A 70,809-nucleotide genomic window follows, 5' to 3' on the forward strand; every position below is an offset into this window, starting at 1 on the left:
TTTACCTGTCACACTTGTAACCGATAATGGCAGCTGCAACAATAATAAAACACCGAAGTTAAACCCTAGTCGTACTCCAGCCATTGGAGCGTCAATGCGATGGTTTAAGTCCGTGACACCTGTAGCGAACAAACTTCCTCACGAGATAACTGGGTAACGGCATGCTCCCTGCCGTTTTATAGGCAGAAAGTGGAGTAGACAGGAACCCCACAATCTCCAAAATCTTTGCACGTCCACCGCAAATCCCCCTCCCTCCCCCTGAAGTTTTCGGTTCAAATCCATCACCGGGAAAGATGAATAAAAATACCCGTCCCTCGCAGGCGCCACCGCGCCCCCTGCAATCCCACCCCACGAGCACCGGATGAAAGGATCCTGGAGCTCCCTCCGGACTTGGAAGACCATATTCTTATCGCACGATCATTGTTCCTATTGAAGAACACGTTCACTCGATGCAGTAAAATGTATTCTGTAAAAGTCCTGATATTTTGGATACATTTTTAAAAATAAAATAAAAACAAAATCAGTTTCCACTATTTCCACCTGCCTAGGGACATATGTTCCAAAATGAGGCTAGTCATTTAGGCCTGTGATTTATGAAGTTGCCCTTCTCTGTCCCTTTAAAATAAACTTACAGTAATAAACCGTGATAGTGCCATTATTGGCAGTTTATCGTGCGATTATTAAATATTGTGCAATGATGACGAAAAAGGTGTGTGTGTGTGTGTGTGTGTGTGGGGGGGGGGGGGGGGGGGGTTCACTTGATGACGTGTAGTATGTAGTATCTATTGTTTGACTCACCTGTGATGATAGCTGCGTGCAAAGACACAATTAGTCATTGAACAGTCGGTGTCTCGAGAGACTAGGGAAAAAATAGCCGTATTGTTGAAGTTCTCTCTCCCAATAAGCGTACTCCAAATAATTAAAAAGCATCAAATTTAATGCGACTAAGGCTACAGAATTTTCAGGGGTGGAAAGAATTACATATACGATAATTAATGGGAGTAGCTTATATGAAAATTTGCAGGAACAAAGAGGAAATCGTGGTGGTAATTTGCACGGGTGCCAGCTACCATGAGAAATTCATATCGAAACGTAAAACTTCAACCTTATCATGAGCAGAAAAATACTAACAATAGAAAAAATACTAATAGAACTCACAAATCAACAATTTAGTTTTGGAGTTGAACTTCAACTAAATTAGTTTACTTTCGCATGGGATTTTTTCACTGAACAAAAAAAAAATAAAATAAAATGTAAAAAAAAAAAAGAATAAATTAAAAAAAAACAGGAATGTTGAATTATATATTTCCTCTGATAGGAGAATCCATTGTGTCTGCGGAGGGTTACATTTCTGCTGATGCTGACAATGCAAAAGTGCTAAAGTGCACTGTATACGAGATGGAAGAATGCAAAGTGCAGGCTTGTAATTGGACAGAATTTATATTAAATGGGAATATTTTAACCAAAATATACCAACACATCATGTACCAACTGAAAACGTATGAAGTGAATGACAGCCTGTATATTTATTTTTAATCCTGTTGCAATAATAGACTAAAACATTTTTTTTTTTCATGAAAGAATTCAAGGGGAGTTTAATGATTGAGATCAACGGCTTTCTGCCCCCGGGTTAAACAAAGGAATCGGTTTGAGTGAAAAAGCGGCCGTTCAAGCTGAAAACGAGGGGCCGACGGCTCAAAATTGCTCGGCTTGCTCAGAAAAGAACGAGCGGGATCAGTTAAATGAAAGGAGTGAGGATGAGAAGAGAAAGAAGTGGCAGCGTTGTTAATTCCTACTTTTCCCGCCCGAAACGGAACTGTTGGTCTGAAACGTGTGTGCAAGGCTGCCGTTCTGAAACAGGGTGATGGAGACATGGAAAGTCTGCGTAACCTTTGGCCAAGGTGGCCAAAAATGAAAGCGGCTAGCTCCAACCTGAAATTATTTTCCGGGATATAAATTAAACGTAACATCTCACAGTGCCCAACAGTTTAGTAGGCGTACGAGTTCTGCGAGTTCAGTTTGTTACGCGGCTAATCCTCTCTCCAGAGCCGGTTCGTTCATTCGGCCGTACAGGCAACCGCCTAGTGCCCAGGTGTAGTGAAGCAGCTCCCGTGTGGTTTAAAAAAAAAAAAAAATCATCATTTTTATTAATACTTTTGGGGGCACGTTTTTATGATCTCGAGTGGGGCCCCACATACTCACAGGTTTTATTTATTAATTTAAAAAAAGAAAAGAAAGATGAATCCTTTTAATTTATGCATCGCTGAGAGCGCGTGGTCAGAGTGTAATGTTTTTAGTTCATATACAGATCCAGGTCATTCAAGAAGGACGCAGACGTGACGTTCACTCCTGGACAAAAGGCTCTGCCACTGTTCTGCTCCTTCTAGGAGTCATTGTGGAAACAGAGCCTGACGAACACTTTTTATATAAGGCTGTCTGTATTTTTTATTTTTAAAAAATTATTTTCTTTTTTTGGTTTTTCAAAAAAAGAAGCCATTTTATACCTGCCCCCCCCCCCCCCCCCAGACCCCCTGTTAAACTCGAAATCTATAGCTCTCATGTAGAAACAACCTGTCATTATATTAAACAATTGGTGAATAATTGTTCATCTTTTTCACTGTCCAGAGAGACTTTATTTCTTCAGTCTACGCCACTCGTTTTTTTTTCTGAAATAAATGTGTGGTGCGTGATTTTGATTATAAATGAAAAATTATGTCATATCTGCAAGGTTAAAAAAGACTCATACGACCATCGTTTTTCCATGATGATGACTATCACTTGTATAAAGATGCAGAAAATGGCATTATTTAACTTTTTTTAATGGTAGAGTTACTCTAGAAAAAGTAGTCAAATGTCATCCAGAAGAAAATTTAATTTAATGGGATTTCCACTGCTGTTAAACACATGAAAATGTTTACACAAAAGACAACGCAAAGGTTAATATTTCTTAAATCCAGAAAGCGCTCTGGTTAAATATTTTATTTCTTTACAAATGAGTTTTTTATTTTTTTTATTTAAATCATGAAACATATGAGGCAGTGTGGGAACTACGCGCATTACCACCCAAGAACGCAATCGCCACGAATCGCCAAACTGTGTGCGTCAAAGGGGAAAAGGACGGAAATGTTGAGTGGAACGCAGCAGGATGCTAATGCCGTGGTCATTAGCCTATCTTTTGTTATTCTGCCACAAGTTAAGTAGCCTACTTGTTAATAGCTTGCCAAAAAAGGCTGCGAACAGAAACTGTCATTGCTAGCCTAATTTAATGGATCGGGAAATGCGCTTGTAACTCCACATAAATTTGATTCCCAGGTTGGGCGCTGTCGTTGCATCCTCGTGTAAGGTGCGCGAGGCCTGAAATGCTACAGTAGCCTACATATTCGTGGCCATCAGCACGTAAAAATCGTATAATCGTTGAAAACAGTGTGTCTAAGCACTCCAATCTTCAGCTCTATTGTAACCGAAACATGCTGAGTGTGGACTTTTAAAGAATGCAGCAGCTATTAATTATTAAGCAGTTTTTAGTCTATTTCTCACTCAAAATTGTTAAAATAAGAACGGGGTCGATTACTCTTTGGCGAGGGCAGACAAAGGGACAGTCGTGGGTGGGTAGGGTCCCGGGACATCGTAGAGAAGCTGGCTGCCAACCAACTCCAGTCCCCGCCGACCATTTCTCCTGGGCCGCCGGCAAGCACGCGCCCTGCGCCGCTTTGTGTTCTCCGACGGCCCACCACACCTCTGCCCGTATCAGCTAATGAGCTCGCGCTAGGCGGCCCTTCCCAGCACCTCGTCGCTGATAGCTTATCAATCGCAGGGCTCCGTAAAAAGCGTTTGGTGCGGCGCGAGGGGGGCCCGGGCAGTCCGCAGGGGCCGGCTATCCAAGCGATTATCAACGCGGACTCATTTCGGCTCATTATGGGGGAGCGTGCACTTTTTAAAGTCGGCAAAAAGGGAGGAAACATTACGTCTTCTGCGATTTCTCTTCCTCCCCATGCCACCCATCGCCTTCTCTACCCGAACTGCTTCGCTGTTTTCTTCCCCTTTGCTCTTTTCTTGATCCCTGGCTTTCGGGTTGTCTCTCAAACGACAGAAAAAGTAGTTGGATGCTGCCTTTTTTGAGTGCTTACTCATTTGTCTGTTTTTTAAGTTTATTTTGTTATTGCCAGTTTTCTACCAAAACTATTTTCCAGATCAACCCATTCCCGTTTACAAAGTGCACTCTCTGCACTTGGATGCTGTGAAGCGCACAGGCATTTATTCTCAGTGGTTTTACATTGTGTGCGTGAATGGATAACTTTCATAATTCTGTTATATGTGAATATATTCAAAACTGTGTCATTGTATATGCGCAGGGAAGCTATTGTTAAATTTAAAGATTTGTTATGTGGTAATGGTTTACAGTTTGTAGTTTATTTTTGGTTTGTTTAAAAGGGGCGACCACAGGCACCATTGACGCCGATACAACGTCAGCATCCAAATGCGCTGTACATGTTCACTTGATGAACATTGATTGATCTAAAACACTGGTAACCAACCGTGTTCCAGGAGATCTACCATAATGGCACGTTCAAGACTGATTTGGCACCTGACTCTAGGCCTACTAATTAGCAACACAACAAGGTGTCTAGCTGTTGAATTACGTGTAGCCTACTTTGTTAGGGTTGGAGTGAAAACCTACGGAACGGTGTATCTCCAGGAACAGGGGTGGTTACCACCGATATAGAACAAGACGAGACACATTTTCATGAAAATAAGTTTACACTCCGGTCAGCTGGATAATACAGGAATGGGGTCATGCAACACTCCCTGGATTAACTGCTGCTGCCACCCATTTAATATCACTTATTATTACCTCCCAAACGTCTGTCTGGAAGAAAAACCACGCAGACCCGGAGTGAGATCGTGTGGCGTTGAAAGGAATACCGCAGGATCTCTGAACCAGAGTTACGCGGAGTTTCTAGTGCCGCCCCTTCCGGACGAGGCGAACTGTGGCACGTATTCCCCGCAGCAAATGACGTTTAAAATTTTTTTTTTTTTTTTTTTTAAGGATTCTCCCAAGACGGCAGCTCCAAAAAGAAGCGCCAGGGAGCCGCGCTGTGTCCTCGACGCCCACCGATAAACAAACAATGGGCAGGAGAACAATAGGGAGCTGTTTCCAGGCCCCACGCAGAGCACACACTCGCAGTCATGTACACAGCAGACCCGGATGCAGGCAGACACTGCAGGAAGTGGGGACAGACGTCAAGAAGGCTCTCGGGAGATTTAAGGCGATGCCTCCGCTCCCTTTGCGCCCATCCACACCCGCCCCCGCCCCCGCCCCAACCTGCTTATTGTCCTTAACTAGAACAGATTAGGGGGTGGGACACGGCTGGACCATATTTTCACGTTACCTAGTTACCTAGCGGTTGCTGGAAATCGATTAACTGATTATTGGCCTCAACCGGTTTTCAATTATTTCCCTTGATCATCAATAAACCAGAGGGTCCTCTACGTTAGGGAAAAAAATGACTGAAAGGTCAAATTTTCTCTAAACGCACAAATAGTGCATATACAAAGATTCCTTGAACATTGTCACAACAGAATATCTTTTTGAAATTTCATTTTAAAATATTTTTGAAAATGATTAAACTGAATTAAACACTGTAACCCTTTGTTTGCAATGCCTGCGAATTCAGCAAATATTTCCGAAATCTTGAGATTCTCTCCTCCTGCCCGAGTATCACAACAGAATGAAATGCAAAACATTCCCAGACAAAACCTCTCTGAAAATAGCGAATCTAAAGTGCCTCCCTTTTAAACAAAAAGGCTTAAAGAGTTAGATTTTCACTTTCATGGAAGAGTCCAAACTATGGCAAGTTGAGAGTAATAAATAGCTGAACATTTGGTGTCTGAAAGGATGACTGAACCCATTCTGGCAACATATGTGAAGCCAATCACGCAAGGCAACCAATTTTATCTAAAATTCTAGGGCTAATTCTTTTATAATATAGCAATAAAACTTCAGGTTAATTTTAAAATAGCAACTGACCTTTCGTTTAGAAACATAATTTCAGAATTTGTTTAGAAATTGGCAACAGGATTAAGAGGCAGACATCTTTCTCCCACTCAGACAAAAGCAAACAATTACGTAACTTTTAGTGAAGAAGATGCCTGTCTCCTCTACCAAAGACAGCCGTCTCCCTTTACCTCAGGTTTTTGGCTCAGATTGAACAGCGTAAGTTTTTATTTAGAAACGAAGATATTTATACAGTACAAAGGAAGGAAAGAGAGCCAGATATCTAGCAGAGCGAATAAAGGTGGACAAACCAGGACGGGACGGGGAGAAGACAGAAATAGATGCTGGGGAAAGTTTCTATTGTTGCAAGCACATACACACAATACACATTCACACACGCACGCACGCATGCACGTGCATACACACACACACGCACACGCGCACACACACATTCAACTGCACACACACAAAGTCGCACACACACCTACACAAACAAGCACACACACACACACACCTATACAAGCAAGCACACACATGTACACACACACAATCATACACACACAAACACGTACACACATTTATACAAGCAAGCACACAGACACATAAACACATGCACATACACTCGTACGCACATACATACAATCGCACACCTACACAAACTTGCTCACACACTTATATAAGCAAGTGCATTCACACACACACGCACACACTGAAATCTGTCTCCTCAGAAAGCAGTTATGGATATGTTATTTTTTCCTCATATTCTCATATTTCTCATATTGTTCTGATATGTTGTTCTTGGACCTTGTCGGTGGACTTTGAAGCAGCACTTGGCCAGCGCCTGTTCTGCAGTTTCTTCAGGCCTTCTTCCTGTGACCGTAAATTCTGATGAAAAAAAAATAATTCTAAAAATGCAGTAAAGAGAGAAACTGTTAAGCTCGGGAGTGAATGTATTTGAGAACTCCGTCAGTTACCTAATTTATGTTGCACTTTTGACGTCCTCACCCACGAAGTAAGGCTGTATGATATATGATTTGTAATCTTTGAAGTAATACCCTTATCAAACTCAAAGATACTTTATAGGGCAAAAACAATTCTACAATAGATAGAAGAACAGACAAGTAACACAAAAAAGGAGGAAAAGTATTTCTATGTATGGTTTTTGATGTTTAGTATTTCTTATGCATTTCAAAAGAACATGTCTGTTAAAAAATAAATAAATAAATAAATGTATGAACCATTTGAAGTGCGTGGAACTGCAGGGTCCAAATGATGAATGTTGCTGACCTATGACCTACGGGGTTGGGGGGGGGGGGGGGGGGGGGGGGGTGATGTACTATAGTGTGCAAGGAGATTGTCTTAAAACGGTCACAGGCTCGATTCCCACGCTGGACACCCTCTTTGTACACCTGAGCAAGGTGCTTAACCTGCATTTCTTCCAGATACATCCATCTGTGTAAATGGATGCAATGTAAAAGCTGCGTAAAAATGTAAATGTAAGTCGCTCTGGATAAGCACCTCGGCTAAATGCTGCCAGGGCCAAATCTCGAACCAATGTGACAGGTAAAGAAACCAAAATCATGATGTTTCACAAAATTGCTGTTTTTCGTTTTGGGAGGGGCGGCAAAACTGTCAGCCGGCTTCTTACAATGCACAGCCCACTGAAGTAATACAAATATCACTGCCCTGGAAGGAAAGAGTCCATCTTGGGGCTGAGTATTGCATTCTTGTCTTCTTGAGAGTTACACTGATGTTCCCTACGTAAGTCTTACGCATGTGCTGTGTGATTGCGATGTAATGTAAATCTGTTGTTGATATGTGAGCGGTAGGCACCAGCAGCTCCCGTGGCTCTCCGGGTCCAGGGACACAGTCTGCTTTGTAAGCTGTTAAGAGTTAGATTAAGAGGCTTTTTATCCTGGTGCTGTCGCACGGGAACACGATACAGGAAAGGGAAACCAATGCAATGCTAAAAGCACTTGAAGAAATAACCACTCACATTCATCAAGCACATTTTTCATGTTTTCCTTTACGGATGTGAAGTACATGCAAATTTTGGAGGACATTCCATTTCCGTAAAAGGAAAACAATTACTTATATATATAATATACATACATGTACTTCTTGTACATGCAGAGCAATATATTATTTTAAATATCTTGCAATATTGAACATGGTGACAACAGATTTGCACACATATTTTGAAGTCTTGCCAATCTCCTTATAATATAATTTTTCATTTGCAAAGAAGTGTGGCAGTTGACTATTCTATTTACATAAGGGTTTATCCAAGGCAAATTACTTCAGTGAACAAATATATTTATCCCTTAGTGAAGCAGTTCAAATTAAACCTCTCACCCATGTGTACAACTGCATTGTTTCTCACAGGTAGTTAACTTGCCACCTGTAGCACTGAGGCCTCACTGCACCATGCATAATATGTGTTCATATATTGTGAGTCTTAGTGGTAGTGTTCAACGTAAGTATGAATTCAAAAACAGGCCATCGTAACATTATTCTCCATTCCCCAGATGTGTGGTACACACACACGCGTGCGCACACACGCACACACACACTCGCACACATGCACACACACATACACACCTACACACACACACACACACACACATGCACACATGCACACACACACAAACACTCTTACACACACACCTACACACACACACACATGCACACACACACGAACACTCTCACACACACACACGCACACACACTCACACACATGCACACACACATACACACACATACGCACACACACGCACACACACACTCGCACACATGCACACACACATACACACACATACGCACACACATGCACACATGCACACACACATACACACACATACGTACACACACCTACACACACACACACACATGCACACATACACACACACAAACACTCTCACACACACACACACACACGTACGCACACACGCGCACACATGCATACACACACACACCTACACATACACACACACACACACATGCACACACACACACACACACAAACACTCTCACACACACACACACACACACGCACACACACGTACGCACACACGCGCACAAACCATTGTCTTTATTTTTGGCCAAACGGCAGCGCTCTTGGTCAAAACGAAAGAGTGCCCCGAACAATCAGTGAACGGGATCTCGACGCGAGGTCCCGAAATTCACCAGGTGCCGTGGAGCGCGGGACACAAAGGGAGGAAAAGGGAGCCCTTTAATCATGAGCAAACAAGCGTAAACAAAAACAAAAACTCCTGAGGCTGTGCTGGGGAGGGACTGAAATAATTAACGAAAGATGTGCGGTCCAAGAATGCCCGACAATGGGCGAGCCGTTCGACCAGGGAGAATCGCCGCTACACCAAACGCACTCTCACAAATGTGCGTATCCCGCGTATCCACTGTAGCTTCTGTACAACGTCCAGGCACGTGTTGGGGGCACGTACCTGATCATCGTCTGTCCGTGGTTCCTCGGAAAGGGTCGTTTTCATTTTGTTGTGTTGGGGATCTTTAACTGGACACGGTACACAAACAAATCGCATTAATAATAATTATTACATTAATCATGTTGCTGTGTCATTCTTCATTTAGGTGAAGTCTTTTTTATTAAATTTATTTAACCAGTGTAGCCACATTGAGACTGAGGCCTACGTGTTTCTGGACTGTGGGAGGGAAACCCACGCAGATACCAAAAGAACAAACTCCACAAACAGAGGAACGTCAGCGGGGAACGTCAGACCAGGAACATCCTTTGTGCCATCCAACAGTGCTAACCCCACCGTGCCCTTCTACAGGAGGCCTGGCCAATCAGAGGTCACTCTGGATCACCGCTGACTATCTACACCAACAATGCACCAATCATAGCCAAGAATGTTCTCTAGATCAACCGATGGAAAACAGGTGGGGAAAAACCTGAAAAAGCTCAATACACCTCGTAAAACGTTTTAGTCAATCTGGTTTCCCTGGTCTAAAAGAAACACATAAACAAAACAGAGAATAACCCGTGTTTCCTGATTGCCTCTAGAGAAAGGGTACTCTAAGAATAGGCAGGATAAATAAACAGAAGAGCCCAATGACTGGAAGCTGCAGTTTTGCACACAGGCCAATGTGGTTAACGTGCAAACAAACTTTGCCTGTTCTCACTCTTGAGTGTGTGTGTGTGTGTGTGCGTGTATGCGCGCGTGTGCGTGTGTGTTTGTGCACAAGTGTGTGCGCGCATGTATGCGTGTGTGTGTGCGTGTATGCGCGCGTGTGCACAAGTGTGTGTGCGCGCCTGTGTGTGCTGTTGCTTATGTAATATGTCCTAATCGGGAACTTGCACTGTCTTGTTCTCAAGGATATTCTCCCCAAGGACGGTGATCAACAATGCTTCGATATCTAAAGCGTCACATCGCAAGGACGGCCGTATTTTTAGATTCAAGTTAATTTGACTTTGCACGAGGCCTTCAGGGCCAACTTGTATTAATCAATATCAGCACCTCCATTCCGTCCGTTTGTGATTACTGACAAGGTCACAGTCCTCCATTCCGTCCGTTTGTGATTACTGTGACCTCACAGTCAAAAGAGTTTAAAGAGTCAAAACAGACACAAAGTACAAAGATCGGTGACACAGGAAAAGAAAAGAATCATGTTTCTATATTTTTTCCAAACTGATGTGTGAATGTCTGTTCAAACACAGGTCAAATAAACTTAATTTCCTGGGTCAACTTCAGGACATTAAATTTTATTCGTCGTACCACTGCACGGTTCCTTTATGAAACCCAGATTTTCTTAAGAGTTCGTGTGAATCGTCAGGCCCGATCGCGGACAGATGTTGAAATTAAACAGCCAAGTGCTCCCCCCCCTACCACTCTCAGGCCTTTGCACACTACTGTCCCATGTTGGGCAGTGTTTTTTTTCAGACTGCTGAATGCAGTTTAACATGTACATTATGGTCACTGCGGTGGGGGGGAAGGAGAAAAAAAGGAGAAAAAAAACAAGATTCCCAACAGTGAAGTTAAATTTAAAATACTGTTTTGGATTCACGCTTTCCAAGAACATGAGCAAAGTTGCTTGTTTGGGGATGTTTGAGTGACAGGTGCATTTATCCAATTATATCTGTGTTCCCAGAGGGATGCCGACCTCATATCTGAATGGAAAGAAAGACGGCAATCTCCCTACTCCTCACGTGATCTGTACTAGTCTTTCAGTCTGGTGATAAAGAGCCTGGATGTCTATGTGTGTGTGAGTGCTTGTGTGTGCGCATGTGTGTGTGCGTGTGTGTGAGTGTGTGCATGTGTGTGTGTGTGTGTGTGAGAGAGAGAAAGAGAGAGAGAGGGAGAGAATTAGAGAGGGTGTCCTTTCCTCCTGTGTTCCAAAATTTGCCGACACTTGGACAATTATCTGTTGACCCCTTCCTATCGCTGGGACCGATGGCGGCCCTGGAACACCCACCACGCCTCCCGCCAGACGGCCGGCCCGGCGCCCTCGGGCATCCGACGACACGGAACGGCTCAGCGCCGCGTTGCTTCGTCTCAGCTGGTCCCACGCCTCCCTCCGCGCCCCAAGCCGAATCAGGCGACTGTGTCCAAATGCCCACGGCTGACCGTTTGTCAGGGACTCCTCAAGATCAAGTGGGTCCCATCTCGAAACAAAGTGGGTCCCATCTCGAAACAAAGTGGGTCCCATCTCAAAATGAAGTGGGTCCCGTCTCGAAACAAAGTGGGTCCCATCTCGAAACGAAGTGGGTCCCATCTCAAAATGAAGTGGGTCCTGTCTCGAAAAGAAGTGGGTCCCATCTCCCAATATGATAGATTCTGATGTCCTGTCACTTATTCATTCACATAAGAGGACAGCACAGTGCCTTCAGAGTTCAGGGGTGCTGTGTGTGAACAACAGACCTCTTTTTAGGGTTACACTCAAGGATCCCATACCATTACCGCACAGACGTCTTATCCTGTGCAATCTGTGAGAAACTACGCGAGCTGGCTTTCGGTGGAACCTCCAAGGCGTCGTGTATAGGCTCGCTGTCATTTGTCCGAGCGTGCCCTTGAGGATGTCCAAAATGACGTAAGCCCCCCCCCCCCCCCCCCAGGCCTGAATGGTGCCTGTACCCCCTTTCTTTCTGCAGGCTACTCACAGGAGCCCCACCCTGGATGTCTCGGTCCGAGCCATTGACAATTAGGGGAAATTGCAGGAAGTTAATTAGCCTTATCGGTGGAAGGGGAGGCTGCAGGCTTCTGAGCTGAACCCTTACCTAGTCACGTAGGGCATTGAGGAAACACACACGTGCGCGCACACCCACACACACACACACACACACACACACACACGCACACACACGCACATCCCATGTAGGGTCACATACTGAGCTCTCAGCTTACGCAGTTGACGTGCGTCACACAGAAACAAAGCGAACTCACGCACGTGCTCAGTGCTCAGCGCTTGTAATGTCGCACGTTGGCAGGTCTACGCAATCCCTACATGCACACGCTTGACAGCTGTATACATTAGACAGGATATGAGGCCACCGGATACCCCAGAGCGCTTTAGGGTTAAAGATCTGGCAGTGAGAGCCGCCACTCAGCCGTACCCCAAACACCACAGCGTACATGCATTTGCACAAAGACCCTCGAGAGGAAGTCTACACATTATTCAGACTAGATACGTAAACACACGTGACACAGAGAGCCAGCTGGGCATGGAAACTCCATCAAAGAGTCAGTGAGAGCAGGACAAATCAACGCAAGAAATCGCAAACTAAACATTTCAGAGCGGTCAGAACAAATAACTACTGTGCTCACTGCATATATTATTAAACCCAATATATACCCAAACCCAGTTATACATGCTGAGCAATACGTTTTTTTTTTTTGTTTGTTTTGTTTGCCTTGAACTGTACAATTGATTTGAAGTACCTCATCAAATTTATGAAGCACCATAAAACACCATAAAATTCTAAGCATTCATTGGAATATATGATTTGAGCAGGTTTTGGTTAAACCACAGAAATACGGATGGAATCTTCTGAAAAAATCTAGAATATGACATGCAGAAGGCCGTGGGCCAAAGCCGAGGGGGGGGGGGGGGGGGGTTATGACAAAAAGTCTATGAACTGAAGAAAACTCCAGTAGCAACCCCAGGAAACATGGACATTGACTGGTCAACCATGTTGGCTCCCTGCTCTGAAATCTGGTTCCTCCCCAGGTTCCTGTCCATCTCTTCCATCCAGGGAGAAACTCCAGAGGGGGAGCCAACATGGTCGACCCGTCAAAGTCCATGTTCCTGGGGTTGCTACTGGAGTTTGCTTCAGTTCATAGCCTTTTTCTTCCCCTCAACTGGTCGACCATGTTGCCCCCCCCCCCCCCCCCCCCCCCCCCCCCCCCCCCCCCCCCCCTAAATTCTTGGTTCCTCCCCAAGGTTTCTTTCCATCTCTTCCACCCAGGAGGTTTTTAACTAGCCACTGTCGCCTTAGGCTTGCTCTTATTGGGGAGGGGCTTACAAGCCTGATAATACAGATGCAGGTGTTATAACCATTATTTTACCACAGCCAAAAAACAAAAATGCAGTCTCAGCTAAATGCTTTCAAATAATTCCAGTGATATTCGGTTAACCTCTGTTGCCCAATGCAGTAGGTTTCATGTTTTTTTTCATACACATAGAAGAACACGAGGGCTCCCGGCCCAGAGGAATTGTGGGATAATGTTTTGTGAATCAGTTTCCAGGTTGGACAGGACACCGCTCCTTGAGCATGGGGTGCTCTTCTTGAATTTCTTCAGTAAATATCCAAGCTGTATATGTATGTCACACTGAAAAATCTAAATTGTTCAAGATGGTCTGAATAACAACGTCTGGCAAATGGCTGAATGTAGAATAATGACCCCCCCCCCCCCACCGCTCACTGCCTGGAAGAGGGCGAGCAGGAACACGTGCGGTCTCTCACACACACACACACACACACACCTCCCAGTGCTCCCCAGCCAGACTAATCGCGGTGCCCAAAGGACTGAGCCGGGAGCCGAGGCGTTTCAGATCATATGCATGCAGTGCCTTTGCAGTCTTGCCTCCCTAAGGTAGGTCATGTGATTTCAGTCAACCAACGAGACGTCCCTCATTCACAGCGCTGTACCAACCCAGAGGTTGCCACTGCTACCGCAAGCAAGGGCACTGGGGGATTGTGGGAGATGGGGTTGACTTTAGTTCATTGAGCCACCCAGCTCGTCATTCTCAATGATTTTAACCTGAAAGCAACAAAGTTTTAAAACTGCACGCCAGAGGTAATCAGGATCATTCATTTGGAGAACATGTTTCTTGCGTAAGTAGTGGATTTAACGCTTTGAAATCAGCGATGCAACAATTTAGTGGGATGTGAACTTGAAGTGAATATCCAAATAGAATGGACGTCAAGCTGCAGTGAAAAGGAAATTTAAATTATTTTCCTGGTATCCATTAATTATTTACACAGTATCCATTCATGTATCTGGATACAGGCCGAAGAGATTTAGGTTACAGGATTTATTTATTGCAGTTATCTCAGTGACTCAGTACTCCTGCTCCATGAATCAGGGCTCCTGGGCTGGAGAATCTGCATGGGCCAGAGCCAACAGGAAAACGAGCAGGGGAGAGCCCGGTATTGGCCGAGGGCAAACTCAGACAAGAGCATTCTTATGTGAGCACGCAAGACTGCGGACGCGAACACAAGCATTTAAATGGTAAATGGACTGCATTTATATAGCGCTTTTATCCAAAGCGCTTTACAATTGATGCCTCTCATTCGCCAGAGCAGTTAGGGGTTAGGTGTCTTGCTCAAGGACACTTCGACACGCCCAGGGCGGGGTTTGAACCGGCAACCCTCCGACTGCCAGACAATCGGTCTTACCTCCTGAGCTATGTCGCCCCCTTTACACAGAACAGAGTTGGCGTGCAAACGCCGTCAGCTGATCTAACGCTGAACGTTTGGCCGTGTGACTGTCAGTTTAAATGAGGTACGATCAACGATCGGCGCCAGTCGTTGGTACGGTACACGCCGACACGTTTGGCGATGCCGAAATACAAGTCAACAATCCATTTCCGAAGAATGAATCGGACGTGGAGGACCCGGCTGCTCACAGTGGTCCGATCGTCCCAACGGCCATCGGAAATCCAGGTGTTCCGCCAGAATAGGTTGTCTTTTCGGTTTATCTCCTGCTCTGTTCCCCATACCCTTAGAACCCCTTGCTCAAGCAATTAGGCAACCCACCTACATTACCCCCATATGCATATATATATATATACACATATATATAATCAAACATTGAAGGCATCATTTGCCTCTGTTTGCCGATGGTATCCTGTGTTACTTAAAAAATCAAATACTGACACTTGAATTCCTCATGCCTCCGCTTTAATGCAAAATTATATCTCTTTGCCGGGATACAGAATGAACTGGGTGAAGCCTGGGACCTGTATCGCAATCACAGGACTACCGGGTTAGCTGGACAGCTGCACTGAGCGAAATGAGCAGGAGAGAACGTGGACTGCAGTGAAAAAGAGCTGTTCTGGGTTTCAGTTATCCAGCTAACCCAGTAACCCTGCTTCGTGAAACGGCCCTCTGTTGTGATGCTCATACAGGCCTCATCGTGGGCCACGTTTTTTTGCCTACTCCCTTAACATGGGAGCGCACAGGGTTCCCTTATCCGGGCATTCTGGGCCTAATCTTTCCGTGATCATAAAGGGCAACATCTTTACAAACATGGCCCTCGCGCGAGATCCATGCCTTAGATCCGTTCTGTGGAAAGGGAAGCATCCTAAGATTAGCCTGGCGACTCTACAAAGCCCGAAGACAATAGTTTTAAGGTCTATTCTCGGGCTTTTCGTTTACGATCATTTAAAATTTGGCTTGGCGCCTTGGCGGGGCGGCATGCCCCATGCCTATACAGCTCAGAGGGTTTGGCACTTTTCAGGGTTTCCCGACAAAAATAATTGCAATGACCACAGACTCTCAGCCCTTATAGACATTCATTTCTGTACCTTCTGACCCCATTTCAACAGACAGAATTCACAAACTAGACATTCCAACACTAATTCATGCCAGCTAGTCCCTCTCCCCTCTTTTTCCCCGTGCATACTGACAGACCCGTTCACTTACAAGGCTGTGGCATAGAAGGCTGGGCCCTCACAGTCATTCCTGGTGGCTACTCTACAGACCGCGAGTTCTGAGGCAGTGTAGTATGATGGGTAAGGAGCTGGTCTTGTAACCCAAAGGTCCCGGGTTCAATTCCCGGGGTAGGAAGCTGCCTTGAGAAAGGTACTTGCAATGTAAATGCTATGTTAAGTTACTCTAGAGCATCTGTAAATGCCTGTAATGTAATATAGTGTAATGTAAATGCCTGTAATGTACTGTAATGTAAATGCTTGTAATGTACTGTAATGTAAATGCCTGTAATGTAATGTAGTGTAATGTAAATGCCTGTAATGTTATGTACTGTAACGTAAATGCCTGTAATGTACTGTAATGTAAATACTTGTAATGTAATGTACTGTAATGTAAATGCCTGTAATGTTATGTACTGTAATGTAAATGCTTGTAATGTTATGTACTGTAATGTAAATGCCTGTAATGTAATGTACTGTAATGTAAATGCTTGTTATGTAATGTAATGTAAATGTACTGTAATGTAAATGCATGTAATGTTATGTACTGTAATGTAAATGCCTGTAATGTAATGTACTGTAATGTAAATGCTTGTAATGTTATGTACTGTAATGTAAATACCAGTAATGTAATGTAAATTGATGGCTCTCTCAGCTCTTCTGTCACAGGGTCCCGGACCATAGCCGAAACATCTTAGCAACAACCAGACGTCTGCCGCCATCTAGTGGAGAACCAGCATATCAACGCAATATTAGAAAGCCATTGTATGCTGCAGCATTAAGATTTTCCTTCACTGAGACTAAGGGGCCAAGCCCAAACCATAAAAAAGCCTCAGACCATTATTCCTCCTCCACCACACTTTACAGTTGCCACTGTTCAGGCCAGTACGATTGGCACTATTCATTCTGCCAAACCCAGATTAATCTGTCAGACTGCCAGATGGTGTGATTCATCACTCCAGAGAACATGTTTCCACTGCTCCAGAGTCCAATGGTGGTGTGCTTTACACCACTCCAGCCGAGACTTGGCACTGCGCATGGAAACCCATTTCATGAAGCTCTTGACAAACAGTTCTTGTGCTGATGTTGTTTCCAGAGGTAGTTTGGGATTCTGTGGTGAGTGTTGCAACTGAGGATAGATGATTTTTACGCGCTACAAGCTCCAGCACTTGGCTGTCCTGTTCTGTGAGCTTGTGTGGCCTATCGCTTCGCAGCTGAGCTGCTGTTGCTCCTATACGTTTCCAGTTCACAATAACAGCACTTACAGTTGACTGGGGCAGCTCTAGCAGGGCAGAAATGTGAAGATCTGACTTGTTGAAAAGGTACAATCCTATGACAGTACAACACTGAATGTCATTGAGCTCTTCAATATGACCCATTCTTCTACTGCCAATGTTTGTCAGTGCAGATGGCATGGCTGTATACTTGATTATACGCACCTGTTAGCAATGGGTGTGGCTGAAATAGCCGAAATTAAACCACAAATTAGAAGGGGGTGCCCACATACTTTTGGAAATGTAGTGTATTTCCATGTAAGAGAACAAATCTAGCACTCACTCACTCACACACAGCAAAGCAGACTAGCTCAAACTGAAAACCGGAGCAGTGATTAAATACAGGAGCAAACATAAGGGATTATGAGCACTGAGTGAGCACACAACAACCTCCGAACCTCATCCGCATTCTCCAGGTCCACAAAAAAATTCTTCTGGTTTGGGAATGGGAGCCGTAGGCCGCTGTAAGAAAACTGCATGGGGGAGGAAAAAAAAGGCTAAATAAACATTTGTTCAGGCAGTTCTTCCCAATCTCCTGCTTTCTAACCCACAAAAGGAAGAGACTTGGGGACACTGCACTCCAACTCTGCGGTACTTACAAGCTATAACCCTCGCGAAGTGAATTCCACCCTTTATCACAGTGTTCACTACCGACCGCGTGAAATGTCATTTCCACTCCACTTGGTTCGAAACAAAGCAGGGCTACTCGAGAAAAGGAGAGGCCTTAAAGGGACAGCTGAGCTCAGTGCAGATTTAGTGCGTGCTTCCAGGGGGCCCAGGCAGCTTGTGTGTGTAATGAAGGGCACTTTACAGAGTTTTAAGATGACCTGCCAGCTATGCATCAATGGCTGGCATGAAGCAATTTGTGAGTTCGTAGTCTAAACCAAGAAAATACACTTTAAATAACCCCAGAATAACCAGCACAGTGAAGTTATGCCTCCAAGGTTTGTACAACACAAACTGCTTTTTGGAGTTTCATCCTTGGCACATACATCACTTGAAACTTGTTTTTGAATCCATAAAATATTTTCATGTTTGCTTTCAAGTGTTCAAAATGTATAATGACAGCAATTAAATTAAGTGAACAGAGGTTTTTAATAAAAACAAAGTCATTTTAACTTTCTCAGTTGTTGCAGTGTTGCCACAGAGCAGCGCAGGTAGCCACCACTGTGTACGTTCATACACTGTGTATGTACAAGTTCGTTGTCATAACTCACAACATGCATCATCTGATACATGGAATGTGCAGTCAGAAAGATGTGACTAACAGCTATGTAGCCAAGCACGCACAGGCATGGTTAGAAATAACGAACACGCCTGATTATTTTGGCCGGCAGGACCGTTTCGGGAAACCGCAGAGACTTTGCAAGTCACGGCAGGTCTTCTGGAAGATCATGACTTTATTTTGGCAGGGAAATTGGAAGGCCTTCAGAGAAGGAATAACGTGGCCATTCTGCCAGTTTTCAGACCGCAGCGTTGTCCCACGCAAAAGTGTGGTCTTGAACAAAGAAGACTATCCCTTTATATTGACCAGGTATAACAAGGTGCGCTACATTCCTAGAAGAATGTGGACACCTTATCATCACACCCATGTGTATTCTTCAACATCTCATTCCAAGATATTTGTTCCACGAGAGTTCAAAATGACATTGAACTATTCAAATATGGTGAGTAATAATTCACAAAATACAGCAGCTGTGACCCATTTTTATCAGCGAGTGCCATGAACCGTGATTTTCTTTGACAAAATGATAACTCATTTGAAACCATAACTAAACATTAAGAAAACAAACAACTCAATGCTTGACTCTGAACTACGGAATATTTTATATTTATTGGAAATGTAGTAATATTTCTCATGTATATATATATATTTTTTAACCTTTCAGTAGTAATAAACAAATCATTGACCTCCTCTCTTTTCTCTCATTCCATTACTGGTACAAATATAACGATCGCAATGATACGCTCTTGTCACTACGTTTATTTTCAGACAGAATACAGGGCACTGCTGAACGGAGAAACAGTAGGGACAGTATATTCCCCTGTGGCAGCGAGCAAGATTACCAAATGCTGACGAAAAACAATTTTATTTTATTTTTTACGATTCATTCTTTTTTCACCTTTTATTTCAGTCATAAAAAACAGTAATACATAGGTAAAATAATAACTTTTAAAAAACAATAATAAAGGAAAATCTGTGATATATAAATCGTGCAACACAATTCGTTAAGCCTACATCCTTACTGACCCCCCTTTAAAGTGAAAACACACACCGCCGTTGGCATGTATTACATTACATTACATAACAGGCATTTAGCAGACGCTCTTATCCAGAGCGACGTACAACAAGCGCATAGAAAAAAAAAGTATGGTATGCGAGTAAAATTCTTGTACAAATTTAACGCAGCGTTTTTTTCTTATTTTTTAATCATGTTTTAGGCTGAGTTCGGGGGGGGGGGGGCGTAAAAGTGGAGTTTTTTGCCTTCAATAAATATTACATCGGGACTCCGTTTGCAGAGCTCGGAGGGATGCGTCTGCTCAGGACGCCATCCAACCGGAAGTCTCACGAAAAACAATGAACAGTGGAAGACGACAGAGCAGAACTGGGCCACGCTTACGTATTACGTTAGTAACGATGCGCAAACGCCACAGTTCGATCACGTGCTGTTTTACGTAACTCAGCCGCCCATCTTCACATGCTCAGGTCCTGATTTCTTGGCAACTGAGTATCGCATCATATTTAACCTGTGTCTTGCAGCCGTTGTCCGTGACCATGAAATGCACTTCTGTACGTCGCTTTGGATAAAAGCGTCTGCGAAGTAACAAATGTAATGATTGGTTACCGGCAGGAATGAGGCCTGTTCAACATTACGCGGTAAATGTTCAGAATGACGGCCGATGATGGAGGCTGCGATGCACTCACTGGAGAGTGCTGCATTTTGTTTAGAAAGTCCTCTGTGTAGCACGCTGCATCACGCGCAGTGTTGCCGTTACAGTTGAAGATGCAAGACGGTGTCAGCTCAATCACTGCGAAGCTGGTAAGATTGCTACGCTTCCAATCGCATATGACACTGGAAAATACGCGACAAAGCTAAATGCTGCCCCCTACTGGCCAACAAGCACAGATTTAATTGGAACCCTGGCTCTTCCTGGTGGGTCTGGCATTTAAGTACTAAGTACGGCCCCAGTTAGCTGTAGCCACCAGGTAGGAGAAATCGGCTGCAACTCAGGACAGTTTTAACTGTGACATCATAATGAGTGTCCAACAGACCTCGGCGGCAGCCAGGGGGTTTTGTCTTACAAAATAAAAGTTCAAACATAACAGAACGAGTAATTTGCAATGTGCAACTGTGGATATAATCGTGGTGACTTCTACATCGTTTTATGCACCTATGATAGTGAGAACGAAAACACGCGAATCAACATTTGAACTAGGAAACCTAGAGAACTAAAAATCAGGTCTTGTGTATTTATATTTTCAGTTGCTGAAAACACACAAGGACTGTGATTGACACATATTTCATATGAGCACCGGTATTTTGTTTTTACAAACGTATCAAAAAATAATTTCTAACTTCTCTAGCGCTGACAGTCAGCTGTGAGTGACGAGGTGCTCTAAGTGTTCCTGAAGTCACTTCTTCGACTCTCGTCACTCATCATCCCAGGGGAATTCAAAAACGGCGCCCTCCATCTCCTTTTTAATGACGGCAGAGAACCTGGCGTCCTGTTCGGGACTGAAGTGGCTTCTCCAGTCTCCTGTGGTTCCTGTAGGAATCAGCGAAAGAGAATCACTAACAGTCTTACACGGGGGAAACACAAGTGGAGTGTTATTACATCCAGTACGCAATTAGAAATGAGTGTGCTGGTGTCCTGTGCCCACCTCCCTTCAATTAAAGGAATGCAAAGCCCTTCCTTTTACCTAACCTGTCTCTCACCCCCATCTACAGCTGAACAAGCCTCGCACGCCCAGCTTATACGTCACCGTGGCTCATCGGGCAGCTGGTCAGTCGAGTGGCACTGCCTCCGTCACTGTTTGTCCGTACCTTTCCTGAGGAAGGGAGACTTTCTGCTGTCCATGATGTCCTGTGGCACCAGGGAGTAGTTGGACATGGCGTTGGTCTTCATGTTGCTAAACTGGCAGTGACTGGCCACCTTCTCCAGGACCTCCGGGCTCAGCTCTCGACCCAGGAACCGCGCCATCTTAAGCAAGGCTCCCTTCAGGTCCTGGTGGGAAAATGGCTGCGGTCACTCCTGTTGCAACAGTCATGGATTCTAAGTATGTTATTATTATTATTTCAAGTCAATATGATCCACGGTTATACTGCTGGTATATAATCAGTGTGACTGATTGTGTACTTTTTATCCAAAAAGAAACAAAAAAAACAAGCAAATTGATCTGTGAAAAGAAACAAATAAATGAAAAAAATGAAATGAACATGAATTACTAAACTGCATTTGCTCTTAGGTAAATTCAAAATGGTAGCGGCATAAGCTGCTTTGTATTTGACACAGACATACTGGCTGCTCTTACTTGTTTATTGTTGGTATGTGTGCTAGCTCTTAGTAAAACCGGCCAAAACAGTGTTGCCAACTTGTTCCCAGGGAAACTAACAAATGCAAGCGCAAAAAGTCGCTAGAAGCCGCTAAACGATGTCACATGCTAATTTACATATTTATGATGTGATGTTCTGTGTAAGGACCCACACGCAGACCAGGGAAATCCAAAAAACGTTGTCTTTATTCAGTCCGAGGTTCGAAGCCAGGTAATCAGAGAGAGGACGGTGCCGAATCGAGTTTCCAAAAGAATAGTGAAAAGACAGGCAAAAAATCAAAAACCAGGAGATCAGAATGGCGAAGGTACAAAGGGACAGGCAAAAGAGAAGTCAAGGCAAAGCGAAGGTCGAACCAGAAGCAAACAAAACCAAAAGGGGCAGGCAAACTCGAAGTCGGGCAAAGGGGTGTCGCAGGAATCTCGATAGACAAAGGCTTACAAATAATCGGCACAATGAATACGATCAACGTTCTGACTCTGAGCTGGTGGAAAAGACTGACATTTATACACTGGGGAAGGTAACAATCAAGGAGGGGTTAAGTGAGTGAGGGAGGAGTAACAAACAACATCCAGGTGAAGAACATTAGGAAAACTAATTCAATGACAGGGGACTGACAAAACGCGGACTGGAATCACATAGACAACAATGATAATAGACGGCCTGGGTGAAGCAGGTAAAACACGTGCAGAGAGAGAGAGGTGCAGTCAGAGCAAGAGACAGGTGCAGGCAATTGCAGAACTCAGCGTTAGAGCAGGCTAGAAAGAAAAGGGGCGGAGCTACAGCGCAGCATGGAAAAGGGGAGACTGGTTAATGTATTAGTATAGTGATCTAAACTATCAAAAACCCAAAACTAGTGTGTGTTAGTCCATTAGTAATATTCACATGTTAGTATATTAGTGAGGTTAGTACTTTACAATCTATAAGTTAGTAGGGATTAGTAGAAATTAGTAAAACTAGAAATAGGCAGGAAGTAAGTAAAGCGAGACTGGAAAGAAGGGGGGAAACCACGAAAACCCGGAACCACCCGAATAGTGAAATCACACAAGTACAGGGGAGTGAAGCAGCTCAGGGAACACAGACACAGAGACAGTACTGGGGAGACAAGTGATCGGGAATACAGACTACAACATATGATGTGTAATGATGTCATCGCCTACTAATTTGCATAAGAAAATGTTGTGCCCCCTGGTGGACAGTCGACTGTACTCTGCAGTCACTGACCAGCCACTGCCAGAAGAGCTGCAGAATGACAGCGAGCGCAGGAAAGACTGCTGACCCACCATGCAGTGCTGGCGACTGTTTTCCAAGGAAGCTTTCCAATGTCCCCTCAAACGTTGTGAGATTCGTCGTTAGGCTCTTTTTAAAAAAATGTAATCACCAAATGGGCCTGGAAAGTCACTGAATATAGCAATAAAGTTGGCAACAGTTTGTTGTGGCGCTCTTGCCATAAAAGCGGTTGCTCACCTGCACCATTTCTTCATATGTCACATAGAGGATTCTGTCTTCAATATCTGTGTTTCTCCAGCTTTTCACGTGATCTGTCCACTTTCCGAACAATACTTTGCAATACAAACGCAAACAGAGCAACTATATTAACCAGGAAAAAAACACCCATTACCACAAATCGATGCGCTTCTCCCCAACTCCCCCATACCTACTGCCCCCCTACCCAACCTCCCCCCCCTCCCCCACGCCAGCCAACACCCATTCTCTGCCCTCTGCTCCTCAACTTCCTCTTCCTACCTTACCCTGTCCAGACAGAAATTTGTCCAGGAACTCGTCGAAGGTTCCGGGATCGTCAAGGAAGCTGGCCATCTTGTGGAAGTGGAAGGAAGAGACGGCGATGTCTTTGGGGTTCCGGGTGACGTAGATCACCTGAAGGGGAGGGACAGACGGGATGAGGAGTGAGCAACAGTCTTTAAACCGAACGCCGCCTGTGGCATTCGGTCCGCCGGAGAGGCGGATTGGTCTCGGTTGTGCCGGCTGGTGGGGTGAGCACACGCACCTGGGCTGTGTTAGCTAATCAGACCTGGTGCTTAAAGCTGTGCTGCTCTCTCCACAGCTTTAAGCACCTTGTTTCTGACGGGGAACAGTGAACTGAAAAGTAGGAGGAGCTGGTCTGCAGGAAAGCAGTCCAGCTACAGAGCGGGGAACTGAAATAGTTGTCGCTCTGTTTTACTTTCTTTTGTCTTTGTTATTTTAGTAAAACCAGAGTTTGGTAGCTATTTGCCAGAGCACAAACAATTTTTGCACACCAAGCCAATCCAAGTTTCCATCCTCACTGTGCATTACAGTACCTAACTAACTCTATTAGAGGAATCTATTTGTATTACATATTTATCAAAGATTAAGAAGCAAGAAAAAAAAATTAAATACCCAAGTTTTATTCATGAAATGAAATGAATATGCTATTGTGGTGAACCTATTGGATGGGACACCACTTTCTGAAATTTCCAGTATCCCTTCCAGACCCAAACAAAACAATCCTGCCAAGTACAAAACTAGCACTGAAATCACATTTGCCTAATCAGAATCAAGACCCTTTTGAACGTAGAATTGCTGAACTTGTGCAAGGACATCGTCATCTTCATGATCGATCACGCAGAGATTTTTAAGTCAAAGAAATGTGCTCAAATCCTAACGCAAAATTTCCATTAAGGTAGGCGTCAGTGAACCCGAGTTGTGCAATGTGCACCCAAAGAGGTCCTACCTTGGCCTTGGAGGTATAGAAAGAGGGGGGCATGAGGTGGTAGGGCAAGTGGGAGACCATGGCTCGAGGAGAGGGCCGGTCACCCAGCACCAGGGCAGCCCGGGTCTCCTCCAGCCAGGGCACTCGATCCCAGTTTGGGATGGTCTGCACCGGAGTCAGGTCCCCCCCGTTCAGGATTGGGGGCAGAATCTCCTGCATCCATGTCGTGCCTGCGCAGAGAGACCGTTGTCATTGCCATGGAAACTCATTAATGTTTTTTATGTTTATCAAATGGTCACTATCACTATTGGTATTATGACAATGGGATATTTATTATAAGTGTGATAGCAATAATGATCATCATCATCACCATCATCTTTATCCATACAGCATCTTTCATGTAGTTCAACAGCCCAAAGTTCATACATTGAGGGAAAAAATCTAATTTATTATTATTATTATTATTATTATTATTATTATTATTAGTAGTAGTAGTAGTAGTAGTAGTAGTAGTAGTAGTAGTAGTATTATCATTAAGCAATTCCTTTTTATGTTGTCATATTAAAACATTCACAACTTGAGTTTTGACTTTGTTTTTATTGGCAGGTTATGTTAAAAAATAATTCCTTACATTTGTCCCCCCCCCTCATCTACAGGGATGTCAATGAACGGATATGCCATAATTGAAACAAAACATTCAAAACATATTTGTTTTTACACACTACACAATTGAGTCCAGTGTTTTCACTTCCAGCATCTATGCTGAGAATATGTCTATGCTGTTGGTTACATTACATTACATTTATATAGCAGACGCTTTTATCCAAAGTGACGTACAATAAGTGCATACCGAAGGTCACTGGAGCAACTACAAAACACAGGTCTAATAAGGTACAATACCCATTTTCTACAGTTATTCATAGCCATGAACACATTAAGTCCAGTTCACACAGTAAAGATTACCCTGACCTAACCTATACTCATAGTCAAACTAGGATGCATGACAAGCTACAACATCAAGATAATGATACAAGATACAATAAGGTACATGATGCCATTTTTGCCATATCCTGCAAATAAAAAGCATGAATTTGAAATGGTACAATAATGTTATGCCATAAAAAGGAATTATCTATGAACTTAAACATAACCTGCAAATAAAAACAGTCAAATTGAGTTATAAATGTTTTAATATGACAGCATGATGAACCATTTGGAGAAAAAAAGGTCTGTAAAGTGTTGCTTCTAAGCCATTGGTCCGTCCGAATCGGTGTCACTGTGACATCAGCTGCAAATAAATCGAGGTTGAACCACATTAGCCTGCTCCCACCCAGGCAAGCCCCAACGCATATGTTGCCTTGGTGACGTAAACGGCATCTAGTCAAACGTGCTTTGTGAAATATTTAGTGGGCTTGCTTTGGCAAGCCAACTCTTGATATCTTTCATATTTATTATCTGCACTTTCCGGCCAATTTTTCTAGCTCTAACTAGTCCTACAGTTTTTGCACTACATTCAAACTTTTTACACCAAAACGACCGACTAGTTCCAGACATTGCTGCTTGTATTCAGATTTTTGAAATATTCAAAACTTTTTAAAATATTCAACTTTTTTGTGGTCACTCCATACAGGGTCACTCATGGACATTTAGTGCAACGCTTTAGTAGGACGCATGCACAGGTGGTCACTCACTCATGGACCTTTAGTTGGACGCACTTCCAACGGCACATGATTTTCAAGTACATCTTTATCGTCTAACGTTACTTTAGCTAACCGTAACCCTAACATGTTAGCGTTTTGCCTACTTTAGTTAACCTAGTTACCGCGTACGGATGCTATCCTGCACGCATGAGTAGGAGCTACGGACACACAGGTACAACCCGCGTATGGATGCTATCCTGCACGGATGAGTAGACGCTAATGACACACAGCTACAATTACCGATACAGATGTATGGACACACGGACGCTACAACCACCGATACAGATGTATGGACACACGGACGCTACAACCACCGATACAGATGTATGGACACACGGACGCTACAACCACCGATACAGATGTATGGACACACGGACGCTGCAACCACCGATACAGATGTATGGACACATGGACGCTACAACCACCGATACAGATGTATGGACACACGGACGCTACAACCACCGATACAGATGTATGGACACACGGACGCTACAACCACCGATACAGATGTATGGACACACGGAGGACAACAAATAACATTACAGAGGTGAGTACATGCCATAGCTAGCTAGCTATATAGTTAGCCAAGTTTTACTCATGACACTTTTATGATATGACTAATCCCTGGAACATAATCGCTACTTGCTGATCCCCGGCTGTAAATGTAACGCTGCGCTGCGCCGTGGGTCTGGACGGTTTCGTGCTTCTTCTGAGTTATGCCAGCCAGATCCCTCTGTTCTGCTACCTCAGGACGCCTGGCACCTCCCCCTCTTCGCACCTGCACTTCCAGAACACGTCTCCTGTCTGTTCTGGCCCCACGATGGTGGAATGACCTCCCCGTGGAGGTCAAAACAGCTGAGACACTGACCCATTACAAGCAACGACTGAAGACTCACCTCTTCAGGCTGCACCTCTCCCCATCCCTCCCTACCCCCCTGTAAATGACTGTAAGCTTAGGGTTGTAACTAGGCAGCTGTTTCGTAGGTGACTTAGGTGCATTAACTGTCTTAACTACTGCTTGTATTTTTTCCATAGACTGCGTTGTTGCCGTTCTCGTTGTGTTAGTGTTAATCAGTTTAACCTTCAGGGTCCAAGTTGAACTATGTGGTTGTTCCCTGCACTTGGACCGGTACTTCTCTCTAGGGTTTTCGTCATACTTGTTCCTGGTTATGGTTATACACTTTGTTGTACGTCGCTCTGGATAACAGCATCTTCCAAATTCCTGTAATGTAATGTAATGTAATGTAATGTAATGTAATTATGCGCCCTCATTGAAATGCATTGAGGCTTGAGGACAGTGCCAGTTGGAATTTGAAGCAAGCCCACACAATTCCTTCAGGAATTGTAACCTTTCTAGTTATCCGTTGGAGTGTTGCCAACTAATTTTCAGGGGAAGTTGCTACAGGCAGGTTGATTTGTTTCTAAAAGTTGCTAAATGACATTGTGATGTCATTGTGTGATGACATCATTGCGTAATGACGTAAAACTGCCTCATTACATAGAATACACAATGACGACGTTACTCAAATTGACTGGCCATCTGAACATGAATTATTGAACGAAAACGTTACTGAAGGCTTAACCCTTTTCAGATTGTTAATGCTTGTGGAGGGAATTCTAAAAAAAAATTTTTTAATTGTGACTTCCTAACCAAACAATTGTAGCCTACTCTGAACTGAATGTGTTTAAATGATTTGACCAAAAAAAATTAAGTTTGTCTCGTCGAACGGATGCTACTGCTGCTGCAGTCAGCCAACAATGATTGCTGCTGCTGCCTGTGCCTGGCTATTGAGCTCAGCCGTCACTACTGCTGACGTCACTCACAATGCACTTTTGCAACCAGGCAGACAGACCACGTGTTGTGACCATAGACCGTGTCTGAGTGTGACAGGAAAAATCGTTTTTGTCTCATTTAGAGGAAAAATGCGTGCATTTTATCGTTTGAGTCACTTTTCAAAAGTTGCTAAATTTGTTGCTAGGTGCTTCATGAAAAAAAAAAAAAAAGTTGCCAGGGTAGTCTGAAAAGCTGCTAAATCTAGCAACAAAATTGCAACAAAGTTGGCATCGCTAATCGGTTGTTGTTCTTGTTCTTGTTATGGAACTGACGGCGTTTACCCTATTATACTTGTGGATCGTTTTCCTTATTCAAAAATCCTTCCATTCCTCGTTCTCGCGCACAATCGCTCCACACACATAGGCTTTCGAATGTAATCACAATGGGCGTTCCACACAAACATAAAACAAAACTGGTATCTGGACTCACTTTAACAGATCATTTAACAAGGAAACATACAAAATTAGAGCATATATAGCCATTCAATCGTTGCAAAGGTGCACTGCCAGTGCATCGATGTTACTTTTTACTTTAGAAGTCAGGCATAATTGTAAATTTGATTCTGTGCATTTGTGCCCAACACTTAACCGAAATCAATGGATATTAAAATATAGTTATTTATAGCTGAGACATTAACTTTTCAAACAAATCGAGGCTACAAAATCTATTGCATAGATCCGCATCACACTATTTAGTCTAACATTTAGTTAAAAGTTAAAACCACACTGTCCGGAATGTCAACATAGTGATTTGTAGCTCATATTCTTTCAAGCAATGAATTCGGCAGTTCTTAACGAGCCTACTCACCGGACTTCGGGTAAGTGACAGCGAAAACGTCATCGTCATGAACCTGAAATTCAGCGGCATACTTCAAACTCTCAGCAGAATGAGTCTCTTTTGGAAGAAGATACCCATTGAAGTGTACATATTTTTCATCCATGCCAAATGGGACTATTGAATCAAACAGCGTTCAATTCTGCGGGATGGTGCCAGCATATGCGAAGCTCTCCGCGGGCGAAGTGTCGCCAGACTACTGGAGGAGACGGTCGAAAGGGCAGTGGTGCGCGTCCCGTGCCAAATCTTTGCGTAATTTATTAGAATAGGCTCGACGCCAGCAAGAATTAACCTACAACTTGTGTGACAGTGTATTCCAGAGACAGTACACAGTGAAATGTCCAGAGTTAATTCAGCTTCACGGCTGACGTTTGGTTTTCTGAGAATCAAAAAAGCTGTAAGGACAACCCGGTTTATCAAAACGGTGTATTTTTCCCGGAGAAAAGTGCGCTCCAGTGTTCGGGTACGAAGTCTTTTTGTCTAGTTTGACCGTCCTGGCTGTTGACCATCTATCCAGTCATCTTTTGTTTAGCCGACTTGAAGCGCGTTGGGAATCTTTTTTCATGTAATGCTCATTCAACTCTTAACAGATACCATTTTCCCACATTCCACAGTGAGTCTAATTAACATTGTTAGAGTTGAATTAACACTGGTCATTTTACTGCGTACGATGTGTATTTTACATACAACCTACATGCAGGCTACATCGATATGTAATAACAGGTATTTGGCAATAGGAAGGACTACAAGGTAGGTTACTACCGGGATACGGCTCAGTGAAAGGCTATAACAAACGGCTTGTTAGGTAAACTATTAGGTTAATCAAGGACAACATAAAATGGAACAGATGCCTATGTTAGCGTAATAAAACGTATAGGCTTATATATTTAACCTACCAGACTTTGGATAAGTGATTGCAAAGACATCCTCATCCTGAACTTCAAACGCCATAGCGTACTTGATACTTTCTTCAGAATGAGCTATGTTTGGCATCAGTAGTCCATGATAAATAAAATACTTGCCAGACGTTGCCATAGTAAGCATTAATTGCTCCGGAATGGCAACCGCGTAACTAGTCCAGTGCGTGCAACGGTCCGGAATTGGGTACAACTGAGATGTGCTTGCTGTTTTAGGGGTGTTCATCAGATAAATCCGCGAGAAATGCGTATGGGAGGGGGAGGAAGAGAGGATTTCAAGAGAAAGTGCGCGCGCGCTGTGTGTGTGTGTGTGTGTGCGCGCGCGTGCGCGCGTTCAGATTAGTCCCTTTGCTTGACCTAGGTTGGAAGAAGAGAGTTTTTGTGTTTCTGTATCCAACAATAGGGCACTTGTACCACAGATGACACACACGGGGGGAAGGGGAGTGTGGAGTGTGGTGTGGGGTGGGGGCTCGAAACCTAAGTTCGGTGTGTATGAGGAGTTATTGCGGGAGGCGGTAAAGACGTTAGGGGTGAAACTGAGGTAGATCTACAGTGCACATTGTACAGGGGAAATTGATATGTGTGGGAGAAAAAAGGGGAAATTGTTATTCAAATTCCCTGCTTTCAAATCCGCATGAAACGGACATTTAATCTCTGTGATGCTTCCAAGCTGTAGCCTTTTTGTGTGAACCAAATTAAACCCTTTACTGCTGCGTTCACAAATAGCAATTTAATATGAATTCCCTTCGTACTAATGAAACATAAAACAAGACAAAGCACGGTGCATGGCTTTTCTACAAAAGAAGAACTCTTAAAGGGAGAGCTCACTTTCTTAAGTTTTCAATAGATAATTCAGATTTTGTGTTTGCTTTGAATCGGCCCGGACAGCTTGTGTGTGCGTTGGAGGATATTCGGAAGATATGAATCACAGACCTTGCTTCAAGACACTCTTATTTGAAATGAAATAGGAGGAAGAGGAAAAATATATCTAAACTGGCTTTTATTATTTTGGCATATTTCATAGGAATTTTGCACAGGAAACCAGAATAGCGGATACATTTTGAATCGACGCCACGGGCCTTCATCAGGGCCAATTTGACTGTATTCCTTCCTTCCAGTACTCTCTCATACGCACAAGGAATTTGGCTTTCTTTTCTGGACCGACTGGCTCCTCTGGTTGCGTAAAGTTCCTAAAAGCCCAGCAAGGAAAATAAATCAGAAAGATGTTGCCAAATTCAGTTTTGATGAGTGCATTGGTTACATGTAGTATTCTTCACCCTCTTTCAGGACCTCTGTGCTGGTTTGGTACTGCATTTCTTCAAGAAGAAGAACACTGCTGTGTGTCTACCTCATTTGCATTAGGTAGCTGGTAACCTAATCGCCAGTCGAGCACGCGGGTTTGTCTGTATCTTTCCCCAGGCAGGGAGACTTGCTGTTGTCCATGGGCGGACACGGTGGCATAGTGGTTAGCACTGTCGCCTCACAGCAAGAAGCTTGTGGGTTCGAATCTCGGCTTGGGGCGTGGAGTTTGCATGTTCTCCCCATGTTCGCGCGGGTTTACTCCGGGTACTCCGGTTTCCTCCCACACTCAAAGACATGCATGTTAGCTGCAGGTGCCCTTGACCAAGGCACTGGCCTCAGAACTGGAGTTGCTCCCCGGGTGCAGCACAAAGAGGCAGCTGCCCACTGCTCCTAAGTAAAACTAGGATGGGTCAAATGCAGAGGATGAATTACCCCACGGGGTTCAATAAGGTATATCTTACCTTATGGTGTCCTGTGGCACCAGGGAGTTGTTGGCCTTCATGTTGCTAAGCTGGCAGCGATCCAACAACACCTCCACCAGCTTCGGACTCAGTTCTCCTCCCAGCCCAGGAGCTTCTGCTTCAGTCCGTGTTCCATATTTGGAGGTTTCCGGATTTTACTGTGCAGTGCAGACATCCCGCTAACTCCCGTAATTCTGCTTTGTGAAACAGGCCCCGGACGGGGAGTTTCTGAGGTCTTGTTTTTCGTGCAGTGCTCTAAACAATGCGTCGGCCGGCCGTCCCAGAAACAGAAAATGCCACAGAAAATCCCATCTTCAGCATCTCTGTTTATCTGGCGGTTCACGCAATCTGTCTGTCCACTTTCCAAATAGCACTGTGCCAAAAACATAAACATGAATCATACTTGAATCTCAGACAAATATAAATAAAATTCTCTGTGCTCCACCCTACAGTACATATCTCTCCCTCTCTGTTTCACTCTGCCCAGAGAGAATTGTCTTTTCAGGAACTGGGAGAAGCTTACGGGGTCATCCCGGAATTCGGCCATGTTGTGTAAGCAGAAGGCAGGCCAGACACTGGTTTTGAGTCACATAGACCAGCGAAGACAGACGTGAGAGTGGAGGTTGGCCTGAGGGTGGAATGCTGGTGTTCTTTTCACTTTTCCAGCAGATCGCAAAGGGGGGGTGGGCTTGTCCAAGTAAATTAACCTCTATTATGCTCCCATCCATGTTGTTTTTGGCCAACAGCATGGGAAAACTGCATGTCATGCTTACTGTGGTTCTGTCCACAAATGATTGATAGATTTTATATTTCTTATCACATGCTGACGGAAAACAGGTTTCACAAACTTGGCTACTTTTACCTGTAAGTCTGACAACACAGGGTGTGACCACACAGGAAGTGCTCACCCTCAAGACTCACAAATACACAATCTAGCACTGTGTCCAAGGTGTATTGCTGCCATTCACCCAGTGCATTCTGGGATAGGCTCCAGACCCCACCCTGTATGAATACACAGAATCCTGCATACGATTTTAAGTTAATTAGTAAAATTGTGTTGGGTACTAGGATTGCTGTCCTATTTTAAGATCTTGGTTTGAATCTTGTTGCATCATGCTTGATAGACCATTCTAGGACACATAAACGATCCTTAAGTATTTTAAAAGATCCTATTCCAGGATTTTGAAGGCTCCACAGGAGATCTTCACAGGGTTACATAAAAAAAAGAATCGTGCACTGTTTGTCAGGAAAACAACAATCCAAAATTTGTCTCTAACAGCCATTTACTAGTAGACTGTGTGTGTTTAACCCCAAATTCATCTTAGTTTCCTTAATTAATTCAACACATTGTGGAATAGAGGTACAAACTTAAATAATACATTTTTCACATACAGTATGAGAGAAGTTACAGCAACTCAACCACCCCTGTTCCCTCAGAACAGCATTGTCAGCCTCCTGTGACCCAAAGATTCCAATCTTCTTTTGGCAGTAACCATATCCCTGTACAGAGAAGAGATTGATGGAAGAAGTATTCAGGAGGGAGTATCTTTTATCAGCATAAATCCCACATGAAAAATAACGCCTATTTTTCTGAGGCCCTGCATTGAGCAAATGCCAACAATAATTTAAGTTTTTCAATTTTAATAGACTTGGCAATGCAAGAAAATGTTGCTCAAGGATATGAACGGATATGACCCACATTTGTGCTGAACTTGGCTCAGGATTGTAAAACATTTTGCTAAAATATGAAGATGCTTGCACTGGCTTGTTAGTTTCTTCAGTGTCTACAGTATACAGACATTTTTGTGACCTCAAGAGACTCTGTTTTTTTTTCATCATTGTGACACAGCAGTTATCTCTGTAAGAATTGAGGCAGTCTAAATCAAATCAAGAACCTCATTAAAATCAAGTTATGTTTGCTGGAGCTGGCTTTGATCAGTAAAAATTGGAAAAAGAAATTGAGTTTTCAATGCGAGTGTGTTTTGGTAAACCAGGATTTGCAGCTGTTTGTCATTTGGTTGTGAATAATCACAAGAAAAGTCAACACTTAAGACATTTGAAAGATCTTTTAGGATCCAAAATGAGATGTTTTAAGATCCTGAAAAGACATTTAAAGATCCTAAACAAGATCTGTATGGATAATATCAAGATCTTTAAAGGTCTAAAACAAATCCGTCAAGATCCTTAAAAGATCTTTCAAGACCTTAAGGGATTCTGTCAAGATCTTTAAGGATCCTATCAACATCTGTAAAAATCCTATCAAGATCCTAAAGGATTGCATCAAAATCTATAAAGACCCTATGAAGATCTGAGAACATCCTAACATGAACCTTAAGAATTCCACCCAGATCTTAAAAGATCCTGTTCAAGATCCTTAAGGGTTCCACCATGATCTTTAAAAACTCTAACAAGATCCTTAAGGATACTAAGACACTGAAGGATCTTGGCAAGATGGAAATTAATCTGGCATATTACTGCCCAAAGTGGGTTTTTTTTTTTTAAAACACACAACCAAGTTGTTCAGATGTCACAAATTCTATAGAATAAATAAATGGAGGTTTGAACTATATGTATTTGTCTTGAAAAGTGAACACCATTTATGTAACCAAGTCTTCATTTTTATTATCCTCATTTGCCACTAAAATGCTGGTTAGTAAAAATGCCTTTATTTTTTTTGCTATTTGGCGACCTCTGCTGCCCAAACAATTAATTACAGGATGAGAACAAATATGCAGTAGGAATGCAACTGAAACCGCTGAAATGCTGTTCTGTAGCTCAGCGGCCCTAAGACCTAAGCGAGTACAACATGCAGTTTTCTTACAAATTCTTGCACCATCATTCAGCGCTGATGTGAAACACTAACTACGCTCGAAGGGCACCTTCAGTCATCTGTTAGGACAACCTGACAATCTGGTGATGTGAAGGAATTCCTCTGACTATGGAAGCTAGTAGCTAGCTATTAGCCACAGTCACGAATCAGGAACGTGCCAATCTTCGCAGCCCACAAAACAGTGGCACTGCTGATTGGTGATGTTACTTATGCAAGAAACAAGGTTTCCTGCTTTCCGGCTTAAAATTTTTGTGATAAAAGTATTGATTATTTAAATTGCATGGGGTCTCAAGATCCCTGGTCAGTTTTGTTTTAAGTGTATGTCTGCACAATTATGTATATAAACACACATACACGAACACACAAACAATACCAGTCCAAACAATCAGCATAAGACTCTTTACTATGACAAATTTATACAATAAAAAAATGATCTGCAAACATGAATGACCACGTTTTGGCCCAACGACCATAATTTGGTCAAGGTTTCAAGTGTCCAGAAAAAAAGAAAAAAAGAAAAAAAACTTTTTTTTTTTTTTTTTGGTACAACATATCCCAGAGGCCTTTCCTCTGGCCTCTCAGTTGCTGTGCACGAGTGTGATGAAGAGGAAGAGGGAACAGAGGGAAATGGCTCCCGTCAGCACTGCTTTCACCAGGAGGGACGTCCAGCTGCCCAGCATGAACACGTGAACAAACAACCTGAAGAGCAGTGCCACGCACAGACAGACACACGCACAGACAGACACACAGACACACAGACAGACAGACACACACACGCACAGACAGACACACAGACAGACAGACAGACAGATACACGCACAGACACAGACACACAGACAGACACACGCACAGACAAACACACAGAAGGGAAGAATTAAGCTCATCACACACAATGCCTCATCACACCACTGAGTATGTAGGCTCAGTTCTCTGCAGCACTTCGCCAGAATGATGCAAAAGCTTTGGAAAAGGTACAAAAAAGGGCTTCTACACTGGATTCTGGTCTGGGGCGACATAGCTCAGGAGGTAAGAGCGGTTGTCTGGCAGTCAGAGGGTTGCCGGTTCGATCCCCACCCTGGGCATGTCAAAGTGTCCCTGAGCAAGACACCTAACCCCTAACTGCTCTGGTGAATGAGAGCCATCAATTGTAAAGCGCTTTGAATAAAAGCGCTATATAAATGCAGTCCATTTACCATTTGGTCTGAAATAAATAAATGGTACAAGAAAAGGGAAGATGCTTCTCTACAGGCAACAGTAAAAGAAGATTGCTGGGGAAGATTTTCAGGTTTTTATGGAAACATTTTTAAATTGGACCACCAAACTGAACTGCAAACTAAGATAGTACATATGAGAACACTACGGCCAGAGTGGACTCATGTACTCTGAAGAGCTGATTCTTTAAAATTATGAAATAAAGATGGGTGCCACAATAAATTAAATGAAATCAATGACATGCGTAATATTCTATTTGAAAAATGCATTATTGCAAATTTCTCTTCTTATAAAGCTGTGTCTCCACCTTATTGTACGGTGCCGATGCACGGACCCCCTATCGACGCCACATACGCCAGCTGGAATCATTTAACATCAAGTGCCTCATGCACATCCTAAAAGTCACCTGGCAGGACCGCATACCCCATACATCCATCCTCCAACGTACCCAGACAACCAGTGTGGAAGCAACTTTGCTACAGCGCCAACTCCGCTGGGTCGGGCACGTCCTTAGGATGCCTGAACATCGTCTCCCAAGACAGACCCTATATGGAGGCCAAAAGTGGAGGTACAAGGACCATCTTAGCGAGTCACTCAAGAACTGTGGAATAAAGCCAGTGGCCCTTGAAGCAACCTCCATGGACCGCCGAGCCTGGACCGCATCCGTGAACTCTGGAATCGGCCTCCTGGAATCAAAACGCGCGTCCCAGAGAGAAGCGCAACGACAGCGCAGACATCACCACGCCCAACAACCCCATGCATCACATCACCAGACCCAGCCCTCCCGTGCCCCAGCTGTGGCAGGACATGCGGGTCAAGGATCGGGCTTCACAGCCACCTCCAATGGCACCGCCGACAGCAGCGGTAGCCACAACACTCCACTAACCACACCCCCAAGGAAGTGACGTTATCTTCGGCAACGATGGACAGCCGCAAGCAAGCAAAGTATGGCCCCAGTTAGCTGTAGCCACCAGGCAGGAGAAATCGGCTGCAACTCAGGACAGTTTTAACTGTGACATCATAATGAGTGTCCAACAGACCTCGGCGGCAGCCAGGGGGTTTTGTCTCACAAAATAAAAGTTCAAACATAACAGAACAAGTAATTTGCAATGTGCAACTGTGGAATTAATCGTGGTGATTTCTACATCGTTTTATGCACCTATGATAGAGAGAACGAAAACACGCGAATCAACATTTGAACTAGGAAACCTAGAGAACTAAAAAGCAGGTCTTGTGTATTTATATTTTCATTTGCTGCAAAATAAACACACAAGGACTGTGATTGACACATTTCATATGAGCACAGGTATTTTTTTTTTTTACAAACGTATAAAAAAAATAATTTCTAACTTCTCTAGCGCTGACAGTCAGCTGTGAGTGACGAGGTGCTCTAAGTGTTCCTGAAGTCACTTCTTCGACTCTCGTCACTCATCATCCCAGGGGAATTTAAAAACGGCGCCCTGCATCTCCTTTTTAATAACGGCAGAGAACCTGGCGTCCTGTTCGGGACTGAAGTGGTTCCTCCAGTCTCCGGTGGTTCCTGTAGGAATCAGCGAAAGAGAATCACTGGCAGTCTTACACGGGGGAAACACAAGTGGAATGTTATTACATCCAGCACGCAATTAGAAATGAGTGTGCTGGTGTCCTGTGCCCACCTCCCTTCAATTAAAGGAATGCGAAGCCCTTCCTTTTACCTAACCTGTCTCATTACATTTACATTACATTACAGGCATTTAGCAGACGCTCTTATCCAGAGCGACTTACACAACTTTTACATAGCATTTTACATCGTATCCATTTATACAGCTGGATATATACTGAAGCAATGCAGGTTAAGTACCTTGCTCAAGGGTACAACGGCAGTGTCCTACCCGGGAATCGAACCTGCGACCTTTCGGTTACAAGCCCAGTTCCTTACCCACTGTGCTACACTCCGTCTCTCACCCCCATCTACAGCTGAACAAGCCTCGCACGCCCAGCTTATACATCACCGTGGCTCATCGGGCAGCTGGTCAGTCGAGTGGCACTGCCTCCGTCACTGTTTGTCCGTACCTTTCCTGAGGAAGGGAGACTTGCTGCTGTCCATGATGTCCTGTGGCACCAGGGAGTAGTTGGACATGGCGTTGGTCTTCATGTTGCTAAACTGGCAGTGACTGGCCACCTTCTCCAGGACCTCCGGGCTCAGCTCTCGACCCAGGAACCGCGCCATCTTAAGCAAGGCTCTCTTCAGGTCCTGGTGGGAAAATGGCGGTGTTCAGTCCTGTTCCAACATCATGGATTCTAAGTATGTCATTAATATTATTTCAAGTCAATATGATCCATGGTTATACTGCTAGTATATAATCAGTGTGACTGATTGTGTACTTTTTGTCCAAAAAGAAACAAAAAAACAAGCAAATTGATCTGTGAAAAGAAACAAATAAATGAAAGAAATGAAATGAACATGAATTACTAAACTGCATTTGCTCTTAGGTAAATTCAAAATGGTAGCGGCATAAGCTGCTTTGTATGTGACACAGACATACTGGCTGCTCTTACTTGTTTATTGTTGGTATGTGTGCTAGCTCTTAGTAAAACCGCCCAAAACAGTGTTGCCAACTTGTTCCCAGGGAAACTAGCTAATGCAAGAGCAAAAAGTCGCTAGAAGTCGCTAAACGATGTCACATGCTAATTTACATATTTATGATGTGTAATGATGTCATCGCCTACTAATTTGCATAAGAAAATGTTGTGCCCCCTGGTGGACAATCGGCTGTACTCTGCAGTCACTGACCAGCCACTGCCAGAAGAGCTGCAGAATGACAGCGAGCGCAGGAAAGACTGCTGACCCACCATGCAGTGCTGGCGACTGTTTTCCAAGGAAGCTTTCCAATGTCCCCTCAAACGTTGTGAGATTCGTCGTTAGGCTCTTTTTAAAAAAATGTAATCACCAAATGGGTCTGAAAAGTCACTGAATATAGCAATAAAGTTGGCAACAGTGCACAAATAAAGAGAGCTGAGGCGTTTTTTTGGTTTTTTTTGCGGTGCTCTTGCCATGAAAGCGGTTGCTCACCTGCACCATTTCTTCATATGTCACATAGAGGATTCTGTCTTCAATATCTGTGTTTCTCCAGCTTTTCACGTGATCTGTCCACTTTCCGAACAATACTTTGCAATACAAACGCAAACAGAGCAACTATATTAACCAGGAAAAAAACACCCGTTACCACAAATCGATGCACTTCTCCCCAACTCCCCCATACCTACTGCCCCCCTACCCAACCTTCCCCCCCTCCCCCACGCCAGCCAACACCCATTCTCTGCCCTCTGCTCCTCACCTTCCTCTTCCTACCTTACCCTGTCCAGACAGAAATTTGTCCAGGAACTCGTCGAAGGTTCCGGGATCGTCAAGGAAGCTGGCCATCTTGTGGAAGTGGAAGGAAGAGACGGCGATGTCTTTGGGGTTCCGGGTGACGTAGATCACCTGAAGGGGAGGGACAGACGGGATGAGGAGTGAGCAACAGTCTTTAAACCGAACGCCGCCTGTGGCATTCGGTCCGCCGGAGAGGCGGATTGGTCTCGGTTGTGCCGGCTGGTGGGGTGAGCACACGCACCTGGGCTGTGTTAGCTAATCAGACCTGGTGCTTAAAGCTGTGCTGCTCTCCACAGCTTTAAGCACCTTGTTTCTGACGGGGAACAGTGAACTGAAAAGTAGGAGGAGCTGGTCTGCTGGAAAGCAGTCCAGCTGCAGAGCGGGGAACTGAAATAGTTGTCGCTCTGTTTTACTTTCTTTTGTCTTTGTTATTTTAGTAAAACCAGAGTTTGGTAGCTATTTGCCAGAGCACAAACTATTTTTGCACACCAAGCCAATCCAAGTTTCCATCCTCACTGTGCATTACAGTACCTAACTAACTCTAATGAAATGAATATGCTATTGTGGCGAACCTATTGGATGGGACACCACTTTCTGAAATTTCCAGTATCCCATCCAGACCCAAACAAAACAATCCTGCCAAGTACAAAACTAGCACTGAAATCACATTTGCCTAATCAGAATAAAGACCCTTTTGAACGTAGAATTGCTGAACTTGTGCAAGGACATCGTCAACTTCATGATCGATCACGCAGAGATTTTTAAGTCAAAGAAATGTGCTCAAATCCTAACATGAAATTTCCATTAAGGTAGGCGTCAGTGAACCCGAGTTGTGCAATGCAACTTTAAAAAGTGTGTGACTAGTTTTTGGACCCCCCAGTGGTGTGGAGTGCCATAAAACGAAGAACGCGTAGTTGATATTGAGTCTACTGACAACAGTGTTCACTGGTGATTCTTTTTCGATAAGTTGGAGTATACGGCCTACTTTTCTCCCCCCAACCTCCCCCCCCCCCCCCCCCCCCCCCCCCCCCCCCCCCCCCCCCCCCCCCCCCCCCCCCCCCCCCCCCCCCCCCCCCCCCCCCCCCCCCCCCCCCCCCCCCCGCCCCCCACATGGCCCCTGTATGAATTTAGTTCTTCGTAAAGTAGAACCTGTAGTTCCAAAATTTAAGGCCGATAACAATTTATTGACAAAGCAAAAATAGTCTTCTTTACAGTATGAAGCCATACAGGGTAAAAGCAAGGCAGGTGGGTTACAACACAGTGCTTTACAGCCACCAAATTTATGTCCCTTTCCCAGAGCAAAAATATACTAGTGAGGTGGCAGGTAGACTATCATACAGCCCTCATGGTACTTCCTCATCTTGGCAGGTCTATGCCTAATCAATACTCATGCATCCTGAGGCTGATTAACCAGGTGGTCTGTTTGCCGTCTTTTTGTTCTGATAGACCATCAACCACCGGCCCGCACGCCCCTGCCCCCGCTTGAACAATTCCTGTCTCCAGCAAGTCTGTTCTGGATCCAGTCAACATCCAGGCATGCAGAGGCAGATCACAGCAGCCAGAAGCCCTCACTGCCCACAGACTGACACATAGCAAAATAACAGTAGGAGCTCCAGAGCACCCAAAGAGGTCCTACCTTGGCCTTGGAGGTATAGAAAGAGGGGGGCATGAGGTGGTAGGGCAAGTGGGAGACCATGGCTCGAGGAGGGGGCCGGTCACCCAGCACCAGTGCAGCCCGGGTCTCCTCCAGCCAGGGCACTCGATCCCAGTTTGGGATGGTCTGCACCGGAGTCAGGTCCCCCCCGTTCAGGATTGGGGGCAGAATCTCCTGCATCCATGTCGTGCCTGCGCAGAGAGACCGTTGTCATTGCCATGGAAACTCATTAATGTTTTTTATGTTTATCAAATGGTCACTATCACTATTGGTATTATGACAATGGGATATTTATTATAAGTGTGATAGCAATAATGATCATCATCATCACCATCATCTTTATCCATACAGCATCTTTCATGTAGTTCAACAGCCCAAAGTTCATACATTGAGGGAAAAAATCTAATTTATTATTATTATTATTATTATTATTATTATTAGTAGTAGTAGTAGTAGTAGTAGTAGTAGTCGTAGTAGTATTATCATCATTAAGAAATTCCTTTTTATGTTGTCATATTAAAACATTCACAACTTGAGTTTTGACTTTGTTTTTATTGGCAGGTTATGTTAAAAAATAATTCCTTACATTTGTCCCCCCCTCATCTACAGGGATGTCAATGAATGGATATGCCATAATTGAAACAAAACATTCAAAACATATTTGTTTTTACACACTACACAATTGAGTCCAGTGTTTTCACTTCCAGCATCTATGCTGAGAATATGTCTATGCTGTTGGTTACATTACATTACATTTATATAGCAGACGCTTTTATCCAAAGTGACATACAATAAGTGCATACCGAAGGTCACTGGAGCAACTACAAAACACAGGTCTAATAAGGTACAATACCCATTTTCTACAGTTATTCATAGCCATGAACACATTAAGTCCAGTTCACACAGTAAAGATTACCCTGACCTAACCTATACTCATAGTCAAACTAGGATGCATGACAAGCTACAACATCAAGATAATGATACAAGATACAATAAGGTACATGATGCCATTTTTGCCATATCCTGCAAATAAAAAGCATGAATTTGAAATGGTACAATAATGTTATGCCATAAAAAGGAATTATCTATGAACTTAAACATAACCTGCAAATAAAAACAGTCAAATTGAGTTATAAATGTTTTAATATGACAGCATGATGAACCATTTGGAGAAAAAAAGGTCTGTAAAGTGTTGCTTCTAAGCCATTGGTCCGTCCGAATCGGTGTCACTGTGACACCAGCTGCAAATAAATCGAGGTTGAACCACATTAGCCTGCTCCCACCCAGGCAAGCCCCAACGCATATGTTGCCTTGGTGACGTAAACGGCATCTAGTCAAACGTGCTTTGTGAAATATTTAGTGGGCTTGCTTTGGCAAGCCAACTCTTGATATCTTTCATATTTATTATCTGCACTTTCCGGCCAATTTTTCTAGCTCTAACTAGTCCTACAGTTTTTGCACTACATTCAAACTTTTTACACCAAAACGACCGACTAGTTCCAGACATTGCTGCTTGTATTCAGATTTTTGAAATATTCAAAACTTTTTAAAATATTCAACTTTTTTGTGGTCACTCCATACAGGGTCACTCATGGACATTTAGTGCGACGCTTTAGTAGGACGCATGCACAGGTGGTCACTCACTCATGGACCTTTAGTTGGACGCACTTCCAACGGCACATGATTTTCAAGTACATCTTTATCGTCTAACGTTACTTTAGCTAACCGTAACCCTAACATGTTAGCGTTTTGCCTACTTTAGTTAACCTAGTTACCGCGTACGGATGCTATCCTGCACGCATGAGTAGGAGCTACGGACACACAGGTACAACCCGCGTATGGATGCTATCCTGCACGCATGAGTAGGAGCTACAGACACACAGCTACGGATGCTATCCTGCACGCATGAGTAGACGCTAATGACACACAGCTACAATTACCGATACAGATGTATGGACACACGGACGCTACAACCACCGATACAGATGTATGGACACACGGACGCTGCAACCACCGATACAGATGTATGGACACACGGACGCTACAACCACCGATACAGATGTATGGACACATGGACGCTACAACCACCGATACAGATGTATGGACACATGGACGCTACAACCACCGATACAGATGTATGGACACACGGAGGACAACAAATAACATTACAGAGGTGAGTACATGCCATAGCTAGCTAGCTATATAGTTAGCCAAGTTTTACTCATGACACTTTTATGATATGACTAATCCCTGGAACATAATCGCTACTTGCTGATCCCCGGCTGTATATGTAACGCTGCGCTGCGCCGTGGGTCTGGACGGTTTCGTGCTTCTTCTGAGTTATGCCAGCCAGATCCCTCTGTTCTGCTACCTCAGGACGCCTGGCACCTCCCCCTCTTCGCACCTGCACTTCCAGAACACGTCTCCTGTCTGTTCTGGCCCCACGATGGTGGAATGACCTCCCCGTGGAGGTCAGAACAGCTGAGACACTGACCCATTACAAGCAACGACTGAAGACTCACCTCTTCAGGCTGCACCTCTCCCCATCCCTCCCTACCCCCCTGTAAATGACTGTAAGCTTAGGGTTGTAACTAGGCAGCTGTTTCGTAGGTGACTTAGGTGCATTAACTGTCTTAACTACTGCTTGTATTTTTTCCATAGACTGCGTTGTTGCCGTTCTCGTTGTGTTAGTGTTAATCAGTTTAACCTTCAAGGTCCAAGTTGAACTATGCGGTTGTTCCCTGCACTTGGACCGGTACTTCTCTCTAGGGTTTTCGTCATACTTGTTCCTAGTTATGGTTATACACTTTGTTGTACGTCGCTCTGGATAACAGCATCTGCCAAATGCCTGTAATGTAATGTAATGTAATGTAATTATGCGCCCTCATTGAAATGCATTGAGGCTTGAGGACAGTGCCAGTTGGAATTTGAAGCAAGCCCACACAATTCCTTCAGGAATTGTAACCTTTCTAGTTATCCGTTGCAGTGTTGCCAACTAATTTTCAGGGGAAGTTGCTACAGGCAGGTTGATTTGTTTCTAAAAGTTGATAAATGACATTGTGATGTCATTGTGTGATGACATCATTGCGTAATGACGTAAAACTGCGTCATTACATAGAATACACAATGACGACGTTACTCAAATTGACTGGCCATCTGAACATGAATTATTGAACAAAAACGTTACTGAAGGCTTAACCCTTTTCAGATTGTTAATGCTTGTGGAGGGAATTCTAAAAAAAATTTTTTAAATTGTGACTTCCTAACCAAACAATTGTAGCCTACTCTGAACTGAATGTGTTTAAATGATTTGACCAAAAAAAATTAAGTTTGTCTCGTCCAACGGATACTACTGCTGCTGCAGTCAGCCAACAATGATTGCTGCTGCTGCCTGTGCCTGGCTATTGAGCCGAGCCGTCACTACTGCTGACGTCACTCACAATGCACTTTTGCAACCAGGCAGACAGACCACGTGTTGTGACCATAGACCGTGTCTGAGTGTGACAGGAAAAATCGTTTTTGTCTCATTTAGAGGAAAAATGCGTGCATTTTATCGTTTGAGTCACTTTTCAAAAGTTGCTAAATTTGTTGCTAGGTGCTTCATGAAAAAAAAAAAAAAAAGTTGCCAGGGTAGTCTGAAAAGCTGCTAAATCTAGCAACAAAATTGCTAAGTTGGCATCACTAATCGGTTGTTGTTCTTGTTCTTGTTATGGAACTGACGGCGTTGACCCTATTATACTTGTGGATCGTTTTCCTTATTCAAAAATCCTTCCATTCCTCGTTCTCGCGCTCAATCGCTCCACACACATAGGCTTTCGAATGTTCTCCCGCAATGTAATCACAATGGGCGTTCCACACAAACATAAAACAAAACTGGTATCTGGGCTCACTTTAACAGATCATTTAACAAGGAAACATACAAAATTAGAGCATATATAGCCATTCAATCGTTGCAAAGGTGCACTGACAGTGCATCGATGTTACTTTTTACTTTAGAAGTCAGGCATAATTGTAAATTTGATTCTGTGCATTTGTGCCCAACACTTAACCGAAATCAATGGATATTAAAATATAGTTATTTATAGCTGAGACATTAACTTTTCAAACAAATCGAGGCTACAAAATCTATTGCATAGATCCGCATCACACTATTTAGTCTAACATTTAGTTAAAAGTTAAAACCACACTGTCCGGAATGTCAACATAGTGATTTGTAGCTCATATTCTTTCAAGCAATGAATTCGGCAGTTCTTAACGAGCCTACTCACCGGACTTCGGGTAAGTGACAGCGAAAACGTCATCGTCATGAACCTGAAATTCAGCGGCATACTTCAAACTCTCAGCAGAATGAGTCTCTTTCGGAAGCAGATACCCATTGAAGTGTACATATTTTTCATCCATGCCGAATAAGACTATTTGTTACGTTCCACGTCGTGTGTGTTTTCTTCCCCCTCTGTAATACTGCAGGAGAGCCATTCATCATTCCATTCGCTGTCCCCGCTGTCAATCATCATTAACCTGGTCCCGCCTCCACCAATCACATCCCTCCTCTGGAATATAAAAGCTACGTGGCTCCTGCAGCTCGTCGTCTCTCTGTTGTTGTGATCTCTGCTCGTTTTTGCTGTGTGGTTGTAGAGATTGGAGACCTGTGAGTGTGCGCGTAAACGTTTTTCCCTGCTTGTGTATGTGTGGTTGTCTGTGTGTGGTTAAGGCCCTGGGCAGGTAAGACGGAGGCCTCTATACATTGGTGCCACACGCAGGAAGAAAACTTGTATAGACACATTAGTAAAGGGGTGGTTGCCAACTATGTATTTTTGGTTTGTAAGAGTAGCTAGATAGTCTTATTTTTCTTATATAGTTAGATTATATTTTGTTCTAGCGCTGTTTGGTTTTGTTTATTTCATTACTTTGGCTACATCCATTTTACTTTATTTTTTTATATATATATGTTACGTACTCCCTCCTACCCCTAGACCCTAAGAGAGACGTAACAAATTGGGGGCTTGTCCGGGATCGCGCGTATTCCGTGTAAATAATCGTGTGTTTGCAGTGTACTTTGTTGCATCGGTGGGTTGTGTAGCTCTACGGTGGTGTATTGTTGGTGTATTGTGTGTGTATTTGCTGCTGTGCATAGTGAAGGAAATAAAAATGATTTATAGAATAGGCTCGACGCCGGCAAGAATTAACCTACAACTTGTGTGACAGTGTATTCCAGAGACAGTACACAGTGAAATGTCCAGAGTTAATTCAGCTTCACGGCTGACGTTTGATTTTCTGAGAATCAAAAAAGCTGTAAGGACAACCCTGTTTATCAAAACGGTGTATTTTTCCCGGAGAAAAGTGCGCTCCAGTGTTCGGGTACGAAGTCTTTTTGTCTAGTTTGACCGTCCTGGCTGTTGACCATCTATCCAGTCATCTTTTATTTAGCCGGCTTGAAGCGCGTTGGGAATCTTTTTTCATGTAATGCTAATTCAACTCTTAACAGATACCATTTTCCCACATTCCACAGTGAGTTTAATCAGAGTTTAATTAACATTGTTAGAGTTGAATAAACACTGGTCATTTTACTGCGTACGATGTGTATTTTACATACAACCTACATGCAGGCTACATCGATATGTAATAACAGGTATTTGGCAATAGGAAGGACTACAAGGTAGGTTACTACCGGGATACGGCTCAGTGAAAGGCTATAACAAACGGCTTGTTAGGTAAACTATTAGGTTAATCAAGGACAACATAAAATGGAACAGATGCCTATGTTAGCTTAATAAAACGTATAGGCTTATATATTTAACCTACCAGACTTTGGATAAGTGATTGCAAAGACATCCTCATCCTGAACTTCAAACGCCATAGCGTACTTGATACTTTCTTCAGAATGAGCTATGTTTGGCATCAGTAGTCCATGATTAAATAAAATACTTGCCAGACGTTGCCATAGTAAGCATTAATTGCTCCGGAATGGCAACCGCGTAACTAGTCCAGTGCGTGCAACGGTCCGGAATTGGGTACAACTGAGATGCGCTTGCTGTTTTAGGGGTGTTCATCAGATAAATCCGCGAGAAATGCGTATGGGAGGGGGAGGAAGAGAGGATTTCAAGAGAAAGTGCGCGCGCGCATTTAATCTCTGTGATGCTTCCAAGCTGTAGCCTAGTTGTGTGAACCAAATTAAACCCTTTACTGCTGCGTTCACAAATAGCAATTTTATATTAATTACCTTCGTACTAATGAAACATAAAACAAGACAAAGCACGGTGCATGGCTTTTCTACAAAAGAAGAGCTCTTAAAGGGAGAACTCACTTTCTTAAGTTTTCAATAGATAATTCAGATTTTGTGTTTGCTTTCAATCGGCCCGGACAGCTTGTGTGTGCGATGGAGGATATTCGATATATTTACGGAGGTTTCTGATGACCTGGCAGCTTCACAATGGATGGTATTAAGTCGGTCATGGGTTTGTCAAAAGCAAGAAGTTACACTTCAAATTACTCCTAAGCAATTTGTAAAGCGAGATCATGGCTCCAAAGCTTGTACTTCACAAGCTGCTTTTTTGGAGTTCAGTACTTTATACGTATTTTACTTCAATCTATAAAAGTTTTCATTTATGTTTTTCAGCGTTAAAATTGTATAACGACATCAATTAAACCAACTGAACAGAGTGTTGAATTAAAACATGTAATTTATAACCATCTCAGCGGTTGCAGTGTCGCCACAGAGAAGCACACCTCAGTGTTCTACCGGTTTATGAATACATTGTCAAGTTCAAGTCAGTCCAGGATTTCCCCTGGTTCTAGAGGGTTAAATGACTGCGGGTTATTTTTGTGAGTATATGTCGAAACATGATGACGTTTATTCTTTATTCAGTTCTAGTCGAATTGCCTCTTTCTCTTTCTTTTTTTGTTTGTTTTGTCGCCACAAGAGCGACATAAAGAGCCGCACCTAGAGGCGGGCTCGTGCTGGATAAGAGCATTTCGCTAACGGCCTAAATGGGCTAAATCCCAACGGAAATAGGAGAGGGAAACCGTTGCATTCCACGCATAGCCTACAGATCAGAGACTACAGACTACAAATCCCTCTCCATTCTCTTGTTAAAACAGCTGTAACTCTTTTTAAATTTATTTGTAAAGGTACTCGACACAAGTAACAACCTCTAAAGGACAATAAATCACAATAAGGCAAGACACCATATGAAGTTAGGTAAAGATTCCTGAATATGCCATGGGTTTGAATGCAGCTCAGCGCAGTTTTAATCGTTATAACATACCGAGTGACCCACGTAGGCTACATTGGTTGGGGAAGAAGGGTTGCAGGTTGTTTTTTTCTAAATAAAAGTTCAATAGAACCTGATGAGGAAAACCTTATCGCTGTTTCCTCGGTGGATTCGGTCGGGCCTAGCGAATTCCATATATGTTCCATGCATGCCACACGTGCACTTCTCCTGCAGAGAAACATTCCCCAGAAATTACCTCTCATCCATAATTAACATAAAGACACTTTCTTTTCTTGCAGCCTTGGCATTTCGGTTGGCTAGCAACACTAAGATACTGAGCTGTTAGTCCACAGCATGAGAGAGGGAAAGGGGGAAAGAGGGGCACATCTCCTGTTCATCAAAACTGTCCTGAATCGTAACAGAGTATCTCAAAGCACATGTCATTATCTCATGCTTGAGATTTAATCATTTTAACAAAGAGCACCTTCTCTTCTCAGAAGATATGGGAGTTAGTCATTACATGTGAAAACTGTTAAAAGAATACATTTCTAATCACTTATATGTTAGAGTATATAATGTAAAACAATGATTAAACAACACATTCTTCTACAGACCTGTAAGAAGTCTGTCTCTGATGCCAATATGTCTGCTGGCCACACATTCCCTTGATCTTATCATTATCACAATACAGTTGGTACAATGGTAGAATAGCGACCAGGAGTGAGAGATTGGGAACCATTCAAGTCAACAGACGTGCTAATTCAATCACAACAGGACGGCCAATACACTATGGCCTAATTGATAGGTTTTACAAGGACCGACTACATCCGTCTTGGTATGTATATTCAACACTACTGATCAAAGATTTGAAAACAAATAAGAAGCAGCCTCTGGAAAGGTTCGTGGTTCAGTCTGACTCTGCTGAATCCAAGGTGTCATTCGTGCGCTTTGTCACTGCCGGTATTGGAAATAACTTTGTACTTTTTCATCACGTTCGAGAGACGTCCTTTTTTCCTTACAGATCAAACAAGTACTTTATGATGCACAGCTGTCAATGTAATTGTGGTGATTTCTATATTCTTACTTGCACCTGTGATTGTGGGAGCAAAAACGTGTGGGTGAACCTACACTAATACTGAGGGAAACTGACTGAAGTAAAAATCCCAAACCAGAACCTAACCTAATCGCCAGTCCAGCATGCGGGTTTGTCTGTATCTTTCCCCAGGCAGGGAGACTTGCTGCTGTCCATGGGCGGACACGGTGGCATAGTGGTTAGCACTGTCGCCTCACAGCAAGAAGCTCGTGGGTTCGAATCTCGGCTTGGGGCGTGGAGGTTGCATGTTCTTCCCGTGTTCGCGTGGGTTTACTCCGGGTACTCCGGTTTCCTCCCACACTCAAAGACATGCATGTTGGGTGCGCTCCTGCAGGTGCCCTTGACCAAGGCACTGGCCTCAGAACTGGAGTTGCTCCCTGGGTGCAGCACAGAGAGGCAGCTGCCCACTGCTCCTAAGTAAAACTAGTATGGGTCAAATGCAGAGGATGAATTACCCCACGGGGTTCAATAAGGTATATCTTACCTTATCTTACGTATATCTTACCTTACCTTATATATACCTAATTTTACTGTGAGGCTACAGTACCACGCTGTTTTAATTGATGTACGGTCTGTACATTGAAGTTCTACTGAAATATAATCTAAAAATCTGTCTGGGGGGGGGGGATTTTCAATTTTAATAGACTTGGCAAAGCAAGAAAATGTTGCTCAAGAATATGAACGGATATGAACCACGTTTGTGCTGAACTTGGCTCAGGATTGTAAAACATTTTGCTAAAACATGAAGATGCTTGCACTGACTTGTTAGTTTCTTCAGTCTCTACAGTATACAGACATTTTGTTGATCTCATGTGACCTCAAGAGGCTCAGTTTTTTTTCATCATTGTGACACAGCAGTTATCTCTGTAAGAATTGCAGCAGTCTAAATCAAATCAAGAACCTCATTAAATCAAGTTATGTTTGCTGGAGCTGGCTTTGATCCGTACAAATTGGAAAAAGAAATGGAGTTTTCAATGCAAGTGTGTTTTGGTAAGCCAGGATTTGCAGCTGTCTTTTATGTCCCAAGGAGAGTGAGTTTTTGTGCCTCGGCCTAGAGTGAGAGACAAGGGAGTAGTCTCTCACTTAGGTTTTTGTGAGTTTGTGCTGAGGCAGGCTGAGTTTTTGGCCCTCAGTCCAGGGGACGAAGGTTGTACCGTACCTGGAGTATTAGGTGAGTGGGCTATTATAGCCGCTTTTCCTAAGAAGCTTACTCGTGTCCGACGTGAATCACGTCATTGTGTTTTCGATACTGTTTTGGGCCATTATTGTTGTTTGACATTTTTCGGAGTCTTTATTGTTTCGTGTTCATATTGTTCTTGATCCTGATATTGATATTTCCTGTAAGCCAACTAAGTTGACCTCACCATATGCTTTATGTTGGGTCAAAAAGGAGGGACTGTTGGGAAACAGACAGTTTTGTGTATTCTGCGTTTGGGAAGTTTCCGCTGGGCCCCAGGGGGGAAGGGGGCGAGCCCCCCATTGTATTTCAATTTCAATGAGAATGGTACCTGTTTGAATAGGTAGGATGGGTTTGAATTTGAATGGCCCAATCGGAAGGAAGCACAGCCTCTATCACCAATCAGAGGCAGTGATCCCTTTCAACAATAGAATTCCACAATATGCAAATACCAGTCTACTGTAAACTGTATAAATCTAATCACCCACCAATACTATTTTGAACTTTCTTGCTGAGTTGTTCCCGTAACCGGCTGTGTAATAAATCTTCCTGTTTTTACAACAAACTTTTGATCTGCTTCTTCCTGGGCTAACGGTCATTTTACCTGTTTTTGGTATCTTGAGTAACCTACAACATCCTAACATGAACCTTAAGAATTCCACCCAGATCTTAAAAGATCCTGTTCAAGATCCTTAAGGGTTCCACCATGATCTTTAAAAACTCTAACAAGATCCTTAAGGATACTACTAAGACACTGAAGGATCTTGGCAAGATGGAAATTAATCTGGCATATTACTGCCCAAAGTGCAGTTTTTTTTTAAACACACAACCAGATGTCACAAATTCTATAAAATAAATAAATGGAGGTTTGAACTATATGTGTTTGTCTTGAAAAGTGAACACCATTTATGTAACCAAGTCTTCATTTTTATCATCCTCATTTGCCACTAAAATGCTGGTTAGTAAAAATGCCTTTATTCTTTTTGCTATTTGGCGACCTCTGCTGCCCAAACAATTAATTACAGGATGAGAACAACTATGCAGTAGGAATGCAACTGAAACCGCTGAAATGCTGTTCTGTAGCTCGGTGGCCCTAAGGCCTAAGCGAGTACAACATGCAGTTTTCTTACAAATTCTTGCACCATCGTTCAGCGCTGACGTGAAACACTAACTACACTCGAAGGGCACCTTCAATCATCTGTTAGGACAACCTGACAATCTGGTGATGTGAAGGAATTCCTTCTGAAAATCTCTGAAGATCAGGAACATGCCAATCTTGGCATCCCACAAAACGGTGGCACTGCTGATTGTGCAAGAAACAAGGTTTCCTGCTTTCCAACTTTAATTTTTTGTGAAAAGTATTGATTATTTAAATTGCATGGGGTCTCAAGATCCCTGGTCAGTTTTGTTTTAAGTGTGTGTGTGTGCACAATTATGTATATAAACACACATACACGGACACACAAGCAATACCAATCCAAACAATCAGCATAAGACTCTTTACTATGACAAATTTATACAATAAAAAAAATGATCTGCAAACATGAATGACCACGTTTTGGCCCAACGACCATAATTTGGTCAAGGTTTCAAGTGTCCAGAAAAAAAGAAAAAAAACTTTTTTTTTTTTTTTTTTTTGGTACAACATATCCCAGAGGCCTTTCCTCTGGCCTCTCAGTTGCTGTGCACGAGTGTGATGAAGAGGAAGAGGGAACAGAGGGAAATGGCTCCCGTCAGCACCGCTTTCACCAGGAGGGACGTCCAGCTGCCCAGCATGAACACGTGAACAAACAACCTGAAGAGCAGTGCCACGCACAGACAGACACACAGATGGACAGACAGACACACAGAAGGGAAGAATTAAGCTCATCACACACAATGCCTCATCACACCACTGAGTATGTAGGCTCAGTTCTCTGCAGCACTTCACAAGAATGATGCAAAAGCTTTGGAAAAGGTACAAAAAAGGGCTTCTACCTTCTTCCTGGTCTGAAATAAATAAATGGTACAAGAAAAGGGAAGATACTTCTCTACAGGCAACAGCAAAAGAAGATTGTTGGGGAAGATTTTCAGGTTTTTAATGAAACATTTTTAAATTGGACGACCAAACTGAACTGCAAATTAAGATAGTACATATGAGAACACTATGGCCAGAGTGGACTCATGTACTCTGAAGAGCTGATTATTTAAAATCATGAAATAAGAAGGGGTGCCACAATAAATGAATAAATAATGAAATCAATGACATGCGTAATATTCTATTTGAAAAATGCATTATTGCAAATTTCTCTTCTTATAAAGCAAATGTGAATAAAGCATTCACATTTGACCTCCACTAAACTAAAGCATTCACATTTGACCTCCACTAAACTAAAGCATTCACATTTGACCTCCACTGAACTAAAGCATTCACATTTGACCTCTACTAAAATAAAGCATTCACTTTGACCTCTACTTAAATAAAGCATACACATTTGACTTCTACTTGAATAAAGCATTCCCATTTGACCTCCACTAAAATAAAGCATTCACATTTGACCTCCACTAAAATAAAGCACTCACATTTGACCTCCACTAAAATAAAGCATTCACATTTGACCTCTACTTGAATAAAGCATTCACATTTGACCTCCACTAAAATAAAGCATTCACATTTGACCTTCACTAAAATAGAGCATTCACATTTGACCTCCACTAAAATAAAGCATTCACATTTGACCTCCACTGAACTAAAGCATTCACATTTGACCTCCACTAAAATAGAGCATTCACATTTGACCTCCACTGAACTAAAGCATTGACTCTGACAGCGTTCTCGCAGGCAGGCTGTGTGTGAGAAGGCTCTGCGGCGGCGCAGCGGTACGGCGGTACTCACTCCATCAGAAAGGCCTTGTACACGCAGAGCCCCAGCAGCACCGTCACGGGCAGGCGGAAGCTCTTCGGCAGGTCGTAGCGCGTGAACATCCACACCACCGCTGCCATGGCGATGTAGTGCACCTGCAGGGGACACGCGCAACCTTCAGGTGCCTACCGCCGTCATCGCCAGTCCCGTCACCTTCCCTGCATTCCCTCACTCCCACAGCACGCCCTTATCATTACATTACATTACATTACAGGCATTTATCAGACGCTCTTATCCAGAGCGACGTACAACAAGTGCATTAGTTCAAGGTGCAGAGGTGCAAAAGAAACACACTAGAGTGAAGATCGTAGTGCCAGAAGTGACCACATAGATCAGGACTCCACCCCTGTAGGGTAACCTGGTCAGCAAACAAACAAACAAACATTCCTGCCAATACAAACTAGCACTGAAATCACATTTGCCTAATTAGAATCAGACAAAAACAATCCTGCCAAATAAAAACTAACGTGATCGCATTAGCCTAACTAGGTACATTGAGCTAAACTATAGGCCTGGGAGGGGTGGGGAGAGGTGCAGCCTGAAGAGATGAGTCTTTAGTCTGCGTTTGAAGGTAGTCAGATTCTCTGCTGTTCTGACCGCCACGGGGAGGTCATTCCACCAGCGAGGGGCCAGGACAGACAGCAGACGCGAGCGGGAAGTACAGACCCGAAGAGGGGGAAGTGCCAAGCGTCCAGAGGTGGCAGAACGGAGAGGTCTGGCTGGTGTGTAGGGTCTGATGATCCTCTGGATGTATCCTGGTGCTGACCCCTTAGCTGCCCGGTATGCAAGCACCAAAGTCTTAAATTTGATGCGAGCCATAACAGGCAGCCAGTGGAGGTCAGTAAGCAGGGGGGTGACATGGGAATGTCTGGGGAGGTTGTAGACCAGACGCGCTGCAGCATTCTGGATGAGCTGCAGGGGTCTGATGGCGGATGCTGGCAGACCAGCCAGTAGCGAGTTGCAGTAGTCCAGGCGGGACAGGACCATCGCTTGAACCAGGAGCTGGGTTGCGTAGGTGGTGATTTATGTTTATGTTATCATTTATGTTATTAAAGAAGCGGCAGTTCAGTGCCGTGTGCCATACTGTATTTTATGATGTGTGCTGTAACCTAGAGACAGAAATGATTTCAATCTCCATGGAACTCACCCGGATAAATAAAGAATAATTAAATAAAATGTGAACGATCGCTACTGAATGCGAAGTCCTGCACAGCAACAGGAGTGTACGATCAGGTCCCCTGGCTGGAGACTATAGCTTTAGGTCAGCAGGCTAACTGTGCATGTCTAATGCGTATGTAGCTGGCAGGGACAGCAGTTCAAATTCACTGCAGACCCCACCCCCCCCCCCCATCATATTAACAGATTAACTTATCCACAGCGATTACAGAGCATGGCAGCACAAAGGCAGCACTGTACCTGGGATTCGAACCAGCAATCCCTTCAGTTACCACAGCAGTCCCCCCCCCCCCCCCCCCAGCCATTATAATACATTTGCCTCCCTCTTCTTCAGGAGGCTGAGCGGAGGAAGGCTTACCAGGCTGATGTTGGAGTCGAAGCTCATCTGAATGTACTTCCAGTCGAACTCGATTCCCCGCGCCCCGACCCACAGCGGGATGCACCTGTCAGTCAGAGGAGAAAACATGGGCACCGTTGGGCCATTCCTAAAATAAAGCACGCTCATAACACCTCCCTTAAGACAGGAGCGAAAGAGCCCAGCGGGAGAGATTAACCGTGAAAGACTGCATACGAATAGCAAAAGCCCTCCGAGCAACATGGGAAGCTGAATAACTGCTTAGCGTGTGTATGCGCGCGCGCACACACACACACACAGGACTCCTGAAACCTCTACCCAGCAGTTCAGTGGCCATTTTACCACATCAGTACAGGGCAGCACGTCTAAAACGTGATGACTGATGCAATTAAACATTCTGTGAAATGTAAAATTATATTATCCATAATATTACCAACAACCCTATAAAGTTTAAGCTTATATCATCTGAAATATTGGGGGGGGGGGATACCTTGACATGACCAGCTCCGCCGTGGCCCAGCCCATGGCCGCCACCATTATCTTGTATTCCCCCTTCCCAGCATTCCTGGACATGACCAGATGGAGGCCCAGCAGGTCCGCCAGGTCCACAGTAGCCTTCATAAACTCCTGTTGGGGGGGCGGGGGGGATGACCACACTCACGATTTACTAACTCATCCTCTGACCATCGAGACAAACCGAGCTGTTGCATCTCAAACAATGACAAGATAAAAGACGCTTCAGTTACATGTCCTGTTATGAAAATGTATACGCAATTACAAGAAGGCAACATACCATATTTACAGGTAAAAAAGGAAACACTTTTAACAATAGGTGACATTAATTGACATTAAATAATGTAGTTAACTACTAACGACTGAAAAGATAATCTGTACAGCTTTGTTCATGTATTTGCACATCATTAATTCATGTTAACGACTAGTTAATGCCAGTTCGTGTGACATCACTGTGTGTTACCGATAAAAATAGAGCTGAAGTACACCGGTCTTTAAAATTTCTGAATATGAGTGAGTTGCTTACCCCAACAAAGTCATACACACCAGCCCCACCTTCCCATGTTGGGAAAAACGTGGCAAGAAACAGCATCTGAAATGGGGAGTAAAATTAGCCTGGCTAACACAGAGAGTGGAACACGGAACAGAGCATTCAACGCTACACCCTGCTTAGGTTTAACAAGACAAAAAAAAAAACTGAGGAGAAAGGACAGCAGGAGACTGATACAAAGAAATGTTAAAGAAAGAGTACCAGTTACCTGTTGTGCAATGTAATTAACCCAGACATGTTAGGTGACTAGAACAGGCTGACATGAAAGAGAACTAAAAGAGGAGAGACAGTGGACACTCCACCAATAAGAAAGGTTCATATACCCTAGCCTTGTATATATATATACACTAATGATTTCTTCAGCTGGTCCGATTTATTCAGACAGGTATGTCCCTCTTAAAGGTATTTGAAGTACATAGATACTGTGCACACTATGAACAGTACACACACAATAAAATACGGGTGGGGTACGGTACCTTACAGAGCTGCACAAAAAGATACGTAGCCCCAGCTTGTACACATCTCCAAAATGCATTGTACTCCGATCTACCGAGAAATTGGCACCACATCACACAAGGCAAACAAATTCATTGACATGAATTACTACAACATACTTCCTGACTTTAAACTAAAGACGGTACTGTTTCCCTGTTCCTGGTCAATATTGTTTGTCTTTGTAACACAGAGTGACGACGAGATGTAAATCGAAACATACACAATTGGATAAATTGGGATGGCAGGTATGCCATCCCGCCAAGTTACGCCTTGGCGGGGGCATGCCCCCATACCTATACAGCACCGAGAGTTTGGCACTTTTCAGGGTTCCCCACAGAAATAACCACAACAGCCACAGACACTCAGCCCTTAAAAACATTAAATTCTGTACATTCTGACCCCATTTCAACAGATTACAGTTTACTGACGCCTGAATCGTCCTCAAAGTTAAAAAAAAAAAAAATCTATTGGGAACTTGCGAGCTTTTTACACATAAGGTAATCTGAGTTAGCTCGCTAGAAGTTAGCCTAACTAGCTTTGGCCAACACCTGTCATCACAAATAGATCCAGTTAGAGGATTTAGCACTGATCCCACTCAGACCTGCACATGACTAACAACTACCAAACATGAAATTAACTCGCTAAATTCCTTAACATTACAGAGCCGTTCCTGATCAAAAAAGATAAAGATAGTTGGTTGCATAAAACGGACAGGTTATCAACGAACAAGACAGGTGGTCAACGAACGATTGCCAGCATTATCTCAATACTCACAGTCCACTGCATTTGTAGGTGATGAAGTACGGGAAATACGCCAAAGCGAAACAATTTCCGAAATGAAAAAGCGTCATTTTCTTCAGTTATCCGGGAACAAAAACACTCACGATCCTGATGAATAAAATCACAAACAGCATGTCTTTCGCAGTCCAATTTTCTCAACCAAGTAAATGTGCAATCTAGCATAAAACCACGGCTAACCAAAAAAGAGACCATGTGATTAGCTTACTAGCGACTGTAGTCTAACCAACATGTATGAACGCTCATTATGGCAAAATAATAACACGCCAAGATACAACTAAATAACTACCCATCAGATAGATATTTGTTGGTAAACATCGACTAAAGTAAGGTAGCGTTGGATCGTAACTGTGGCTAATAGCTAGCTACTAGCTTCCATAGTCAGAGGAAGGGACATGGAAACGGAATGACAGCTAACACTAGCCTAGCTAGCCACCACTCATCACGCTACAAAACGTTTATAGAAATATATTCACTTTACACATGCATTCAAATGTATCATTATGTTTTAACTGCAGTAAGTTTTCAAATATTACTGTATTACGGTAAAACATAGCACAATTTACCCACGAATTTGGAAACTTACTCGACTAATCCGCGTTTTGTACCCTGGAAAAGGACCTGAGTCCTACGTTCTAATCCCTCCGACCAAATTTTACGGGCACAAGATAACGAAAGTTCCGTCTGCATGAGGGAAAAAACGTCAAATGATCTCATGTCGCAGACAGCCTGCATTTTGGTCGTGTGTGTTTTTAAATTACTTCAAGAAAACATTCATCAACAATTCCTCTGGTGGAATTGTTGTGTAGATCTGAACGCAATGAAGGACTACACAGAAAAGAACGTGAGCAAATCGAAATGCAACACCCTTGCATTCAGATAAAGCAGAACACTGGTCAGCATACGCCATCTTGGTGTTTGTGTATCAGGTTTTGTAGTGGAGGGGACAGTATAAATTTTAAAGAAAAATTACACAAAATCACATGGCAGACAACGGATAAAAAGGCCTCAGAAATAAATGTATTTTTTTGGGAATAATGATCAGACAATAAATTGCCCACCTGTAATATCTCTGTATGGAAACTGGTTTTAAATTGGTTCAGAAGGTTAACCAGTAAAGGTTATGAGTGCCCCGACCCTGAATGTGCTCCAAAAATGGTTCACACAATCCAATTACAACAAGATACTGCATACAGAACTAAATAAATAATCAAATGTTTATTTATTTGGAAAGGTTTATAGCAACTTGCGATATTTAGAGGGCCACGCACCAAGGGTGCATAGGACCCCTATTCTTTTTGCTTTGCTAGGAGGAGGATGATTCTTCTTCTTCTTCTTCTTCTTCTTCTTCTTCTTCTTCTTCTTCTTCTTCTTCTTCTTCTTCTTCTTCTTCTTCTTCTTCTTCTTCTTCTTCTTCTTCTTCTTCTTCTTCTTCTTCTTCTTCTTCTTCTTCTTCTTCTTCTTCTTCTTCTTCTTCTTCTTCTTCTTCTTCTTCTTCTTCTTCTTCTTCTTCTTCTTCTTCTAAATTTTCACCCTGTTCCCATGCTGAAAAAGTCATGAAATTTGGCAGGCATGTTTGGTATGGCTGCCAAATAATTATGCACGGCACCCACACATTCTAGGCGGCATAGCAGTGCCACCAGCAAAACTGTCACACTGAAAAAATGATTACACCCACCCCATTTCACATACATGCACCACATTTCCTCCACATGCCTGCAGTACCTCCTCATTGCGAACAAACCATTTTACAGGACCCACACTGTCCACCATATTGCATTTTCTGCCATTTGGCATTTTTTGAAAAACAATGCTTGCCCGATTCTCACCCAATCAGCATCCTTGATCTACAGCATGTTGCTTTGTTAAATTGCTAGGCCACACATGCCAAAAATAAGCATAATTATGCTCACAAATGTGCATCAATTGCAATGATGCTGCAATGCTGCAAGGAGATGGAAGCCATATTGTTGAATGCGCATGCACAGGCCTGCAGTGTTACAGTGCAATATGGCCTATAGGGGGTGGTTTTTTCAAAATACTAATTTGCATAGGCTCCATAAGGCAAAATTGACAAATTGTCTCTCGGGTGCCGGAAAATAAATATAGAATTTTTGCAATATTGGGTATCACTGAATAAGTATATTCAGAAATTGTGCAAAAGATATTTCATCAAAGGTCCCTTAAATCCAGCCTGTAGTCAAATTTCAGAAATGTACTAATTAAAGAGAACTATGCAGGTCATGTGTATCAAATTTTGTGCCACAACCACTCTAGCTAGCACTTCAAAATTGCAGTTTTGACAAAGTACCTCCTGATGTGCTATGGCTCACCCTTGGTGCTTGTCCCCTACATCACTGCTTGCAGCTATATTGCAGCTTATATTACAGCATTACAGTGATTTTTGTTGGTGCTTAATCTAAATGACTTTTAGATTGTCAGTTAAACATTTCCAGACTTGACAGTAAATTACATAAAAGTAGTGAGTTGGCATGGAAGTGAGGTGTGTTTCACCCACTATTTAAGAAAAGATAAAAATTAGTAGTTTATTTAAGTTTGGACATATTTTCAGGAACCTTCAATGATATTTGAGATGTGCTAATTCTCTGTGACTTTGTAGGACAGAAGCCTTTTTAGGATTTTCTGTGTATGGGAATCCTGTCTGTTAGAAAACACTGACATATTTACAGGAGAAAAAAGTTATGGGATGTAGCAACATTAGCTGTTTCCTGTTTTATAATTTTGTTGAGGTCATATGGTTGTACTCATGTTTCTGCACAAATGTTTGTGTAACCAATACAGAGGAATGTGGCCCTGAAAATAATTTACAAAGCAAAACATGCTCTATTCTAATGTATATCTCTCATTATTACATTACATTATAGGCATTTAGCAGACGCTCTTATCCAGAGCGACTTACACAACTTTTTACATAGCACTTTACATTGTATCCATTTATACAGCTGGATATATACTGAAGCAACGCAGGTTAAGTACCTTGCTCAAGGGTACAACGGCAGTGTCCTTACCTGGGATTCGAACCTGCGACCTTTCGGTTACGAGCGCAGTTCCTTACCCACTGTGCCACACTCCGTCCCATCTTCTTAAAGGCTCTCTGAATGGTCTTTATTATCACCGCTAGGTGTCACTTTTCATACTTAAGTCTTCAGGCCATGAAATTTACTTCTAGAGGGATGTGATTTATCTTTGCTTTTTGCATGTCTCATTGTTGTGACTCAACACCCAGTGTCAGCCTTTACTTTATGAAAATTTTCACATCAACTTTCAAAATTTATAGTATAAAAAATGACACTGTGTTGCTATGCTGTATTATGTGTTGCATCTCATGAAGTTCACTACATTTTGATATCTTCCTTTGTGGACCCCTGCTCATTCACAGCAGCTGTGTTTGGGGTGCTGTAATGGTGCAGTGCTACAATTAAACATGGTAAAGGATTTCTTTCTGGTCATTGTAGTAATCAAGACATAACCTTGTCACCCCTGTAGTCTTTCTTTGCATGTTAAATTACCTTTAAGGACTAGTTTTTATCTCACATTGCAATCAGCAGCTTCTGAAGATTTTAAGCAAATTATTATTTTATTCTAGAATTTTCTAGAAATGCTATATGCACACACACACACAAACAAATACAACAAGAACTACAGAAACCTTTTTGTGTTAAGACTTAAAATTTATTACCTTTAAGCTCAGTTACACTTGCTTTTCTTTGCTTATTTTAAACTTTAGTTCTTTAACATCGATAATAATAACATGGTTACACCCAGTATGGAAACATCTACGACAGTGCTTTTTTTTGGGGCGGACGCGGACAAATACTGTCAAGCCAAATATCGCCTCCAAAGTTTAAACTTCTCGTAACGGAAAATAACCCAAAAACACTCGTACACACAGACTACTACGGAGACTACAGCGGTCTCGTAGAGCGGGGACGCTAAGGAGTGGCTATGGCTCGGCTATGGAGGGGGTGAGAGTGCGAGTGACGGGGGGGGGGGGGGGCAGGGAGGGTCTTCTGAGCCTCTGGGTTTTTTCTGGGCGGGAGGGGGGGGAGCTCTACTCCTTGGAATGCATGTACAGCAGCAGGTCGGCCACACGGGTGCTATAGCCGTACTCGTTGTCATACCTGCAGAGAGAAAGGCGGAGGGTTAACCCAGACGGGCTGAAGGCACAGCGGGAGATGTAGATATCCATTACACACCGGCAGGGCTTTTCACCCTTCTGTGATTCAGGGGGTCCCCCCACCCAGGCTCAAAGGCATCCAGGGGAACCCCATCGTAAAATAAAAAAGGATTTATACGGTACTTAAAATAGGATTTTATTTTTTAAAATATTTTCTAAAATCTATATATAGTCATTGCATATCAAGACTGGCTCCCGAGACCCCCTGCAGTAGCTTCAAGGAAACCCTGTTAAAATCCAGGACATCCAGAATGGCCTAGAGCCAGTGCGGGGGGGAAAAAAGGAGACAGATGACAGAAAGAGGCCAGGGGAGGTGAGATAAGGGGGGGGGGGGGGGGGGGGGGGGGCTGGGTTTGGGGAAAGGCACTGGACAAGCAGAGTCGCCTGTGAGCTCACCAGGAAATCAGTTTGACAAAGTTGTCGTTGAGGGAGATGCCAGCACCGGCATCGAAGATGGAGGAGTGGGTGTCTCCGATGAAGTCTGAGGAGACGACCTGGAAGAACAAACAGAGAGGGGTCATGTCTCTGCCCCCCAACTGGGGCTCACCTGCTCACCAAGCATTACATCTAGCGAAAATCACACCCGTGGACTACATTAATATGTACAGGTGGTGGTGCTATATGTACTGTGACCTGGGCCTGTTACTCAGTGGCTGCAGGTTCGATTCCCAGGCAGGGTACTGCCATTGCATTCTTGAGCGTGGCATTTAACCTGAATTCCTGCAGTAAATGTACTGCGTGCAAAATGAATGCTGGGCGAGTAACTCTGGGGAAGAATGAGTATAAATATAAAGTAATGCACTTGTGATGACACCAGAATGGTAGATCACTGCAGATCGCTTCTGTGCCAGGCTCCACTGACACGCCGCAGCATTCATCATGACCCCGGCGAGGCCTTCGCTGTTCCTACTCCACATTCCTGAAACCATTTCCCACTGAGGTCATTTCATAACTGTGCAATGAGGCACCATGAGCCCAACGTGTACAAATACTGGACCAATCGCCTCCCACTGTGTCTCCTGTCCCTTCTTAGCTGTCTGTTCAACAGCATCAGCGCTGTCATTACAGAAAGTGCCGAGCGACTGAGCACAGCGTTGAAAAACAGCATTGAGAAATACAGGAAGAATAACCACAGCCTGTTAGGCTACCGCAGAAATCATGCCATACATACGTGAGCCTTTCATTCCAAACTCCTGAGTGCTGGTTTTTCTCTACGGTTACAGTCACACTGACAGCCCCCACCCCCTCCACACTCATGCCCCTCCCCCCTCCACACTCATGCCCTTCCCCCCTCCACACTCATGCCCCCTCCCACCCCCCTCTCCCCCTCCACACTCATGCACCCTCTCCCCCCTCCCCTCCACACTTATGCCCCTCCCCCTCCACCCTCTCCCCCCTCCCCTCCACACTCATGCCCCTCCCCCCTCCACACTCATGCCCCTCCCCCTCCCCCCCTCTCCCCCCTCCCCCTCCACACTCACAGAGTCCTCCGTGTATCCCAGCACCCCCTTCATGGGCCCATGGGCGGCCTTCTTCACCGCTTCCTTGATCTCGTTGTAGGAGGCGGGCTGTGACAGGCGGCAGGTCAGGTCCACCACGGACACGTCGGCCACGGGCACACGGAAGGCCATGCCCGTCAGCTTCCTGCGTGGGGGGGGGGGGGGTCACACAGTCAGGCACAGGCGGGTAATGAGGGTCCTATCTGTTACTGGGTTTCACGGCAACTTCTGCCCTCGATCACTTAATTAGCCATGACCATCTGCGCCATCTGACATTTTAGCTACACTTCTCCATAGTGCATGACAGCTGGAGACTGTCCTTGTGTCCCAGTATGCAATGCGTTACTGTGATCTAATTATCAGTTAACCAGTGTTGGATACAGTGTTAGTGCATACCGCCAGTGAGCTCATTTAGCCAGCACAATTGGTGGAAACATAAATCTGCATACGCAGCGGCCCTCCAGGACCCGAATCGCCCACCCCTAGCCTACGGGCCGACGCAGGACATCGGACACGCCGCCATCTCGGCACGCTTGTCTCGGAGCCCACGAGCTCAGAGCTGGTCAGTTGCCAGGATACCGTTGCCATGGCGTCTGGGAGCAGCAGGTGCCGTGGCACTGACAGGCCGAGGCGAGAGGCGAGCCAGCTCAGACGCAGCTCAGAGTGCGGCCCTCTGAAGCGGGACGCGTTGGACGCGAGCCTGCTCTCGCCACGCAACCGGTTCCCTGCGCGCGTTCGAACTGGCCTGAACCGGTCTGACCCGGTCTCGATCGCCACCTTCACCGCAAGCCCCGCCCCTCTCACCGAGTGAGAATCCTGAGAGGTGGGCGGGGTTTATCACTCAGAGCTGCAGCGCGAGGCGCACTCCTCGCGTACGGACCGAGCGACCGCCAAACCGGGCCGCGTTTCTGAAGCTCACTTCCTGGTCTCGTAGAGAGACGTTGCTCACTAGCGCCAGTGCTGCTGGCTCCAGTATAGCTGTTTCAGCCACTCGTTTCAGTGTGTATGTCGATGGAAACAATACGGTCAAAACACAAAGTCGATAATTTTTTTTCCCCCGCAAGAAAATTCGGTGGCGACGGGGGTTTTTTTCTTCATCTAATGTCTCCCCATGTGCCGATTTGTTAAGTCATTGTGTTACTTAAGACAAGATCGTAATACTTTCTAGGCGAATCAGGGACAGTTTGTGTCACTGCTGAGTCACTGTATCTCACGAGCTTAGTGGACCAGACTTCATGCCCATATAAGGATCCCCCCCGTTTCCCCCTACTGTGCAGTCTCTGGCTCCAATTTTTGCACAAAATGGCGGCACACACAAGCTGCACTTCCCCGCCCGGCTTCAGAACGCCTTTCACCCAGCCCATGGTGACGTCACGGTGACTGGGTTCATCTTTTTTCCCCGCGGTCTGTGGTACTGACCCGTTCAGCTCGGGGATGACCTTGCCCACGGCCTTGGCGGCCCCGGTGGACGCCGGGATGATGTTCTGGTGAGCGCCACGCCCGTCGCGCCAGGCCTTGGCGGAGGGTCCGTCCACCGTCTTCTGGGTGGCCGTGTAGGCGTGAACGGTGGTCTGGGAGAGAGGGAGAGAGAGAGGGAGCAGACGCCCCATTAAACAGCCATTTTCTAACAGACTGCCCGTTTGCGCCGTGGAAGCTTCTGATTGGTCTCCTATTCTTTGACTGGTCGGTGTTCCATCTCGCACTGTCATCAAAACTTATTAACTTGGATCACTTTTAAAACATGAAATCCACTTTCTCCCCCTCCCCATTTGTGCCTCTGTCCTGTGTGCACATTTTAAAATGCCTGTAATGCACTTTGTGCACCTACTATAAAAGCACCAAATAGAAAAATAAAGTTATTATATTCTTCCAGGTGGAGGGTCGTTACTCCTATAAGGATCAAGGCACAGGGTGCACAGTTGTGTCAGAGAGATGCCAGCCCAAAACTCACCATGAGCGCCTCCTCAATGCCGAAGTTGTCGTGGATGACCTTGGCCAGGGGAGCCAGGCAGTTGGTGGTACAGGACGCGTTGCTGGGGACAGGAACGTAACATGAGCACGCACACTAACACCACCCACGCCCGGGACTGGAGGGCCTTTCAGCTAATTAGCACAATCTCACGCCACTTCCTAAACGGCTTGGATGGAAACAGAATTGATCACATTTTTATAACCTGCACATTAAGCCAGATCCAATCGACCAATCCAATCCATTGGAATCCAGTGCTATCTGCTGGTTTTTGCTGCATTTCAGCCTCATTGACTAATTTAAGCCATTGATTGGCTAAATTATCCACACATGTTGTTCGCAATGCTTTAACTGGCTACTGATTTAAAGTAAACCACAAACACCTGCAGACAATGCAGCCCTCCAGGACTGGAGTTAAACCTGCAGACACTGCGGCCCTCCAGGACTGGAGTTAAACCCGCAGACACTGCGGCCCTCCAGGACTGGAGTTAAACCCGCAGACATAGCGGCCCTCCAGGACTGGAGTTTAACCAGCAGACGCTGTGGCCCTCCAGGACTGGAGTTAAACCTGCAGACACTGCGGCCCTCCAGGACTGGAGTTAAACCTGCAGACACTGTGGCCCTCCAGGACTGGAGTTTAACCTGCAGACACTGTGGCCCTCCAGGACTGACAGACCCCGGGGTTGTGCGTAGGATACAGGGAGCGTGAGGATACGGAGCCGGCCTCACCTGACGATGGTCATGGTGTTGGGGTCGTATTTGTCCTCGTTCACGCCCATGACGAACATGGGGGCGTCGGGGGAGGGGGCAGACACCACCACACGCTTGGCCCCGCCCTGGATGTGAGACTGGGAAAGTGGGCGGAGGGAGCACGGTCAAACTGGAGGCCAATGTCACTGATCAACTGCCACTTCAGCTCTTAGACATTCCCCAACTCTCACACAACATGGCAGAGTCGCCCTGTCAGCATTTCTCAGTACTGTCATCCTCCTGTGAAGTAAACTCCTGAAATGTCTTTCCTTAGTTAAATAGTTAACCTTCATCATCCTATTCCAGGAAATGCATCTGGCCACATCATCAGGCACAGTATGACACAAAACGCTCAAATAACACACAGTACAGCTGTGCCATAATTAAAAACTGATTTGTCTACACAGCTAACACACAACATTCTCACAACGTTACTACAATGTTCTGTCAATGTTGTAACATTACCACAACATGGCAGCAACATTGTGAGAGTTTGTGTTAGCAGGGTAATATAATTAAATTCTGTAGTGTACACTTTCACTTATCTCAGTGCTAAAAGAGCTCAATGCTTGCACATTAGTTGCAGTGTCAGTGTCTGAGAATGATCAAATGTCAGTGTTCCAGTGTCAGTGTCTGAGAATGATTGAGTTTCAGTGTTCCAGGGTCAGAGAATGATCGAGTCTCAGTGTTCCAGTGTCAGTGTCTGAGAATGATTGAGTGTCAGTGTTCCAGGGTCAGAGAATGATGGAGTGTCAGTGCTCCAGTGTCAGTGTCTGAGAATGATGGAGTGTCAGTGTTCCGGTGTCAGTGTCTGAGAATGATCGAGTGTCAGTGTTCCAGGGTCAGAGAATGATGGAGTGTCAGTGTTCCAGTGTCAGTGTCAGAGAATGATTGAGTGTCAGTGTTCCAGTGTCAGTGTCTGAGAATGATGGATGCGCCAGGGGGTCTGAATGGTGGAGTAGGATCTCCAGACTCACAGAGGCTTTTTCGACGCTGAGGAAGACTCCAGTGGACTCCACCACATACATAGCACCAGCATTTCCCCAGGGGATCTCTGCAGGCTTCATACTGAGGGGGGAGAGAGAGAGAGAGAGAGACAGCGAGAGAGAGGGAGATAGTGAGAGAGGAAGAGAGTGAGAGAGTGAGAGAAAGAGGGAGGGGGAGAGCAGGATGGATGAAGGGAGGTAGAGAAAGAGGGAGAGCAAGAGGAAACAAAGAAGAGAAGGAGGGTGAGAGAGAGGGAGAGAAAAGGAGATAAAGAATAGGATAGAGAGAGGGAGGCAGTGAGAGGGAGGGGTACAGAGAGAGGAGAGAAAAAGGGTGGCACAAAGGGGCACAGGAAAAGAGAGAAGGAAATGTAGAGAGAAAGAGGACAGGCGTTACACCTCTTGGCCAAACTCTGGGCTGTCTCCTGCAGAGTGCTGAGAGCAGGAAAAGGGAGCTATCCAATGGCACGCTACGATAGCCTGGAGGCTAACGCGACCTCGCAGTCCCCTCTGTTTATCTTGGGCTCTGGCACGGTACGACCGTGGCGCCAGCCCTCCGAAAACTATAACAACATGGCACCCCCGCCCCGCCCGTCTTCTCTTCACCAGCCTGGGGCAAATCCTGCTGGGCTTCCCAGAGTGAAGGCATGCAGCGGGGCGGAGGTGGAGGAGGAATCCTGACACGATGCCATTAACGTAATGCTATAAACGCCAGGCACGCAGCGCAGGAAATGACGTCATCCGAGATCTCGGTTTCCTGGCCTGTGATTGGCCAAGCAAGGGTGACATCAGAGTCAAAAGCGCTAAGCGACCGAACGACAAGCTAACTCAGTAGGGCAACGTGGGCCACAACGCAGAAGTTGGCTTTTTTCATAAAATTCTGCCTGGGCCTTCAGGTCCTTAAGGACCGTGTGAGTTTGTTTGAAGTACCCAATGTTGACGAGCGGGTGGGTGTGTGCACACGCGCATGCGGCCGTACGACAGTTCTGCAGAGGCTGCGGGGAGGCTCGGCTCACCACTGGAAGACGGAGATGACGTGGTTGTCAACAATCAGCTTCCCGTTCTTCTCGGAGACCTCGCCTTTGAAGCGTCCGTGGGTGGAGTCATACTTGAACATGTAAACCTGGGAGAGAGAGGAAAACAAATTATCTGCATGTACTACACACAGGATCATAAGAGCTGGCCAATGAGAATGGAGCTTACTGGACTGTGTATTTGAATGCGGGGTCAGCGGTAGGCTCTCGAGCCACAAAAAACATTAAACCAAATATTCAAGAGAAAAACAAACCGTGCTCATTGACAAATGAACAGTGCGGTGTGTTACTAAATCTAACATATTCCGGTAAAGGAATAACAAAAAATATAATCAATTAATTAACTCATTTGTATTAAATATATGATCTCAGGCGTGCACTCACACACACACACACACACACACACACACAGAGTAATATCCCACATCAGTAATATCCACAGCGGATCTTCAGCTGTACATCGCTAACAGTACAGGCCTGAAACGGCTTCCTGCCCTGCACAGCAAAGCTGTACTCTTTCGGCTCGGCGCCGAACAGGCTAATGCTAACGGCGCACGCGACCGGGGGCTCTCACCATGTACTTCAGGTCGATGAACGGGTCGTTGATGGCCGTCACTTTGATTCCCTTCTGGAGGCAGGCCCTGAGGACCAGGCGGCCAATGCGGCCAAATCTGGGCGGGAGGAAGGAAGGAGGAAGGGGGGGAAAAGAACTATTATACACGGAACCAAACTCCGGCTACATTTTCGGGCACATTTAGGCACTTAGCAATCACCCTTATCCAGAGCAACGTACAGAAGTGCGCACGCACAGGTTTGCCCAAAGAGCAGGGACGGAGCCAAGCCAGGATCACAGCTCACACAGCAGCAGTCGGGACATAAATTGGGCGTGACACCATGCCCCCCCCCTCCCCCTCCCCCTCCCCTCCCCTCCCCTACCCCCCTCCCCCCCTCCCCCGGGGAGTTCACGGCTCATCCCAGTCCACTCTAATCCTCCTGGTCTATAATAATTACACACAGCTCCCATCACACAGCGACTCCACTGCCAAATCCAATACGGGCTGCAGGGTACCATAGAAACTGGCACGTCTACTCCTCGGCTGTGTCTGATGTGGACTGCAGGGTACCATAGAAACTAGGACATCTACTCCTCGGCTGTGTCTGATATGGACTGCAGGGTACCATAGAAACTAGGACATCTACTCCTCGGCTGTGTCTGATGTGGACTGCATGGTACCATAGAAACTAGGACATCGACTCCTCGGCTGTGTCTTTTGTGGACTGCATGGTACCATACAAACTAGCACACATACTCCTCTACTGTCTACGATATGGACTGCAGTGTACCACATAAAGTGGCAGACTGACTTCTCTGCAGAATTTAATATGGACTGCAGGGTACCATAGAGACTCTGCTGAATCTAAAAAGGACTGAAGAATACCATAGAAACTCTGCTGACTCTGATATGGTCTGCAGGAAACACCTAACATGTTCTTTTGGGATGACCTGCGGTGCTTGCTGATTCCTGATCCACATTCTGAACGTGCTCTGATCAACGCAAGATGGCCGCCTCTCACCAGGAAGTCATTTCAAGGCGCCATTAGGTTTGCCGCTCTAACCATTCAGCAACATGGAAGGCGCTGTTCCCATGGAAACTGCGGCTTACTCACCCATTGATTCCAACACAGAGGTCCGACATTGTTGCGATTGAGTGGGGTGTGGTAGTGAGCCTGCAGGGAGGAAGAGACAGGAAAGTGAGAGGTTGCCAGTCTTCTACAGAACTCATTTCTTCATGCTTGCATTTTAAAATAGCTCAAAAACCCAGATGCCGCTGCACTGCACAGAATTTTTTTTTAAAAAGAAGTAAATTTAGGCACCCAAACAAAGGCCTGGATCTCATTACAATTGGCTGGAAAAACAGCAACTTGAAAACCTAAAAGCTCTGGCCAAACCACAGTTCACCGCTGAGCCGAACCGATGACACAAACGGGTCAAAAAACAGTGCGACACTCATTTAAAACCAAGAGAGACTTCGAATGCTGTGGCCTGTTTTTTCCTCTACGCAGCGCTGGCACACAAACCGCGGCAGTTGGCTCGTCCCAGAAGACCTAGCGCCGGACTAGCGGTGCTCCGGAAGGTTCCATTGTCTTCGGTGGCGTTTAACATTCTACACAGGCGGTTAGGCACCCTCCCGAATCCCCACTCCAGGTTCGCCAGAAGTCATCGTTTAGAAATCCCCATTTGGTCCAGCCGTAAGGATAACGTGAACATTAATGCCGAATTCACAGAGCAAAAACGAGAGGAGCGGTCGGCTTTGTATTACTTACATCCGCAACGAAATTCACCAAAACTTTAAAACCGTTAACATCTTCCATTTCATGCTGCACCTTAAAAATCTCAACACTCATCTTCGGTTTTTGACATTTTAAATGCTCAGCGTGCATTTCCGTTTCTTAAAGCGTGTCCTCGGGTCTTCTGAATATTGCCCCGTTTGCTTCTGACGTGTAGTTAGGGTCACATACGGTTATATTCTGCCATTCATCTTAGGCCTGGCAAGGAAACGCGAAAGCGCAGGGAAACACCAGGACTCACAGAGCGGTGCAGTGTTTCAGGGTCAAAGACTCCCTAAAGCCGTTGTGTTTGGAACCGACAGATGGAAATGCTCTGGTTTTCACAATGCAAAGTACGTGACGCGCGAGCCAACCACTGACCCCGCATTCAAATACACCGTCCAGTAAGCTCCATTCTCATTGGCCAGCCCTTATGATCCTGTGTAGTACATGCAGATAATTTGGTTGCCAGAGGAGAGAGGTGGAAAGGTTTCACACTCGTTAGGAAACCACGAGGATCACGAATTACCCAAATGATATTGCTTTCCGACATGCAGACCCCAGCATTATCCCCCGTAAATTGGAGGATTATCCCCGGATGTGGCAACACTGCCTTCGATAATGAATTCACTTGGCCGGGCGCCTCCATTTTGAAGCCTCCAAGGAGAGGAATGCCAAACAAAGACTGGCTCCCTCACCCTGTCCTGCCTGAACTTGCGAAACACAAATCCCACTCCCTCTCTCTACACAGTACAGAGTCAGAACTGAGCTGCCAAGTTGGGCTCTTTTAGTTTTACAGTGTGCGATATATCTGTACAGAGGACTGAGAGAGACCCCGGCAAGCCAGAGCGTGCACGCATTACACTGCTGAAAATATGTCTGCACTGAGTATCAACATGTCCTGGGGGAAAAAAAAAAAGTAAAAGACAGCACTGTTAGAAAAAACGGAATGGGGAGTGTCGGCTTGTTGGATCGGGCCTTATAAGGTCTTACATACAGCCTGTGAGAAGCTGGGGTCGCTGGGGGGAAAGGAAGAGATC

At 44.5% G+C, this 70,809-nt stretch overlaps 5 protein-coding genes across 10 annotated transcripts in view; all 5 read right to left on the minus strand.

Moving 5' to 3' along the window:
• The window catches only part of LOC118228313 (neural cell adhesion molecule 1-like), an 88,891-nt gene extending 88,456 nt beyond the window's left edge, over positions 1-435 (minus strand). The window contains exon 1 of the mRNA XM_035419762.1: positions 6-435. Coding sequence (XP_035275653.1) covers positions 6-84 — 79 coding nt within the window. The 5' untranslated portion in view covers positions 85-435. The remainder of the gene's footprint in view (positions 1-5) is intronic.
• An 18,925-nt stretch (positions 436-19,360) lies between these two features.
• LOC118227988 (sulfotransferase 2B1-like) lies at positions 19,361-30,156 on the minus strand. Of its 2 annotated transcripts, XM_035419153.1 has the most exons (7): positions 29,904-30,156; positions 28,981-29,023; positions 24,661-24,869; positions 23,699-23,825; positions 23,415-23,509; positions 21,441-21,621; positions 19,361-21,162 (listed from the first exon to the last, which is right to left on the minus strand). In XM_035419153.1, the coding sequence occupies exons 1-7, from the start codon at positions 29,937-29,939 to the stop codon at positions 21,047-21,049; spliced, it is 807 nt and encodes a 268-aa protein (XP_035275044.1). In that variant the 5' UTR covers positions 29,940-30,156; the 3' UTR covers positions 19,361-21,046. The 2 variants fall into 2 exon arrangements, with proteins under 2 accessions (XP_035275044.1, XP_035275036.1); XM_035419145.1 differs by lacking the exon at positions 29,904-30,156 and having other exon boundaries at positions 28,981-29,843.
• Positions 30,157-35,088: 4,932 nt separating this feature from the next.
• LOC118228002 (sulfotransferase 2B1-like) lies at positions 35,089-46,646 on the minus strand. 4 transcript variants are annotated; one of them, XM_035419189.1, is made up of 7 exons: positions 45,004-45,335; positions 40,718-40,926; positions 39,066-39,192; positions 38,782-38,876; positions 37,782-37,962; positions 37,080-37,269; positions 35,089-35,216 (listed from the first exon to the last, which is right to left on the minus strand). In XM_035419189.1, the coding sequence occupies exons 1-6, from the start codon at positions 45,134-45,136 to the stop codon at positions 37,154-37,156; spliced, it is 861 nt and encodes a 286-aa protein (XP_035275080.1). In that variant the 5' UTR covers positions 45,137-45,335; the 3' UTR covers positions 35,089-35,216; positions 37,080-37,153. The 4 variants fall into 4 exon arrangements, with proteins under 4 accessions (XP_035275080.1, XP_035275071.1, XP_035275064.1 ...); XM_035419180.1 differs by lacking the exons at positions 35,089-35,216; positions 37,080-37,269 and adding an exon at positions 46,538-46,646 and having other exon boundaries at positions 37,939-38,637; positions 45,004-45,046; XM_035419173.1 differs by lacking the exons at positions 35,089-35,216; positions 37,080-37,269; positions 45,004-45,335 and adding an exon at positions 46,538-46,646 and having other exon boundaries at positions 37,939-38,637.
• A 5,054-nt stretch (positions 46,647-51,700) lies between these two features.
• Positions 51,701-57,721, minus strand: tmem147 (transmembrane protein 147). 2 transcript variants are annotated; one of them, XM_035419203.1, is made up of 8 exons: positions 57,592-57,721; positions 56,982-57,095; positions 56,189-56,258; positions 55,689-55,754; positions 55,140-55,276; positions 54,653-54,737; positions 53,092-53,213; positions 51,701-52,011 (listed from the first exon to the last, which is right to left on the minus strand). In XM_035419203.1, the coding sequence occupies exons 2-8, from the start codon at positions 57,056-57,058 to the stop codon at positions 51,891-51,893; spliced, it is 678 nt and encodes a 225-aa protein (XP_035275094.1). In that variant the 5' UTR covers positions 57,059-57,095; positions 57,592-57,721; the 3' UTR covers positions 51,701-51,890. The 2 variants fall into 2 exon arrangements, with proteins under 2 accessions (XP_035275094.1, XP_035275104.1); XM_035419213.1 differs by lacking the exon at positions 57,592-57,721 and adding an exon at positions 57,214-57,511.
• A 2,955-nt stretch (positions 57,722-60,676) lies between these two features.
• Positions 60,677-70,809, minus strand: part of gapdhs (glyceraldehyde-3-phosphate dehydrogenase, spermatogenic) — an 18,417-nt gene continuing 8,284 nt past the window's right edge. The window contains exons 2-11 of the mRNA XM_035427779.1: positions 69,110-69,169; positions 68,016-68,112; positions 67,424-67,530; positions 66,399-66,489; positions 65,401-65,519; positions 64,654-64,735; positions 64,122-64,273; positions 62,685-62,847; positions 61,600-61,697; positions 60,677-61,147 (exon numbers count right to left, since the gene is read on the minus strand). Coding sequence (XP_035283670.1) covers positions 61,078-61,147; positions 61,600-61,697; positions 62,685-62,847; positions 64,122-64,273; positions 64,654-64,735; positions 65,401-65,519; positions 66,399-66,489; positions 67,424-67,530; positions 68,016-68,112; positions 69,110-69,138 — 1,008 coding nt within the window. The 5' untranslated portion in view covers positions 69,139-69,169 and the 3' untranslated portion in view covers positions 60,677-61,077. The remainder of the gene's footprint in view (positions 61,148-61,599; positions 61,698-62,684; positions 62,848-64,121; positions 64,274-64,653; positions 64,736-65,400; positions 65,520-66,398; positions 66,490-67,423; positions 67,531-68,015; positions 68,113-69,109; positions 69,170-70,809) is intronic.

Source organism: Anguilla anguilla, chromosome 1, assembly GCF_013347855.1.
Source record: "Anguilla anguilla isolate fAngAng1 chromosome 1, fAngAng1.pri, whole genome shotgun sequence".
Lineage (NCBI taxonomy): Eukaryota > Metazoa > Chordata > Actinopteri > Anguilliformes > Anguillidae > Anguilla > Anguilla anguilla.

What these genes read in the sequence shown, in the direction of transcription:
- LOC118227988 (XM_035419145.1), bottom strand. Translation starts at nt 29,113, where the DNA reads ATGGATGAAAAATATGTACACTTCAATGGGTATCTTCTTCCAAAAGAG. An exon ending in CATATGAAGAAATGGTGCAG is followed by an intron (nt 21,622 to 23,414) that starts GTGAGCAACCGC and finishes TTTTCCCACCAG; the next exon opens with GACCTGAAGGGAGCCTTGCT. An exon ending in GTCTCCCTTCCTCAGGAAAG is followed by an intron (nt 21,163 to 21,440) that starts GTACGGACAAAC and finishes TGATTCCTACAG; the next exon opens with GAACCACAGGAGACTGGAGA.
- LOC118228002 (XM_035419189.1), bottom strand. Translation starts at nt 45,136, where the DNA reads ATGGATGAAAAATATGTACACTTCAATGGGTATCTGCTTCCGAAAGAG. An exon ending in TCTATACCTCCAAGGCCAAG is followed by an intron (nt 39,193 to 40,717) that starts GTAGGACCTCTT and finishes CCTCCCCTTCAG; the next exon opens with GTGATCTACGTCACCCGGAA. An exon ending in GTCTCCCTTCCTCAGGAAAG is followed by an intron (nt 37,270 to 37,781) that starts GTACGGACAAAC and finishes TGATTCCTACAG; the next exon opens with GAACCACCGGAGACTGGAGG.
- tmem147 (XM_035419203.1), bottom strand. Translation starts at nt 57,058, where the DNA reads ATGACGCTTTTTCATTTCGGAAATTGTTTCGCTTTGGCGTATTTCCCG. An exon ending in TTTTTGTGCAGCTCTGTAAG is followed by an intron (nt 55,755 to 56,188) that starts GTACCGTACCCC and finishes TCCCCATTTCAG; the next exon opens with ATGCTGTTTCTTGCCACGTT. An exon ending in TCGACTCCAACATCAGCCTG is followed by an intron (nt 53,214 to 54,652) that starts GTAAGCCTTCCT and finishes TGTCCCCTGCAG; the next exon opens with GTGCACTACATCGCCATGGC.